Below are 71,029 nucleotides of genomic sequence, written 5' to 3' on the forward strand. Positions count from 1 at the left end.
CAAAATATTAATTTGGTCTCCTTAAATAATTGAACATAATATTATTAATTTTGTCTACAACAAAAAATTTTAATAAATTTTTTCAAATAAAATTGATTCAAAAATAGAGAAAAAAAAAAGAACAACTAATGAAAATATTTATTTTGACATTGCCATCAAGAATAGGATAGCCATAGAAAAAATTCAACCAAATAAAAAGAACCTAACTCATACCATTAAACTACCATCATATCATCACAATAAACTATAACATCACCAACTAAAGAGACATATAACAAATATGAAAGAGATCATGCCAAAATTTTAACATTGCTCGTGCTACCAACTAAAGAGACATATACCATAATTACATTTTTATCTTCCATCACATGAAATTGCCATGAATTATCTTGGTATTTATGATCCTGAACATCAAAATGGTGTGATGACATAAATATGTACGTATTTATTAAATAATTTTCATCATTCACAGAGGAATGAATAAAAACATAAATTAAGAAATACATTTGAAATAATAAATTTGATTAAGAAATATAAATAAAAGGAACATACCTAATTAAAAGTTTCATATTAGTTCTGAAAAAGGGGATTGAAAGAGAACGAATTTTACGTGCGAAACAAAGAAGAAGGGAATAAAAGTAACTGCTTGGTCCAATTCAAACCGGTTTTTTTAAATAAATCATTTATATAAGATAAACCGATTTTTTTAAATCATATAGTAACATATGTCAGCCATCCAAAAGCAACTTCACCTGCAGTCGACTGCAGGTGAGTTTCTGCCGAGAAACAAATATAATAATAATAATGTGTATGATGTAAGCAATTACCTTGGTAAATATTCAAGGAAAATACACAGTAATAGCAACTTCGCAAGGAATTGCAATGTGATAGTTTCATAAACCAATCAGAATATTAGCATTACCTTTTTATTTATGGGGAGTTGGTTGTAAATTTTGATTTTGGGAATAGTCTTTTTTATTTGATAAATAATTAAATAGTATAACAGTTATTAACAATTTTAAATAATAAGAGTAACAACTTTATTATTATATTTTTTTTTTGGACTTACTTTATTACTGCATATTTAAATGTGTAAACTCCCCACATTTCTCCAATAAGACTCTAATGAGACTGATTTTACGATGAGTTTGGATTGTCTTTAAAAAGTTTTTCTGTTTTCTTTATCTTTTTTAAGAATATTTTTTATTAAAAAATAATTTTATTTTAAAATAGAAAATATAAAAGTACTTCTTTAATTTATTTTAGTATACAATTTATTAATATTTTCTTAAAATTTTATTTTGTTATAAAAAGTAACACATTACTTGCTTAAAATAATTTTTTAAGTTTTAATTAAAATATTTTTTAAAACCTTTTTTTTTTGCAAAAATAAGAAATCTCAAACCCACAATTTTTAAGTGAGAATGGGAATACTATGTCAATTGAGTTATAACTTATTGACAAATATTTTTTAAAACTTATATCCAAACATTTTTATAATGATATAAAAATGCTATTTTTAATTTTTTTTATTAAAAAATATTCCAAACTAACGCTCCTCCATTATTAAACACATAATTTACATATTTACTATTTTACATCAAAATACAAATATTTATTTTTCTACATCTCATTTCCCAATTTTGTTGAGAAAAATAAAAAAAAAATTATTCCAATTTAACAGGTCGTACTAATGAAATTGGAACAGCAAAACACAGCATAACTTTCAATTTATTGACATTTCTTTCTTTTAAATTAATAATATAAATGTGAAAAAAAATACCTCAATTAACTTAAAAATAAAAAATATCAATATGCTGAATTGTATTTTGTTGTTCTAATTTTACTAATACTACCTGTAAAATTGTAATAATTCTTTTTTCTCTATTTTGCCGTTAGTAATTTTAAATTCTATGGCTGTGAAATTGAAAAATAATATATAAAATAGTAAATATTTTTAGTTTGATGTATATTGTATAATGATAAATATATAACCGATAAACACAACTACATTTTAAATTGGCTTTTTACTTTCATTTTCACATAAATATTAAGGAGATACTTTATTATACAAATTAAAGTTATATGAAAAAAAATATAATTTTTTTATAATTATTTTTTATTATATTATTACTATTTAAAACATGGGTTATAATTTTCTCAAATATTATTTTATCTCATAAAAAAATATATAAACTTACATTTTTACCGTATAATTCATCAAATATTAATTGATTATTTTTACATCAACAGTGGGTAGATTAAGTAATTAACTGATTTGGAAATAGGAAGGAAGAAGGGTTTGTCACAAGTCACAAGTGTGCTTAGTGGACTCAGTCATTTGAACAATATCATGAATCATAAATATGTTAGTTTGGCACTTTGGCTTATAATGGAAATAAAGCAAAGCTTAAGCTGTATTTGTTTGGTATTTTCATTTTCATTTTTATTTTTATTTTCAGTAATTTTTATATTTTAGATTTTATTTAAAAAATAGTAAAATAATAAAATTTTATTTTAAATTTTTATCTCTTATTTTTTTTTATAAAATTTTGAAAATAAAAAATACTAGAAATAAAAAAAGTGCAAACCAAAGCAATCTTTAGAGTTGCGGAAAGAAAAAAGAAAAAAGCATTAGGTCCCGGGCTGAGGTTCACCATAAATTTGGACGGATCATAAACATCGTTGTCTACGACATTAGTCTAATCAAATTTTATAATACACGAATAATTATAATAATATAAATACATTAATTATTTAACTTATTTTCAGTATATTTTTTAAACATATCTTTATACAAATAACCTATTTTTCATACATAATTATATTTGTTTATTAATTGTTACTTATACATTCCTTCAAATAGTCAAACAATTTAATTCTTATATGAACTTTTGTAGTTTGAAATACTTTTGAAAACAAATTTAAAATTTTCCTCTATATTCATTGACATGGTCTTGAACTCTAAGCAATATTAAATTAAAATAATATAGGTTTTGTACTTTTTTGAGTTTTTTGGTCACTTTTTGACTAGATAGATAAGAGTAAAGACAAGGATCACAGTCATCGATTTTATCACCGCCACACTGAATGCGCCGCATTTACACTTACCAGTTGCTACTTCACCATTTTCCAGCTGCCACACCGCCGCCGCAGCCCCTTTTATTTTTAGGTAGAAAGTTAGATACAGGTGTAATGGACTTTACGTGAATTTGACTTGAGAACTGTTAGATAATTTGACTAATTTAACTAAATTTTTATCTAACAATTTTTAGTTATCAATTTCACATAAAATTAATTTCACCTAAATTTTCACCTTATTTTTATGATTCAGCAGTTCAGCCTTCACTATTATAATGAGATTACTAATAATGTGAATTACTATTATAAATTTTTGGATTAAATTAAATCATTATAATTTTAAATTTTAATTTAAATTTAATTTTAATTTTTAAGAATTAAATTGAGTATTATTATTTTAAAAAACTTCCTATTTAAATATATGATTATTAGTTAAAACCCTTAGATATGTATCAACTTAATCAATCTCATATTTCTTATTTTAAATGTTAGTGTTCTTTATTTTAAATTTAATAGTATGAATAAAAGTAATATAAAAATTATTTTAATATGTTTATATTATAGTAATTATAATAATTATATTATTTTAAAAAATATTATTCAAATTAAAATAATACTTTTTGTTATTTAGCAAGGTTATTTATCAAATTGTACTAAATTTTTTTTATCAAAATATAAAAAAAAGAATGACTTCAATGATAATAATATTTGATAACTACCGAAAATATTATAAATATAAATATAAACATACTAAAATTTACCATATAAAATATAATATATTCTCTTTAATAATCATGCATCTCAATGAAGAAAATCATGTAAATAATATTCCCACCATAAATTACATTAACATCAATATAATTTTAGTTAAAATTAATTTTTGAAACACAAATTGATACAGATATATATTTGCAAAAGTTAACCCAAACACTAACAAAAATCTGTAAAATCCAATCAAAGAAGAGTTTCGTGAAACGGGTAGAACTGAAACACGTATGTATAAGGAAATTGTTTTACTTCCACCAGAATATTATATCTAATCTAATGCCTAAATTCCTAAAATTAGGTCACCATACATATCATTCCAACAAATTATATCACATTCGGACGCAACAAATTAAACCATCTAGAATGGAAATTCTTATTAATCGAATCCAAATTAAAAGCGAAAAATAGAGGAAGTAAATTGCTTTCACGCTAGAAATACCATTACATAATTACAGTACATTAACATTACATTATGATATATAAATTCGATAAGATAACTGAAACATTAACTAGTAGGATCCTATATTCCTATTCTCAACGGCATATCCACATCAAAATAATATATATTAATCTGTTTTGTTTATTTCAATTGATTGAGTCATTTTAAACTCGATTTGACAAAAAAAAATTATCTCGTTCAAAAATATAAATATCTCATTTTTTATTTAATAAAATAAAAGATTATATGCTTGTGATTTGTTCAAAAATCAATCTATAATTTTTAAATTGAAAAAAATTATCTTCTATTATATATGTTTACTAAAATTATTTTATCAAACATAATTTTATAACTTAAAAAAATTATTTCATTTTAACTTATTTTTAAAAATATGTTAAACTACAATACAAAATTTAAATTTGTGACGAATTAATTTTTTATAGCAGAAATGTGACTAATTTTTTTATATAAAAAAAATATTGATGTTTTTGTTAGAAATGAAATTATTTGATATCATTATAGATAGGTAAATTTTGTAGAAAAGATCAACACTAAAGAAGTATGTTACAACACGTGACAACATCCTAGTCGATACACAGGAAAGTGTTGAAACACATAGGAGACTGTTGAAAACTTGAAATAATGCTGTAATACACTTCAAATATCAATATATAAATAAAACACCATCTCCACTTCCATATTAAAAATAATTTCTGCAGGAATGTGGTCCGAAATAAAAATAAAAAATATTTTAAAAAATTAAATCTCACAAATTACTACAAAAAAACCCAACATTTTGCCAAACCAGTGATGCAGAAACTCAACTATCCCACTCTCACAAAAGAAATAGAACTTTTTCAACGAAGATAGTTTTGATTCACAAGACTCGAACGATGTAAGTTAAGAAATTAAAATTCTATGAAAACAATAACACCACACATTATGTTAACATATTCAAACTTAAATACAAATTAGAAACTAGCTCATATATAGTGAGTTCCTACTTCCAATGCAACCTTCACTCTAAGAATTAGTTATTCAAATTTTGCAAAACACTTTTTAACGCTGGCAAGTTGCATTTTCTAGATCTCATAAACTTAGGTGATCTTCCAATCTAATATAGAGGAGTTAACCACAGATTCAAACATAAAATAAAATAAAAGCTTCTAGTAATGATTAATGAACATACTGAATAATTTTGCCAGCTGTAATCAGATGTTGTTTCTCCACCAAACAGGAATGCCAGTAACAACCGCATTATCAGAAGCAGATGAAGAAGAACAACACTCACTCTTTACACCAACCACCTCTTGGAACCCATGAAAACCGTCACAGCCACCACCAACCACCTTCCCAAGCGGCGGAGCAGCGGTCAAATCCCTAACGGAGAAATTAATAACGCCATTCTTCAAGCCATCCCAATCCCTTAACCGGTAACACAAGAACTGAAGGCAGTGATCAGGTACAATGGTTCCCAGGAAATCAGATAGTGCCACCCTGGCAACCCCAACGTCCCTAACGGATCCCGTGGGGGACGTCTTGCACTTCACCTCAAACGCGATGCTACGCGCGTGTGCCGCAACTTCCACAACAAACTTCTCGTTCCACGAGACAAAGCCGTTGGAGTTGCTGCCGTTTCCTTTACACGACGTCGTGTGGGCGGTTAGGGATTCGGCGCGTACCACCACGAACACGTTCTTGGTGGCGGGTTTTCCGTTCACGCGGAGGTTCTCGGCGGAAAGCACCGTCAGCTCGAGGGTTCTTGGTTTCGTTTCGATAGAATCCATAGTATTTTGAGAGCTCTTCTTTTTCCTTTTTCGGAATGAAGGAAGGGACTTGTAAATTGTGAACTCTTTGGCACGTGGGTTTGAAGTAATAGTTGATAGCGAAATCTTTTCAAAGCGTAATTCGATTCGAAATTTAAATTAAATCGGTTTATGTTTTAATTAATTTTAGAATATATATCTATTTTTGTCCTAAAAAATTTTAAATCAGACGTTTTAATCTTTAACTAAAATTAATTACGTCCTTAACAATTAATTCCGTCAATCACTTAGATTTTTGGCTTCGTCAATTCTAGCAAAAGATAAAATAATTTCAGAAAACTTTAACATGGGACAAAATGATTCCTGACAACTCTAAATCATTGACCTCTTTATTTGCAAACGACACTGTTCTTCCCTAATTTTTATCATATCTCGCATAACCCTAACATTTATACTCTCTCTCTTCACCTTCACTGTCTTTTAAATCTTTTCCTTTCTCATCTTTAACTCTAAGATTAAGTCTTGGTGTAATTATTATATGTGTCGCATCTATCTCAACATGTCATGACCACACACTTCCTAAATTGTACTTAATCCTTAAATTATCTAAGTGTAAATACCATTTTTGACTTATGACACTTTACTCAAAAGATGACAGATACTTTAATCTTCTTGAAATATCATCCAAACTCCATCCATAAAAAAAAATATATACAGGTAGTTAAAAAAAATAAATAAGGTAATAAATAAAAGTCTTTAAATAAATCAAGTCCTCGTTATTATACTTTTTAGTACAATAAAATTATATATTTATAGGTCCAAAAATGGCCTATCAAACTATTTCATAAGCTTGAATTTGACATATTAAAAAATTTAAACTTCTAAAATTAGTTGGATCTAGAATTATTTTTTGTGGGACAAACAAAAACTTCTCCCAAATTAATTTTAAACCATTCTCTTTTATATTAATATATCTAAAGAATAAAAATATATTTTTTAAATTTTTAACGCATTAAATCATTTCGATTCTAATTAAATCATCTAAAAAAGTTGCAGCTGCACTCCTAAATTCACAAGAGATTGTGTGTATATGTTTGTGGGATAAGAGAAGTGGTAAGAAAGTTGTTTTTATTAAAATTAAAAACCAATTAACTAAATTTCATCAAAGCACCAGTGGTCTAGTGGTAGAATAGTACCCTGCCACGGTACAGACCCGGGTTCGATTCCCGGCTGGTGCAAAATTTGTTGAGAGCTGTGATGTAATCCAAACTTTGTGTTGGATAGGGTCCTTCACGTTCTGATCCTAATGGATGAACTCAAGTGCCGTCTGAGCTCTTTTTTTATTTTATTTTTATTATTTTAAAAAAGACCATGTAAGACTTTTATTACATGATGAAATTCTCGAAATAATACAAGTTCGCTTGCAATACATTTGGTTGTAACTACCTCTAACTTACTAATTCTTCAAGAATCAAGAGTACTGTATTTGTATATGTATATGGTGGATACTACAATGAAGATGGCAAAAATATCTTCTCATGAAGATGCTTTGGTTAAAAGTGTGGTTTATTTATTTAGCCACACTTTAAACAAAAACAACACTTTTATAAATATCAAAATCTAACCATACAATCCATCATCCAAAGGTCAAAAAGAAATATACTCATATGAAGACAATTATGCCATCTTCATTGTAGTATCCACCTTTGTATATATATATAAGTACTTATCCACATTCGAGAGACAAATCTACGAACAAGCAACAAGTACCTGCGTGCGTTATTTCATGTACCAAATAATTTCGTTGTGATTACCATGAATCGTGAATTAAATAAATATTTTTCCTCTTTGGAAACTCAAAGGTGTGAATTTTGATAAATTAACATTTTTCACATTGGAATTCAAATGCACTATATACATGTACTAGTATTTGGCATGACATTGATGAGTCAAAGACCTAACGCATAACATATTTGAACAACGAGACATAGCTAGATAATTAAAGTTTTGAAAATTATTCTCATCTCATGGAATATATTTTAAAACAAATTTAATTTATATACTTTTTTTTCTACAAGAACAATCTCAAACTAGGGATGACAATAGTTTTTTATGGGACAGATACTCCTCTCTCATCCCTATTCCTATTCTATTTTTGTCACAGGTTCTTATTTATTCTTTTTTTTATTGCGATGGAGACAGAGATTAAATTTTTAAAAATTAATACAGTTATAATAACATCTAAAATAATACAATTCAATTAAATATAATTTAATTAAACACAAATTTAATATAAACAACATACACACCAAAAATTCTAATATACAAATTAAAATAAAATGAAATAAAAAAAATTCCAACAAACTAATATAACAATTCTTGGTTTAGGATTTAAAATTTATTACATAACATTATATATATTAGGTTATTTAAATAAATTTTTCTTTGCAGAAATTTCACGAGTTCCTATAAGACAGGTATTTCAATCTCCACTTCCATGTTCATTTATTTCTGGGACAGATTTCGGTCTTCGTAAGGATTTTGCGAGTTTTAAATAATTTTTTGGGCAATTTACTTATTTAAATAAAATGACAGAATCCTTTACCTAAATGTGCAAAATGAATTGTTGTTATGTGCATGTGCAAAAATCCAATTCTATGTAATCCGTGGCAATCCACCACGGTTTCTGAAATGTGCATAAACCGTGGCTGGGACGGTTTATGGAAAAACTTTGGTCATTGTAAACCGTGGGAGGTCCCAGCAGTTTACGAAGGAGGCGTGGCATGCATAAACCGTGGTAAGTCAGCACGGTTTATGAAGAGTATGGATTACACGTAAAACCCGCTAACCCACTGCGATTTATGTGTGTGGTGCTATATATACCTAATCCGCCGAAGCTTGGGACGGATCATTTGTATCAGCACAAAAAAAAAAGAAAGGCTTCTTGTGTTGAGAGGAATTTGGGAAAACTTTGGAGGTTTGAAGGAGGAGTGGGTGGTGGAGCCAATGGAGGGTGAGGATCGTTTGTACCACTAAATGGCGTTGCTCACGTGGCAAGATATATCGACGAAGAGGTTAGTTAGTATTATTGTTATTATTATTATTATTATTAAAATTCATACTAATATAAATATTGATATTATTAGGAATATTCTTAGTAAAAATATTTTATGATGTTTATTTGTAATATTATTCTGATTAATGTTATTTACATAAATATTGATATTATTATGGTTACTGTAAATCAAAATGTGAGACGTTTACTAATATTGTCTATGTAAGTGTTAATATTATTATCGGTATTGTTAGTAAAAATATTTTATCATGCTTATTTATTTTGTTAGTCTGGTTAATAGTATTTTTGTAAAATATTTTGTTATAAATGTTAATAATTTATTGAAAAATATTTTTTTCTTTATTTTTAATCTTATCATGAGTGCATAGTATTCGTAGTTTCATTGTTTATTACACAATAAGAGAATCAATGAATTTAATGTGACGATTCTAATAATTTTTACAAAAATTATGTTTGATGTTGTTAGTAATGGGTGTATGTTAAGGGATTTTGTTATCCATGTTTTGCAGCCTAGTAGGGTTATTAGCGCCGTTAGGAGGCAACAGAATATGCCCTTACATGACCGGATTATACCGTATCTAGAGACCGCGGGCTTGTATCATCTGGCTAGGCTAAACAGTCAGTGGTTCTGGGTTGATGAGGCTCTCCTTAGCGCATTTATTGAGCGGTGGCGTCCGGAGACCCACACGTTCCACATGCCGTTTGGTGAGTGCACCATTACTTTGCAGGATGTCGCATATCAGCTGGGTTTGCCGATTGATGGTGCGCCCGTTAGTGGGTGCCTGACTGAGTTTGAGAATCTGATGGAACACGGTAGACCAGCATGGGTGTGGTTCCGGGAGTTGTTTGGGGAGTTACCTCCACAGAGTAAAGTGAAGCAGATGACAGTGTGCTACACATGGTTCCACGAGAGGTACCGGGTTCTCCCTGCAGATGCTACTAATGAGACCGTGTGTGTATACGCACGTGCTTATATCCTGATGCTGTTGTCGTCTCAGCTGTTTGCGGACAAGAACGCAAACCGGGTCCACCTTCGCTGGTTGCCTTATTTGGCATCATTGGACGACTTGGGCAGATATAGCTGGGGATCGGCTGCACTGGCATGGTTGTATAGGTGTCTTTGTCGTGAGACAAACAGGAACGTTGTTAACTTGGCTGGGCCGCTACAGCTACTACAGTCTTGGATTTTCTAGAGGTTTCCGACTCTGAGGCCCACTGGTTTTGACGGGTTCGGGTTTCCTCTTGCTTCTAGGTAGGGTTTAGGACTATCCGTTCATAAATTGTAAAAACAACATGTGTTATTCTTTGTTTTGACATCATTTCACTTAAAATTGTAGGTGGGCGACATTTGTGCCGAGGAACGATGCAGGGGCATAGAGATTAGTTTCCGCACGCCTTGCACTGGATCGACTGCGTGTCCACGATGTGAGTCATTTATTTATTGCTGATACTTGAACTGGTTTTTCTTAAATGTCATTGTCTGATGAAACTCTTACTGTTTCGATACAGTTTGTGTGGGAGCCTTATTCTTCTGTTGATGTTGCTGCTGTTATTCATCCGGAGATACTAGTTGACGAGCACCAAAGGCTATGGACGGCCGTCACTAGCCTGATATATTTTGCTGCGATTGAGTGGCATCAGGTCGATAGGGTTCTACCCCAGTTCGGCGGTGTTCAGCATCTCCTTCAGTCAGCTCTGAACATAGATTGGCTACATGCGAAGGATGGTAGGGGTGGGGACCGGTGGTTTCCCACGTATTATCAGGAGTGGCATCAGCTTTGGGAGAACAGGCTTCAGTCAGTCATATGGGTCGATCGAGTCCTCGACCCCGGTCCATCAGCAGAGTACCTGGAGTGGTGGTGCCGTGTGGCGCACAGGTTCCTATCCCCAGATGTAGCATTTCAGGATCCGAGGCCCATTGTCTTGACTGAGGAGGCGCGTCACAGAGGGTCGTCCCAGGCACCTCCTAGAGTGCACGTTTATGACAGACCAGATAACAGACGAGTCGATCGGCGTCGCCGTATAGGGACCCGGACCACCGATCGCGAGTGGAGGGAGTTTGCCGACCGTTTGGAGGAGGACGTTCCTGGAGCTGAGCCTAGGGATGCAGTGGATTTCCGTGTTCCTCGACGTAGAGGCAGACGGCAGCCTGCGCGGCCTGACCGTCGAGGTGCTCGTGATAGAGGACCATCCGAGCAGGGTGAGGGCACTCATCACGTGCCCAGTGAGGAGGTAGTTGGTTCAGCCTCAGCTATGGATCAGCCGACGTTCGACGTGGGTACTAGCTCTCAGCTCTTTGGGAACGTGACCCCACATGCTTTTGCTGAGTTTACTACCGCTGCTGTCGGGATGGACATTGATGATCCTGTTACTGAGTTCGAGTTCTACAGGGATATAGCAGACATTCTCAGGGATGATGATGGTACCCATTATAGGCCACAGATGCCTGAGGAGCATGCCCAGTTTGCTGATCAGTAGCCACGGAGTGACGACGTTCAGGCCCAGTTGGCAGTTGACCTCAACGAGCCTGTAGCATCTCCGTCTGACCCATGGTTTGCGTTAGGAGGGACACCTGCCTCTGCTTTCAGCGCGGTTCCCGCACAGCCCTCTGCACCAGCGGCAGATCAGAGACCGAGGCGGGTGAGGCGTCCTCCTCGATGTGGCACCGGAGGTCACCTGCTTGGCCAGTTCGACGATGATGACAGTGACACCATTGAGGATTCTGATTATTTATGTTATATCTTCCCGTCCGGTAGGGACTTTGTTAGTTTATGTATTTAGCATGCTATTGAGTACTTGTTGCTTTGAGACCTATGTTAAATGTTATTTTTCTTTCGACCAAGCAGTTTAACCGGTTTCAGCTTCTTTGATATGTAGCTCTACGGTATAAATTATAATGCACAATATGAACGACACAAAAGTGGTTTAATCAAACAGGTAAAATAACAGGAATTTATTCGTATGAAATTTTTGCATTAAAGAAACATGTTGACAGTCATAGACTTAACCAACCCTTACATTACCAAAATTATCTAGACCCCGAAACAACTGAAACAGCATAGACGGCATTTTAGACGACATGAGATCTAGGCATCCCCTCCACCACTCTGTCTTCGCTGGTGACAGTTCCTCCGCATATGCCCATCCTGACGGCATAGCCCACAACGCTTTGGCTGGTTCTCCTGAGACTGATCCATACTTCCACGGATCCTGGTTGCCTTTGGACGACCTTCCTTATCACGCCGCATATTAGGGTCAGGAATGATGGTAGGCCCAGCATATGGAGGCAATAGTCCTTCAAGGATACGTGGGAGAAACCCCTGCCTGTAAACATTGAACACCTCATTCATACGATACACCTCGTGAACATATGACGCCCAGTTAAGCCGGGAGTAGGCGCAACACGCAATGGCGTGGCAACAAGGATAATGCAGCGCCTGAAAGTGGCCACAGTCGCATCGGTGATCCTTAAGGGAAACTCTATAGCTACCCAGCGAGAAGCTCCCGGTTGGTGTTGTCTCTGCGACGGTGTACTCGGACTGATGCCTGTCGTATAACGTCACAGTGAAGCACCTAGAGTCTCTGAGGTTCCGATCAATAGCCTTGACCAATGCCTGACAGAATTCATGCCCAGATCCGTGTTGTGCGTCTGCTGTTTGTCCCCGTACCACAAATAGCTGAGCAAGCCTCCCGTAAGTTGACTTCACCAACGATGTGACCGGGAGGTTGCGAGTTCCCTTTAGCACGGAGTTCACACACTCACTGATGTTTGTGGTCATGTGCCCGAACCGTCGACCACCATCCTCATGTTGGGTCCATTTGTCATACTCCATCCGGTTGGCCCAGTCACACATTGCTGGATTCTCAGTCCGCATGATGTCAAACCAGTAGTAAAACTCAGCTTTAGTCTTTGCGTAGGCAACATTCACCAACATCCTCCTTGATTCCTTACCTTTGAACGTTAGGGCGAAATTCGTAGCCACATGCCTAATACAGTAGGCTCAGAAAGCCCGAGGAGGCAGCCACCCAGTCTCAGGTGCCTCAAGTGCTGCCTTGATCCCATTATGCCTGTCAGAGATAACAAGGATACCCTCCTGAGGAGTCACATGCTGTCGGAGGTTGGACAAGAAGAATGACCACGACTCTGCATTTTCGCCCTCCACAAGGGCAAATGCTATCGGGAGGATGTTCGAGTTCCCGTCCTGAGCTATCGCCAACAGCAGCGTTCCTCCATACTTCCCATACAAGTGGGTACCATCAATACTGACGAGGGGCTTGCAATGCCGGAATGCCTCGATACAGGGTGGAAATGTCCAGAAAAATCAGTGAAAGTACACCGTCGACTCATCAACCCCACCACCAATCCGAACAGGAGACGTCTTCAACACCGTGATTGTTCCGGGCATTGTCGACTGGACCCTTAGCATCCAACGTGGCAACTCCGCGTAAGACTCTTCCCAATCTCCATATATTTGTGCTACTGCCTTCTGCTTGGCCATCCAAACCTTCCTGTAACTAGGCCTGAAACCGTAATCGGCTTCTGTCGCTTGTTGGAGTACCTTTACCGTAACCGCAGCATCTGCCCTAACCAAAGGAACAATCCTCGCACAGATAACGTGGTAATCCAGCTGACGGTGATCACTTGAAATAGAACTTGCCAAGCATGTGTGTGGCTCGTTGTACCTCCTAACCTCCGAAGTGCCCTTTCGTGCACGAAGCGCTACACGAATCAACTAACTACAATCCTTGCCGGATTCCTTGCATTTTCCATGATACTTCAAATGATCTGATTCGATGACTCTGTACTCAACACCTCGCCGGATGCTATAGTCCTTGACACTCAGCACAGCTTCATCTTTGTTCTGGAATGATTGCCCAATCTGAAATTCTGTAGAAGATCCCCCCACTGTGTTACCACCGTCTTCCTGTTGACCAAGAGCATCCAAGTTTAGTGTGGAGAAGTGTGGATGGTACTGCTGAGAAGCAGAACTTGAAGGCCAATGCGGCGCATGTGGATCGCCACCTGTGTCATCGTCGCTGTCACCTACGATATCAACAGGCTCCTGGTCAGACTCATCGTCACGCATTGCATTCTCTACTTGATCAGGTCCACCAAAGTCTTCGATATAAGGTAACAGGCCACCACCGGTGCCCACAACGTGAGGAGGCTCAATGACTGCTGCATTCTCCAAAGGTACAGAACCAACAACCTCCGTTCGGTCTAAATCAGCCGCAAACGAAGGACATTGAACCGGCGGAAGATACGGTCTGACCGCAGGCATCGAACTAGATGCACCACCCGCGGCAGCAGGGCTAGGAACTGGAGCGGATGCCCCAGAACTATCGACACCAACCTCCAACTTCGCGAACAACTCATGGATTCTGATCTCCGAAAAACTCCTTACACAGTAAAACAAAACCCTAATATCTTCATCAGCCTTAACCGCAAAGGTATCATACTGAACACCGGTCGAGACAACCGCGATAGGAATCTTGTAGAATAGTTTCTTAACCCACTTGCTACCCAACACGCCAAGCTTCTCCAAGATGATGTTCTTCAAATATGACAAACTCATGGACGAACTGATAAAAATGCTCAGTGGTTCTCTGTCGGTAAACTTTATACCATGGCTTTTGCTTTTTTTTTATTTTTCCAGAGCAATGGACTAAGGCAAGAAAACTCTCTTCCTCACTAGCCATTGTGAGAATGATCTCTTATGGAGCTTGAATCACCCACATATATATAGAGTTCCCGTCATTGTAAACCGTGGGAACCTACAAGGTTTTCTGGCCATAATTGAACCCACATAAACCGTTGTAACCCGCAAGGGTTTATGACCAGTTCAGTTTCCTCATAAACCGTGGTGACTTACCACGGTTTATGCATGCCACGCCTCCTTCGTAAACCGTTGGGACCTACCACGGTTTATGCACATTTCAGAAACCGTGGTGGGTTGCCACGGATTACATAAAATTGGGTTTTTGCACATGCACGTAACAATAATCCGTTTTGCACATTTAGGTAAAGGTTTCGACCATTTTATTTAAATCAGTAAATTGCCCTAATTTTTCTGTTGCAGATAATTTTTATGGGTATCTGTAGGTGTGAATTCTTTTGCAATTCTTACTCAACTAATTTTTAAACAAAGTTTTAGTTCTAAAAGATAAGAAAACAAAATAACGAATGCTAATTATGTTTTCATAATCTCATTACAATACTTTTTGTCCAATAGAATAAATGTTAGATTGGGCGTTGCTCAGTAAACCAAAAGTTATAACTGTTGCATACAATTCCGTATCTCTAATTAGGCTTATAACATTCTCTTGGCTCAAATTCACTCTTGGGGCATATTTGGGCTATAAAATTTCAACCCAAATCATATTTTGTTAAATTAAGCTAGAATCTAACAACTAAAGTTGGTCGAGGGATTAGTTAATTCGTCCACTTAAATAACTGTTGGGAGTTTGAATTCTATTTTATACATGCAGTAATTCATTGGTCAACAACAAATTTTTAGATGGAGCTTAAATTCGCAATGAATTAATTGTTAATCTGTCGTACCGGAGAATACCATAAACAACTAAAAAAAATCTTCTTAAATCTAGTATAAATCACTTCCAAATTTATATATATGCACTATAAATATAAGATAGAATATCTGCTCTAATTTATGCTATTTTTCTATAATTTTTATACCTTCTAGACAATCATCGACGTAATCGTCAAAATCCCTTATAAATACCACTTCCTATATATTCAACTCATAAATTGTAACTGATCAAAAGTTTTCATTCCCTCAAAAATGAACAAAAATAATTACTATTGAACAATAATGTCTATCGATCATCTGAATACATACAACTCCTTTGAGAAAATTAATCTAGTCGGCATCATTATAAAAACATCATATAGTTTTCAAGTGACTTCGACTCTAAGTACACTTTTAGAAATGCAAGATGTATGTTGGCCATTGCCAAAAGGAACCAATAATAATAATAATAATAATATATAGTCATCCTAAAGTGGTAACTAAAAACTACCTAAGAGTGCCTAATTACGTCCTCTGCTTAGTTATTGTGGCATGAGCAGCTTGGTCCTTCCTACGAAGAAGAAGCCAAAGTAGCATTGCATGGTAATTGCCAAGATATGATCTCAATAATGTATTCTTATGTCACATACAGTGCAAGATAAGTTCCACCTCACACATGATAAAGAATGTATGTCTTACGAATTATTTGATAACCAAAAAAAAATAATAATAATAAAATAGTCAGAATTTATCTATTTAACATTTATTGATGGTTGTAATTTTATTAGCTCTAAATCTAATTATTATTATTATCATTATTATTATTTGTAAGTGCATGCCGTTTAACATTTTTTATGAATGAAATTTTTTGTTATAAAAAAAAGTATGTAATGTGAATTACTCTGTAGTGATATATTTGAAAATTAAAGTGTTAATAAAATCATATATACAAAATGTTATTAATTTAAAAACCTTTTAAAGATGTTAATAATTCATATAATAAAAAATTATATGGGTATGACTTGGTAGGTCAGCACTATTTAAATTTCATCTTAAACATAAAAGTTTTGCGTTGTGTGTAGTCAGTTACTTGTTTTCAAGTGGATGACTTATGATATATATATATATATATATATATATATATATATATATATATATATATATATATATAAAGGTACTATCTTTTTAAAAAGTCATATAATAACACTAAAGGGATCATATGACTCCAAACGAGCAAAATCTGATGAACAAAGCAGCGTATGAAGGATCAGAGGAGGTGGTTGTTGAAAACGGCACAGATTTGCACATTAATTTTGTTGGAAATGCTATTGTAAATTCTGATTTGAGCTCTACATCTTTGATTGTTCATAAGTTGCTGCATATGCCAGATATAACAAAAAATTTGTTAAGTGTTTACAAATTTTGTTGTGATAACAAGGTTTTTTTTGAGTTCCATGACTCAGATTGCTGTATTAAATCACAGGATTCTAAAGAAGTTGTCTTCAGAAGCATTGTTGATCGAGGACTCTACAAATTTCTCAATTTCTCTTTGGCTTCACCTAATGCACCTGCAGCCATTCTTTCAAGTGTCATGCCTGACGATTAGGCTGCCCTATGGCATGCCAGACTCGGTCATCCGTCTAATAGTGTCTTGTCTCATGTCTTTAAAGATTGTAAACTCCCTTTTTCTGTTTCAAATAAATCTGTCTATCATGCTTGTTGTCTTGGCAAGTCGCATCAAATGCCATTTGCTCGCTCAAATTTAGTGTATACCAAGCCTCTTGAACTTGTGTATTTTGATATTTGGGGACCAGCTCCCTCACCTGATAACAATGGTCATGTTTACTTTGTTAATTTCATTGATGCTTTTTTCAAATACACTTGAATTTATCTAATCAAAACTAGAGCTAAGCTTAAATCAGTTTTTGCACATTTTCAAAGTATGATGGAATTACAGTTAAATACCAAATTGAAGAGTTTTCAAAGTGATAATGCACTTGAGTATGTGAGTTTGTCTAAGCAGCAGCAAGAAAAAGGTATCACTCACAGGTTCACCTGCCCGCACATTCACCAACAGAATGGTTCTGCGGAGCGAAAGCATTGCCATGTGGTAGAAATGGGCTTAACTTTGCTTGCCACAACCTCCATGCTGCTGAGATTCTGGGGTGATGCCTTCACCACTGCTGTTCAGCTTGTTAATGCCCTGCCAACACCTATTTTGGGCAACAAGTCGCCTACTGAAGTTTTGTTTGGCAGGCATCCGACCTATGATCATTTCAGGATCTTTAGTTCTTTGTGCTATCCACATTTAAGGCCCTACAATCGGTACAAATTGGACTTTAGATCTGTCTCAGCTGTGTTCATTGGCTATGGCACTTCACAAAAAGGCTATAAATGTCTTCTTGCCTCAGGGAGAGTGATTGTGACTCGAGATGTAATCTTTGATGAAACCAAGTTTTCCTTTGTTAGTTCCAAGTTTCTTGACTATGGCTCTTCATCTGGTTCTGATTCGGACTCATTCACAAATCCCGCTTTCTTTATGCTGCTCACTCTCGGTTTGGTCTTCCTGCTGTTTCATTTGGTTACTAAAAAGGGCGGAGGAAAGTCAGTACCAAATACTTGGCAATCCTTGGTAGAGCTTATTTATGATTTCGTGCCGAACCTGGTAAACGAACAAATAGGTGGTCACTGCCTGCGCCTACACCCTCTATCCCACTGGTTTCAACCATCTCACCTCGACCTCAACCTCCACCACCTACATCTATACCTTCTTTTGTTTCAAGCTGCTCATCAACCCTTGCTGCTCCCTCTGACATTCCCATCTATATCCCAACCTTAGATATTGATATTATTCTCCCTTCTAATTCCCCTCTGTCTGTTCAGAATGCTCATCCCATGATTACCCGAGGAAAGGCAGGCATCCGTAAATCTCGGGCTCTTCATGTTTCTTTAGAACCCCGTACAACCAAACAAGCTCTTGCAGATCCTAATTGGAGAGCAGCCATGAATGCTGAGTATGATGCATTAATCACGAATAATACATGGCAATTGATGCCATTGCCTGCGGATAGAGAGGCCATTGGCTCGAAATGGGTGTTTCAGGTTAAAGTATAAACCTGATGGTTCTCTTGACAAGTACAAAGCCTGGCTCGTTGCCCAAGGCTTTCATCAGCGTCCTGGTGTGGACTATAAGGAGATATTTAGTCCAGTAGTGAAGCCAACTACGATCCGGTTGGTTCGTTCACTTGCTCTCTCATGGTCCTGGCCAATTCGGCAGTTGGATGTGAATAATGCATTTCTCCATGGTGACTTGTTTGAAGATGTCTATATGCAGCAGCCAAAAGGATATGAGCAGGGTGATAGCTCCATGGTGTGCAAGTTGACAACGATATTGTATGGTCTCAAGCAGGCCCCTCGAGCTTGGTACACTAAGCTTATGGGAGCGTTGCAGGCACTTGGTTTCTCTCCTACCCGATCTGATTCCTCTTTGCTGACTCATTTCTCTCCTACCTCTACCATTTTTATCTTGATATATGTTGATGACATTATCATCACTAGCAGTTCACAGTCCAAAATTAATGGTCTCATTAGTCAACTTGACTCTCAATTTGCCTTGAAAGATATGGGAACCTTGCATTATTTTCTTGGCATCCAGATCACTCGCTCAGCTGAAGGGGGCATCTTCCTTAATCAAGAAAAATATGTCCAGGATGTGCTTGTCAAAGCAGGGATGGCTGATTGCAAGTCATGTGCTACTCCACTTCCATCCACCCTCAAACTTTCGGCCACTGAAAGTCCATCATTTGATGATCCCTCTTTGTATAGAACTCTTGTGGGCAGCTTGCAATATCTCACAGTGACACGACCTGAGATTGCTTACTGTGTCAATAAGGTTTGCCAATTCATGCACGCCCCAACTGAGGAGCATTGGCGAGCGGTCAAACGCATTTTGAGGTATTTAGCGGGAACTATTGACTACGGCCTGCACTTGCGAAATGCTGCTCCTTTGACTCTCACTGCTTACAGTGATTCTGATTGGGGAAGTGATCCAGATGATCGCAAATCCACCAGTGGAATGTGTGTGTTCCTTGGCAACAATTTGATTTCTTGGACTTCGAAGAAGCAATCCGTGGTGGCCCGTTCTAGTACCGAGGCTAAGTATCGATCCCTTGCCTTAGCTGTTGTTGAACTCATCTGGCTAAGGAAGCTGTTGGCAGAGTTTCGGGTTTTGTTGCCGAGCGTCCCTAAGATCTACTGTGATAACATGAACGCGGTCTTGCTAGCTACAAACCCCATTCTTCATTCAAAGTCCAAGCACTTTGAATTTGATTTCTATTTTATTAGAGATTTTGTCACCAAGGGTGTGCTCCAAGTTCATCACATTCCTGGTACTGCTCAATTGGCTGATTCTTGATCAAAGTTGTCCCGTCCGCTAAGTTTCTGGCTTTTCGCAACATAAACTCAAAGTTAAACTTCTTTCACCTTTAAATTTGAGGGGGCATGATAGTATAAGTAAAAAAGAGTAGTTAATTATGTATTGTATAAATAAGTTTTAATGCTGAGTCAGTATTAGGCTGTTATTGAAATTTGTTAGAGTCAGTTAGAATAACAACTTTATAAATAACAATGTCTCTCTAATCTAATCGGTCATTTGTAACTACATCATTCACACTTTAATACAATTGAGAACAAACTCTCTCTCTCCCTTTCTGAATCATCAATTGGAGTACAAAGCCTGATACCTTTAATTTTTTCTTGAACATTCTAGGTATTTTTTCGTTTCTTTTTAGTGTATGTTATTTAATTTTAAAAACATTATTTTTTCTCTCTAATGTGGGGTATAAATTAACTATATGTTATATTAAAAGTATATACAGTATGTTATTATTAAAATTCATGATCAATTATTATTATTATATTACATTATATTATATTGTAGGGAGCAAACCCCTCCTTTGAAGTAAAATTGATATATATGTATATATATATACAAATCATCATAGCTGGATGAAATAATAATTAGAATGGACTTTTATATTTATTAATTTGTGTACGTCTGCATCATGCTGAGAAGGAGAAATTAAAGACGACATACACTGCCTTCATCTAGCTAGATATATAACTATACATTGTCTTTATCATTATGGCGTGTTAACCACTGCTTGAAATTTATTTGGATACCATTAAATTATTAAAAAATTAATAATTTTTTATTTTTAGGTATATTTAACAAAATTTTAGTAGTATAAATAAAAATATAAAAAAATAAAAAATATTTTTTAAAAATTATAATTTATATTATTTTTTAAAAATTTATTAAAAACAGTTTTAACAAAATAATTAGATAAAAAGTATTTTTATGTTATTATATTTAAATATATTATTATATAAAAAATATTTTTACATAAGATATATATTTAAACATAAAATTATTTTTATTTTATAAATTTTTAAAAAAAAGATAACTTGAATTTTTTTTCATAAAAATTCACCCCAAACAAATTCTTAATTATATAAGATAAATTAATTCAAAAGAGACATATTAATAAAAATAGAAGAACATACAGTATTAACGCTATGTATATATTTTTAGTTAATAATATTTTTTATATTATTTTTTATTAAAAAGATTGTTACCATACAACATACGAAACTAATAATAAAAGAGAAAATGGATTATATATATGAACTCTCTTATTAATAGTGTTGTTACAATGTCCTTATTCAATTTTAAATTCTAAGTTTTGGTATATCATTTTATATTCTTGTTGTTTATTATATATCTTTTTCTCAATGAAATTCAGAAGGAGAGAATGCACACCAAACGCTAGTGTCTTTTTTATATGGAGGAATGCAAAAGAAAGAGTTAACTAAAAATTATTTTACTTATTTTTAATTTTAAACTCTTAATTTTATATCCTACATTATGAATTTTAAAGTTGATTAATATTGTTTAACTAAAAATTAATTCTTTTTTTTAAACTATTCCTATAATATTTTCTAATCAATTAGGCATAAAAATAATCAATCTTAGCTTGTCACGCATAGTAGTTTTTTTTATAAAAAAGTCTCGGAACTAACATTTTTATTAAAATTTAGTCCGTATTTAATTATTAAAAAAAATATGTAATTTCATATCATTAGATATAATTTTATACTATTAAAAATATTAATAATAACTAAATTAATGGTTACAAATTATAAAATATGCTAATTTCTAACACTATTATTTTTTTATATTAAACATTATTTTGACATCAAAACCTTTTAATAATTACTACGTGTATTTTTTATTTTATTAATCAAAAAATAATTTAAATACATAATCAATTAATAACAATTATATTTATATAAAAATTATATTTAGTTTATAAACAGTATTATCAAAAAATAAATATTTATGTCACATTTTATAAAAAATACTTATTATTATGGCGAAGAGAAAAACTGATAAAAGAGAACCGGAATTAAATTCTCTTTTATCAAGTGGAATGCATCATTTTGTTTTTATTATTTTTTTATGAAATGAAGTTAAATGCTTTTCTTGTTTTTGCACCCAAAACCTCTTCCGATCATAGTAGATTGGTCTTATAAGAAACCATATATATTTTATTTGATGAACAAATAAAGGTGAGTCTCATTTGATGAAATTAAATTTATTAAATTATTTAATAATTTTTAAATATCAACTTTACATAAAAATAATTACACGTAAGTTCTTACTTTAAATTAATTATTTTATAATTTAAATCCAATTAACCGGAATTCCAGTTACAACTGCATTAGAGCTATTTTTGGCAGCCGGCAGCAACTCCTTCGCCAATGAAATTACCGGCATTTTGACTCTAACCGAAAAATTGATAACCTCATTTCTCTTAACCTTTCTATCCCATAACCTATAGCTCAAAAATTGCACTTGATTTTGAGAGACATAGCCTCCTAGTATATCCGAAATCCGTATCCTTGAAATTCCAACACTATTGATTCCCATCATTGCTTTGTAATTCACCTCCAAAGTAATGAAACTTGCATGCAATGGCACGTCCATTATAACCTTCTCATTCCATGTCGGATAGTTTCCGCCATCAACATCCATTTTAGTTGTCCTCATGGCACTACTTGCGTCGGTTTTAAGCGTCACAAATGCATTTTTTTTTATAGATTTTTCATTCACTCTAAGATCCTCTGCTGATAAAATAGTAATCTCTAAACTCTTTGACATATTTTTTATATAAATGTTACACAATGTATTATGTGGGGGCAAGTAATATAACTAAAAGTTTAGGGACTTAATTGGATATATATAGAAGAATATTAATTTGGCTAAAGAATAATAAAAATAATGAGAGAAAGGAGAAGGGGAAGAGAATGTTTTATATGTAATTTTAAGTTGTAGTTTTGTGAGGAAATATGAGAGAAAGAAAAGAGAAAGAAAGAGGAACGTTTCTTTGATGTGCCGTTAGAAATAGAATATGCTGTGCGTGTGGTTTTTCTCAAACGTTGTGGACCAAAAAACTTGTTTAACATTTTCAAGTGTGATAGGCAACAACGGCGCTAAAAAAAATGCAACATGTATGGCCAAATTAATGGCGCAATATATGAAAAAACATTTAATCACTAAATTAACTTATATATATATATATATATATATATATATATATATAACTGATTTAGTGATTTTTTTATGGAATAAATGTTCTTTCGAGTTCCTAATTATTTGTTCGATGGACTTTGTATCTCTTAATAAATATAAAAATCCAAATCGGTTCCTATCTATGTTAATATATATACGTTTCAGTTCCTATAATTAGTTTTGAACATGTTACTTATTGATATGTCAGTAACTTATTCTTACAATAATAAAAAAAATGGCTAAACAAGTGACTGATACGTAATATATCAAAATAGATAGGAATCAATTTAAGTTTTTATATTTATTAAGAGGTGCAAAGTCCATCGAATAAATAGTTAAGAACTGAAAAAGGTATTTACTCTTTTTTATATATATGTAATAAGACTGGAGTGAATTAGCCAACAATACAAACTATAATAATTTGATTACCTTCCCGATAACTCTCCACACACAAAAAGTTAAAATAAAAATTAGTATATAAATACAGTTGTGTTATGAGTATAGAAAAAATTGTTATAAATTTAATTTTTTTATTAAAATAAATTTAATTATATTGATGATAGACTGATAGATTATTTAACTGAAATAATATGTATAAATATATAATTGTTTATTTGGTAATTGATTTTTAGTGTTTACGAAAAATTTTTATATAAATAATATTAATTAGTGAAATGATGTTTGAACTCTTTCTTGAGTTAGGGGGAAAAATTTTAAATTGAAGTAAATTTAATATTAATTCGTTAATTTTTTCATATTCCATACAAATACAATGACTTAATACTCTATTTTATATTTCTAACAATTTTTAACGAATTAACCAACTAGTTAAGCCATCCAATATTAGTTGATTCATAATAATACTCTGTTGAAATAAATTATTTTATTAATTCAGATCATTCATATTGAATCACAAAAAACATATCACAATGTGAAAGCGTATCTTTATTCATATAAATCAGAAATTGATGGAAGAATTATCTTAGTCTTGTGACTCTTTCGATCTTTCTCAACTAAACCCTTTTGTATTCTTAATATGGTTGAATTGTGACTCTTCTTATGAGAAAAGCACGACAAAGGCGACTTTGGTATATAGGGGACCGAAACCTAACGACACTATTTATATTTGAGCATGACACCCATTAAACCCTAAAACCCAAATAAATAGTATCTAAAGTCTAAAAGAAAATATATCTAAAATCCAAAAGATAATTATCTAAAGAACAGAAGATAATATCTGGTTTTATTCTCATTTAATTCTAAATAAAAAATAATTATGACTTATTCAATTTAGCATTTATAACAATAAATGAGATCACTATTATATAAGTCATTTAATTTGAAATAGCATAATTTGTGATTATAATTAATATATGTATTGTCCACAAACAAATTAGGAAATTAAAATAATTTTCTAACAATCTCCCATTTGGTGTATACATATATTCTTTCTTGACATAATCACATCTTATAAACTTTATGTGCACATCTGAATGCTATTTTCCTTATTACTTTAACAATCTGGTCCGTCTCATACATTAGATATGCAATTACCGCAGCTTTTATCACATTAATGTCGTGACTGAACCACGACAATCACCATCCTAATATACTTAATGACATAGATCAAATTTGGATGAGTAATATGAAAATTACATGCCAAGTGATCTTATGCATGTCTATTTCCAGCTGGTCCAACTTTAAAATTTTATTGAGATCAAACACAAAACAAATATTGCAAAATAAATATTTTACATAACATGAAATAAACCACATCAACTTAATTCTGCAGAAAAATAATTCAATATCTGTCATAGAACATATAGTACAAAATAAACTCCCACTAAATCAAGGCATCACAAATATTGACACCCATCTGAGCAGTGTACTCATGAAAGATTTTAGGGATCAATCTTGGTTAATGGATCTGCTAACATATACTCTGTTCCTATATGTTCTATGAAAATCTATTTTTCTTGAATTTTCTCCTTGACAACTAAGAACTTGATGTCTATATGCTTCGATTTTGCCAATCTCTTATTGTTGTTGGAGTATAATACTACTGACTTATTGTCATAGAATATCTTTAATGGCTTTTCAATGTCATCTACTATACGAAGTTTAGTGACAAAATTTCGCACCCATATGCCAAGTTTGGATGCCTCAAAGCAAGTAACGTATTTTGTCTCAATTGTTGAGGAAGCTACAAGAGTCTATTTGTTAGACTTCCATGCAATAGCTCCTCCAGTCAAAATAAAAATACAGCCTGAAGTAGAGCGTCTATTATCTTGACATCCCACAAAATTGGAATCAGAATACCTAATGATCTCCAAATTTTCTGATCTCCGATAAGTAAGCATGTAATCCTTTGTTCTCTTCAGATAACGCATTACGTGTTTAACATCTATCCAATGATCCATGTCTGGATTGCTCAAGTATCTACCCAACACTCCCACTATAAATGATATATTGGGATGTGTGTAGACTTGAACACACATTAACCTCCCTAGTGCTGATGCATAAGGTTTATCTTGCATTGCTGGTCTCTCAGGATCATTTTTAGGGCATTATTTGAGACTGAACTTGTCTCCTTTAGCTACGGGTGTGTCAATTGGTCTGCAAGTTTTCATGCCATGTCTACTTAAAATCTTTTCGATATAGTTCTTTTGTGATAATCCAAGAATACTTTGAGAGCGATCTCTTAGTATCTTGATTCCTAATACAAAATAGGCATCACAAAAATCTTTCATTTCAAATTTGTTCGATAGAAATTTCTTAATTTCATGCAACAAGCCTATATCGTTACTGGCAAGTAGAATGTCATCAACATATAAGACAAAAAAGATGTATTTACTCCCACTGAACTTGCGGTATACACACTCATCTATTATATTTACCTCAAAACCATATGAGGTAATGACTTGATGAAACTTGTGATACCATTGATGGGAAGGTTGTTTGAGACCATAGATGAATTTCTTTAACTTACAAACCATAGATTTTGAATCACTTGATACAAAATTTTTTGGTTGTACCATATACATCATTTTATCAATATCACCATTGAGAAACACTGTCTTTACATTGATCTGATGTAGCTCCAAGTCAAAATGAGTTACTAGTGTCATGATTCTAAAAGAGTCTTCCGATGATACCGGAGAGAAAGTATCTTTTAGTCTATGCCTTCCTTTTGAGTAAAGCCTTTAGTGACTAGACGAGCTTTATATCTCTCGACATTATCCTTAGAATCCCTTTTGGTTTTAAACATCCATTTACAACCAATTGGTTTCACACCTTCAGGTAATTCTATGAGATCCCAAACGTCATTCTCTTTCATAGACTTCATCTCTTCTTTCATGGCTTCGATCCACTTTTCAGAGTTAGATCTTTGTATGGCTTGAAGAAAATTAATTGGGTCATTTTCTGTCAAACCAATGCCATCCTCATGTTCTTGGAGATAGACTACATATTCATCCGAAATTGCACTTCTCCTTTCTCTTATAGATCTCCTTAATGGCACTTCTTGAGGTTGTTGAGCTTGCTGTATGGGTTGGGATTGAGGAGGATTCTTATCATTTTCCTGTACTGTAGCAGTATCTTGAGCAACAACAATATTCTCATTGTTCTCTTATACTGTAACTGGATCTACAGTAGGATTCTCATTATACTCTTGTACTATAACTGTATCTTGAACAATAATAGGCACAAGGACCTTATCATTGTCAGTTACAGAATCCTCATCAAAAGTAACATTCCTAATATTTTCTTCCCCCCTAAACTCAACATCCTCAAGAAATCTCGCATTTCCTGTTTCAAAAATAGACCTTGATGCAAGATTGTAAAACATGTACACCCGTGAACACTCAACGTAACCAACAAAGTAACAACTAATTGTCTTTGAGTCCAATTTTCTTTCATGCGACCTATAAAGTCGCGCCTCAGCTGGACATCCCTAAATATATAAATGCTTTATACTGGATCTTTTCCCAGTCCCAATTTCATAAGGGGTTTTGTTAACTTCTTTGCTTGGCATCCTATTAAGAATTTATATTACGGTCTTTAAGGCTTCTCTCCAGAGTGATTCAGGCAAGGAAGAATGACTAATCATACTTCTCACCATGTCCTTAAGAGTTCGGTTCCTTTGCTCTGCAACACCATTCATACTAGGTTTGTCTGGCATGGTGTATTGCAAAATAATACTACACTCCTCTAGAAAAAGAGCAAAAGGTCCAAGACATTGCTCACTTGAACCGTCATATGTTCCGTAGTATTCACCACCACGATCAGATTTGACAGCTTTAATTTTCTTTCTAACTTGAAGTTCAACTTCAGCTTTAAAAGGCTTGAAAACATCTAAGGTTTGGGTCTTTTCATGAATTAAATATAGATACATGTAATGAGAGTAATCATCTATGAACGTAATAAAGTACCGTTATCCATTCCAAGACACAGTAGGGAATGGGCTACATATATCGGTATGTATCAGCTCTAAAACATCTTTAGCTCTCTCGGCACCTAATTTCCTTTCGTTTGTCTTTTTCTCCTTTATACACTCAAATGCAAACTTCAAAGTTTGCCAAATTTAGGGGACCAAGAATTCAATTCGACACGAGCCTCTGAATTCTCTGTTTAGAGATGTGACCTAGGTGTTTGTACCATAATAATGCCAAATTCTCATTTAGTTTTCGTTTTGTACCTGTTTGCAGTGTTTCATTATTATAGGAATTCAAATCAAGCCTATATAGATTATCAACTAAATGACAAGAGCAAATATTATTCGAATTATAAAAGAGACTAACTTTATTGTTTCTGAACAAACAAAAATAACCTGATTTGTCCAAACGAGAAATAGAAACCAAATTCCGTCTAAATGATGGTACATAAAATGTCTCTAATAAATCCAAGTAAAATCCACTTGTGGAATATAATCTAAAGGTTCCTATAACTTCGACTACAACTATATTACCGTCTACCACATAGATGTATCTTTCAGCATCACTTGGCGGTCGACTCCATAAGCAATCCTGCATAGTAACATTTACATGAGTAGTAGCAGCAGAATCTACCCACCTAGTATCAACAGGTGCATAACTTAAACTAGCCTCAGAACAAACAAAAGTAAGAATTATACCCTTCTTTACACTCCAAGTGACATATTTGGTACAATCCTTCTTCATGTGTCCCAGCTTCTTACAGAAGAAACATGTTCAAGCTTGATCCTGTTTCTTAGCCCTTTTCAGATTAGAAGGTGTATCCGCAGTAGTATCACGCTTTCTTTTATACTGAGAAGATGAAACTATGTGAGCACTTTCAATCTTATCTTGCTGCAACCTCTCTTCTTCTTGCACACAGAGAGATATAAGCTCATTTAGGGACCAAGTGTCCTTCGGAGTGTTATAACTCACTTTGAATTTTCCAGAGTGTGCAGGAAGGGAGATAAAAATGAAATGCACGAGTAAATCTTCAAACAACTCTAACTTTAGTGCTTCAATTTAAAAGAAAGATGAGACATTTTCATAATGTACTTCCTTATGTTTCCTTTACTTTTATACCTCATGGAGACAAGTTTGCTTAAAAGGCTACTTGCCTCTGCCTTTTCATTCTTAGTAAAGAATTTTTTAACATCTTTTAGGAACTGTTTGGCATCTTTATCCTCAGTAATTGATCCCCGAAACACCTCAGGAATTGAGCGATTCATGATCATAATGCTCATTCGATTGGATCTCTCCCACTTCTCTATTTTAACCTCATTGAGATTTTCTGGAGTGGAAATGAATTTTTTCTCTGGAAGAGCTATATCCAGATCCATACAACCGAGGACAATCTCCATGGTATCCTTCCAAACTATAGTTTCTGGATTAAAACATAAACATGCAGTAAACAGTTAAATAATGAGAAAAATCCATATTGAGATATCTAGAACAACATTAATTTTCAATATTTGGATACAAAAATTAACTATAAGTGTTACTCTCATTGCAGTAATTAAATATTGTCAAAATTCCTGTCACACATTAAGCCTTTCTTTGGACCGACTGAATGCGCACATGGAAACTTAAACTTCGCAACCTATTTATTACCGCATATATTTTCTATTAATTGGCCAAATAATAACCTTCCTTTGGGCCGATTGTTTATTGCATAATTAATAGGAAATAAACAAAAGTCTGTAATGCTCATTATTTGGCCAAACAATAAACTTCCTTTGGACTGATTACTGTTTGCATAAATAATGAACATTATTTTTTTTATTCCTCGAATATTATTAATGTGTATACATAACTTAGCCAAATATAAATCTTCCTTTGGGTAGATTAATATTCGCATAAGTAACATATACATAATAAACCTTATATCCCAAAAGGATAATCAATTTACTTTATACCAAATTAATGGTACACACAATTAAAACAAAACAATTATAATTCAATAATATTCCATCAATATTGCAGAATAAATCATCAATATTTATTTTCCAAAATAATTTTATGAGCATCATCTCAAAAGGAAAAAAGAATAACTAAAACACGATGTATTCATCATAAACTAGCATGAAGACCGTGCATTTGCACGGGATTAAAGTTTTGTCAACATTATAAAAAATAAAATTATCCAATGTGCCTAATATATTTTGGACAAAACTCTCATATGTAATATTAATATTATAATTTTAAAAAATTATTATACTAATTTAATTGTTAATATAAGAGAAGAAAAAAGATAGCTAAATACGTCACATTCATTTATAGTAACTATTCATACCATATAGCAAAAAATTACATAGATTAAGTAACAAGTTCACATATTATACATATTTTAAATTTTAGAACATAAAAAATTTCGGTTCCAAAATGTAATACATATTCAAAAATAACACAAAAAAGTTTCAAACCACCTAAACAATTACTTTTCCATTGTTAAGAAAATAAAATGTGCAACACAATTCGACATATAGTCCAAAATATCTATCACACAGAGTAATATATAGGAGGCCTTTTTTTATAAGGTCTAAAATCTTTGAATCAACAACTCTATGTGGCGGTTTGGTAGGAAGTCCAGCTTCAAGATAATAGTCCAGCTTTAAAATAATCTCGTCCCCTCCCTTTAAGTTGTATACTTTACAATATTCTTTTCATTCAACTCCAAACTTTCATTCTCTATCTCTTCCTCCATTTTTCAATTGGTGGAAAAAGAATATATTCTTGCCTACGCTGGAAGATGGACCAAGGAGTATTTTCCTATATAATGCATAACAGATACACAACCAATATTTCATAAGTTTGGGAAAAAAAAAGAAATAACTCTTTTAAGATTAAATTGTCAGTCTAGATTGACTCAAATTCGAATTTGTGATGATCTTCTTATAATAAGCATCTAGAGTGTATCTGATTCAGGATATGTAAACTTGTTAGTCACCACATTAAAAGATATCTATATGTACCACGATATTAAAATGCAAAATATAAGAAAAAAAAGTTGCATTTAACGTTACCCATTGTCAGATAGTTCTCTTGTTTCATCACTTTTTTCGCTGACCTTCATTGATGAATTGCTTGCACGAGACAAATCTATTGGATTATGAGGATCAGACCCTTTCAGTATGTCATCTTCATCATCATTTTTATCGTCATCTGATGAGAAATCATCATCAGATGGTTCAGACCCAGGCAGCACCATCACATCAGGTGATGAAGGCTCACCATTCTTGTTATACTTTATATGGAACACTCTATATATGTTATTTAAGTGTTTCTTGGTCCATTCGGTCAGCCACATAAGAATTACGATTGGGGTGAATCTGAATCGGTTGGTTCATGTGATTTCATAATGAAATAAAAAAGATTTCGAAACCTACATATTAAAATTGCACAGCTGCCCCTCTATTGACAAAATAGAAAAATCTAATTTTCTCAAAGGAGCTGTCAGTTATAAACAGTTGATCATGGTTTTTTTTCATCTCTAACTCCAAGCAATTATCGAGCTCATCAATCATATAGAAGGTTGACCCTAATTTTTCTCCATAAGTTGATACAAAACTTTGGGGAAGAGCTCTATCACGCTATATTCAATTTTATTGCTAAAATTAATTCATATCTAACAAAACATTTTTAAAATGCATCACATAATATTATATAATCATTAGCAAAGAACAATTTGAACACAATTAAATCTACTATTATTATCTAGTGAGCAGGACCAAAGAATAATAATCAGCTAAATAAAAATACCATTGTAATCAACATCACAAAAAATAGATAATTAACCAAGAAACACACATTAGATATCACTGAATGTCTAGAAAAAATAACATAGTTTTGAAAGAAACACTGAAAGAGGCTTTGCTATTATCTTGATATATTGTCAAAGTAAAATATCCAACTTAAACATCCAATCATGTGTTCCCATATCAATAAATGTTGGACTTTCAAACTCACTATCACTATATATATGATTACTAGACAGTGTATTTATTTATTTTTAGTTTACATTCATAATTTATCAAAATTAATCTTTTATATGAATTTTGCAAGTCTATTAAGATTGTTGTACGCTACACAAATTTCAGATAAAAAACATCAGCTACTCAGAGTTAGCTAATCAAGGTTATCTAAAATACAAAAGAAAGTAGCGAGAAGAGGAAATTGGAATCGCCACTAACTGAATATAAACTAAAAATAAGCCCCGGAAAGTTAAAGAGTAAACCAACCTCTTCAATGGGTTAACATGCATCATATAGTACTGCAAAATATATTTGGTTACCTGTCCATTGAAAAGTCGAAACCTAAAAATTCGTTCTTTTTCCTTGTGCCAATGTTGTTGGGTTGCTACAATGCAAACCTCGTACTAGCACAGAATACTATCATTAGAGGTTAAGACTAACCCTTTTTAAACAACGAATCAAGTAACTAAGTATACAAAAAAAAAGAGAAACCAATTAATGAACATTATAAACTGTTATCAAAAGATTCATCTCTCACTGACTACTGATTTTAACAATAGCAAATATGAGTAAAAAGCATCACTACTCTTTAATAAGTTACTTCTGAATTCCAAACAAACATGAAGCTATCAACAACATTAAATAACACACGGAATGCAATTTATTATACTATCCTTTCTATAATAATGCTCGATTCCTCCAACTAAAGTCCAAGAAACCACTTTCCAAAACCATTATCCAACACATTTTAGAGATTATGAAAACTTATGAAATGTGGCTAAATATAAATGAAAAGGAAATAAAATTAAATTAGAACATGAGAAATATCTGACAAAGCATCTAAGAAAAATTATAGATGGCATAACATGAAAATTTAACTAACATTAAAATTTTTACAATTTAATGTGAAGTACATTGAATAGAAAGGTAGATCATACTTCATTGAAATTCAAAATGCAGCAAAAAAAATAAACCTAAATATCAGGTTAATAAATAAAATTACAAAGATTGATGGTTTCTAAAAATTTATTTTAAAAAAAAATGTTAACCATAATAACATAATCCAGACATTGAAGAGATCAAGCTAACGCTGTGTTTTCAGAAGGTGTTCTAATCCTTACTGTATGACAACAAAATTTTAATCTAAATTATTTTTATACATATAAATAGTTGTAACTTAAAAATTGCTTTTAAAGGAGACAGAGAGAAAACTCAATGATCCTGTTCTTAAACTATTTCTTTTTTTTGTTTTCTCAACTCATTCATGGCCGTTGTTTATTTAAAAAAAAAAAAGAGAATATGCAAGATAAAATTAAAATAATTTTCCGATGATAAAACCAAAGTGAATATGATCATATTTCGGTCAGGATTTACTCATTTAATTCTCGTTATTCAGAAAGAGGATATGCATGTTAATTAATTCCAATAATAAACTGAATATTCAAAACGAATAATAAACTAAATATTTTTTAGGACTAAATTATGGATGGCTCTGATACTACTTGTTGGAATAAATTATTTTATTAATCTAGATCATCCATATTGAATCACAAAAATATATCATAATAATACAAAAGCGTACCTTTACTCATAGAAATCAGAAATTGATGGAAGGATTCTCTCAATCTCGTGACTCTTTCGATCTTCCTCAAGCAAAGCCTTTTGTATCCCTAATAGAGCTGAATTATGACTCTTCTGATGGGGAAAGAGTGACAAAGACGGCTTTGGTATATACGGGACCGAAACTCTGAAGGCACTATTTATATTTGAGAATGACACCCATTTAACCCTAAAACCCAAATAAAATAGTATCTAAACTCTAAAGTCCCAAAGATAATATATCTAAAATCCAAAAGTTAATTATCTAAAGAACAGAAGATAATATCTTTTTTTATTCTCATTTAATTCCAAATCAAAAATAATTATGACTTATTTAATTTAGCATTTATAATATAATAAATGTGATCGCCATTATATAAGTCATTTAATTTGAAATAGCACACTACTAGAAAACTAATTATTACAGACGGATATTTCCGACGGATTTTATCCCACTGAAATACAGACGAAATTTCAGAGGGATTTTTTTGTCGGAAAATAAAAAAAATAAATTAGCATAAATTACAGACGGAAAAGAGAATCCGTCTATAATTCCGTCGAAAAAATTAATTTGTTTTCGTGGAATGATTACAGACGGATTTACAGACAGATTTTCTGTCTGTAATTAAATAGACAAAACGCGCGTTTTATTAAATTATTACAGACGAAAAATTCGTCTGTAATTTAAATTAAATCCGTCGAAAATATTGAAAACCCTAATTTTATCACCTCCCCCATTCACACTCTATTCGAACTCTTTGCCCACATCCTTCGAACTCTTTGCCCTGCAGCCCGCCGCCCACAGCTCCCCGCAACCCCCACAGTCTCGCAGCCCCGCAACGGCGCAGCCACCACAGCCCCTACACAGACACAGCCTCCACCGCCACCGTAGAAGATCTGTCGCCGTCGTAGGAAGTTGTGTTGCCATGATTGGAAGCTCCCTCGCCGTCGTTTGGAAGCTCGTTGGCCGTCTCCTCTGTTCGGCGCTCTCCTTCTCTCTCTGTGTCGCCGTTGTGTTTCTGCCACTGCCCTTCTTCCTCGCAGCCGGTGAGTAAATGCTCTTTTTCTCCAGTGTTGTGAACAGCTCCTTTTTCTCCAGTGTTGGATTTGGAGTATATGTATGCTTATTACTGAGTGAATCACATTGAAAGTGTAATGCACAGTTAGTGCTTGACAAAATGCCTAGCTGGGTTTTGCTGTTCATTTTTATCATGCTTAGGTGTGTTTATGAGTGCTTATATGGTTTCATGGTTTATGTGTCTTTCAAAGCAATTATTAATTGGGAGTCGTAAAAAATTCCTCTGATTCTTCCAATGATTCTGTTAAAAACATAAAATCATTTTTCAGGTATCTGCTTTGAATGAGGCAAGACCAGGAAGTGTTAAGTCAGTTTTTAAAGCTTGGGAGGAGCGTCTGAATTCTTCTGGGGTAATACATTCAACAATCCACTTTAGCTCCTTTTTTTATTTTCACATTGAATGAAATGAACATCTCGCTTCCAAGAAAAGTGCTTTGCTCTCTTGTGCAATCTGAGTGGTGTTATTCGGTCAGAGTGGTGGTAATAAATATATCACTAACTGAGTAACTGAAACTCTAATAGAATGATGATGGTTCTAACAGAATTCCTAGGAAAATTAGTGAAGGAGAGAGGTCTGGTAAGGAAAACTAATGGTGATTGAAATGCAAGTCTAGATCAAAGTGTTTATTTTTATTGTGCATAATTGAATTTGTTGTGAGCATAACTGTATAATTATATTGTCACTGTAAATGATTAGCACTACTAAAGAACATTAAATGTTGAGCTTGATTTGCTTGATTTGAATTTGAATCTTTTTTCTTTTACTTTTTTCAATGATTGTTTGATTTGGTTATCATCATATGTTTTTAATGCTTTGGCTTGGAGAACAACTTATTTCTCCTGCTGATGCAAGTTCAAACGAGTGTACCAACAGCTCAATTATCAACATATGGTGTAAAATGAAATGCCTTAATAGAATTATTATTTGGACAGGGCTGGTGCAACAAGAAGACTACCTCGATTGATCAGTAAGGCAATAGCAAAGGATCTTATATTGACCGGTCGAAGGGTTTACGGCAGAGAAGCTGAGGCTCTAGGTACGTTGATTAGTTCCCACCATATTTATCATTGTTTAATAAACTCTAACTAATTTGGAGGTACAAGAATATCTTTGAACACATAACACATTGTGTACCGTTCCATTTACTGCAGGGCTTGCCAACTGCTGTGTTCCTGCTGGTGAAGCTTACACAAAGGCACTTGAGCTTGCCAGGAATATCAATGAGAAGGTAACATCACTGAAAAATATCTTTCATGTTTGTTGAGAATCATGCACTGAACTGAAAAATATTCTTTGGATTTTAGAGACTCTTTTTTCTTCAATTGATTTATATTTCTTTCCTTTACTGATTCTTTTTGTTTCTCAATTGGATTGAGGAGTTATGTAACAGAAAAATAATCTAAGGTGGTTGTTGATGATGTTGAAATTTAGTAGTCCTATATATATTTTTCAACTTTTGATTTTTGTAATTTGCAATGCAGGGGACCATGTGGTTCTGATTTGATGTAAATGTGAGTCTATGTTTTTGTTCTTTTATTTCTCAAATCACAGTCAATGATTTTGATAAACTAATTCTGTGCAATCTCTGGTATGTAAGTAGAAAACTGATACCTAAATATACTTTTCATTTTTCATTAATACAAGTTTAAATTATATATAGCATTATATAGTTTGTGAAAATATACTTGTTCAAAATAGAAGGACATAGTTCCACACATATATGCCATGCTTAGGAAGATTGCACATATACTTGTTCAAAATATACTTGTTCATTTTTTTCTCTGCAGAGGCACCCGCACCACAGCTCGACGGCAAGTCTCGCAACGATACTTTCGATCTTGACTTTGAAGAATGACTTCAAGCAGTTAGAAGGTACAACTTTAGTTCTTCTCTTTCTGTTCCTTACTCATTTGGATTATAAACAAAAAAAGGCATCAATATGTGGTGCAGATTTCAGATCAATTTACCACTTTTTGAAAAGTAGGGTGACAAATGGTGAGTTTGCTTGCTTAGTTTACCACTTTCTTCATTCTTTGAAAATCAGTATCGTTTGTCCATATATGTATTTGTTGCTGCAAATCAATGGCTTATTGAATTCTGTTTTTGGCTGCAGTTTTTCTCATCAAATGGTTTTCCTTGCCCAAGTCTCTAATTTACAATGTTCTCTTTGCCTCGTGCTCTCTCCTACCAGGGAGCTAGCTCAACAAGTATGCTTCTTATCTTTTAATGCATAGGTTGTTGTTTCATTGATTTTAGACTCTTTATCTTCAAAACCAGTGTCGCACTTTGCCTATTGCTTAGTTCATTGAGATGCAGCATTACATGCAAATCTGTTTTGACAATAATAGATATTTCAATGTGTGTGGTAGCTTTGATTAAGTGTCTGCCTAAATGGAGTTATTCCTACTTAGTCAAAGGACTAAAATGAACATTACCTCCTTGTTATTCACATATAATTTTATATATTTGATGCATCTTAATATTGATTAGTAATTTAGAATATAAGCTTCTCTATTCAATTAAGTTACTCAACTTCCCTTGAAATTTGATTATGCAAGGTCCATGCCTAAGCAAAGTGGGCACTACTGTTTCTTTTATCTAGTGATGGCACTACTGTTTCTTTTATCTCTTTTTCGTTCTTATCTTTTCGGTGGGTTTGGTATGAATGTGAATATGATCTTTGCTTCTTTTTTTTCTCTCTTGGTTCTTCAGGAATCCGACAATATCAGAGGTACTCTGCAGTTCTAATCTGATCAAGGCACTCATTTTATGTGAACTGTTTCAAACACTTCTAAAACTCTACAGATTTGTGTTAGTTCCATTTTTCTTGAAGGTGAGGATATAAATATGAGCATTTCACATGCTGCTGATTCTATTGGTTTGAAAGAGATACCAAGATATGAAGTTAAAATTATTGAGGAGGATGACTGGATGAAAGGAGCTCAGGTCAGTTTGCTTCTTTTCTAGATCAATATCATGAAGTTGTTCTTGTGTTGCTTTAGAAGATTGATCTAATATCTACGCAACTTCCTTGCTATTGAAGTTCTGCATTATTATGCTATATTCACATTTCTTCAGCCATCTAGTCTCTGTTCTATGATATTTGGCAAAGTTTTTCATGAGAAAAATGTCTTGGTATGCCTTTCACTCGAAGCCAGAGTAGCTGAAATTTTTGGGTGTATCTTCTAGTGTTTCTATTCAAATCAATTTTGGAAGGGCATGAGTGAAAATCAGACAGGTTCATCTTTTATGAACTAGAAATCGAGTCAATGAGGCAATGATGCTCTTTATGAAATCGAGTTAGTCCTGTGTTCTAGCTGTTAAATACTAACTGCTAATTATTTGGTTTCTGTTTAATAGCTATTAAATTTACTGCGTTCTTTACTTAGCATTCTTATTCGGGGAATGATCACTTATTCATATTATGGAAAACTGTCAGTGCGAGAATGCCTTTGGTGTACAGTAGAGTTCATTTTCATTCTTACTTTGTTTCCTTGAACATCTCTGTGTGAAAAGCTAAATATTATAACCGTCTCTATCATATTCACATATTTTAACTGTCTTTTTTTGGTTAATTGACAGAACATATGTCAGATATGAATTTTCAGAGACATTTTGATATGACATGTTCTGTACTTATTGGGTCTTATATAGGGTTTAGGGTTTAATTATTAAGTTAGTATGAAAGAGCATATTATTGATGTAATAGAATCAGTTGAGAAATTAATCAAATGAGAGTTCAGGAAAGCAATTCTAGACCTTCTGCAGTTTCATATTCACCAATAATAGACCTTTTGCAGTTTGGTGCTGCCTTTGCCATTGGAGTCGATATAGATTCACAAGCAATTGCATCAGCATCTGAAAATGCTACTCTGAATAACATCAGACCAGACAAGCTGCAACTGCACTTGATTGCAAGCCAAACTTCTTCATCCTGCAGGGATGACTGGCCATCTAGAGTTGTCGAGGGAGAAAATGCTTTCGAGATAGACACAGTCATTCACAAGGATAAATATGATGTGGTCATCGCAAACATACTTTTAAATCCTCTGTTAAATCTTGCTGATCAAATTATCTTTTCTACAAAGCCTGGAGCAATTATTGGTCTCTCGGGAATCTTAAGTGAACAGGTAGTTTAAATGTTCAATTAATTCTCATTATCGATTTTCTTTATTCGGAATGCAGCTATCTCTTTGCTGCCAAATGCATATTCTTGTTGGTGGAACTGCTTCGAATCACATTCTCCTCCTAAATTCATCTCCTTTGTTCCTTATGCAGGTCCAGAACTTATTACAAAAATATTCACTATTCTTAGAAGGCATAGAAGTGTCGAAAATGGATGACTGGGCCTGTGTGAGTGGCAGAAAAAGAAAGAATATAGATATCTGCTGATTCGTTGCTGTAGATGCTTGGTTTAGGGGTTTAACTTTTCTCATCCAATCATTCTTTGCCGTTTTAATGCCACCCAGAATGTTTTACAAGAAGCAGCATGTTGATGATATACTAGGAATTATAGTTGATGATCAATACATTTTGTTTTTGTTTTGAATTATATATATTGACTTGCTTGTTTATAGTACTTTTCTTTTAGTTTGATAATACGATGAAATTTGTTTATTTTTTGAAATATTATAAATATTCAAATATAAATTAGATAAAAAATTGTATTAAATTTATATTTATTGTGTATGAAAATAAGTTTATTTTGTAATTAGAAAAAAAAAATTTTTACCTTACAGACGGATTTTCTGTCTGTAATCAGAGTATGAGATGATTTTTCAAAGTTTAAATTACAGACGAAAAATCTGTTGGAAAATCCGTCTGTAATTACAGACGAAAAATTCATCGAAAAATCCGTCTGTAATTACAGACGGAAAATCTGTCTGAAAATCTATCTGTAATTACAGACGGAAAATCCGTCAGAAAATCCGTCTGTAATTACAGACGGAAAATCCGTCGAAAAGTTCGTCGGCTTCGGGAAATGGATGGAGAATTTACAGAGGGAAAATCCGTCGGTAACTGGTAAAAATCCGTCTGTAATTTTCCGACGGAAAAAAATCCGTCGGTAAATAATTTCCGACGGGGCTTTTACAGAGGGACAAAATCCGTCGGTAACCAAAAATTCGTCTGTAATAAGGACTAAATCTGTCTATAAATCTGTCTGTAATAACTAGTTTTCTAGTAGTGAGCATAATTTGTTATTATAATTAATATTCGTATTGCCCACAAATAAATTAAAAAATTAAAATTATTTCGTAACATACTCCCCAATCAAAATAACTCTGTTCTCAAGATTGGTAAAAAAGAAAAAAAATTCTTTAAATCCTAAGTACAATTACTCCTAATTATAATTATCAAAGAAATTAGAAAGTAAATAATTCTAAAACACTAATTTTATTTTTCTTATCCTACTACACAAACATAAAAGCCCCTCTAGAATCTCAAAATCTTATTGGACTAACAAAAATAGGTGAATGCTACCCAACCCTCTCTAAAATAACATGTAAGTTATCTTTTATGATGTGTTAAATTTTAATTGGTCATTTTCTTAACCATAGTTTGGTTATTTTTGTAATTTATTATTTGAGATGGTTAATGGTATAATTTTTTAAAATATCAAAATCTCACCCCGTTAATTGAAGCACATTTTCACTCCTCAATTCTTTCTTCATCGCGTAGCTTCGGCCTTCCAAGTATCGCCGTCATCTTGACAAGAAGCGCCGTCGTCGTCGTCATTACTGCACTCTTGCGCAATCTCTCTTTTTTCAGTGCATCATTTCTTAACTATGTTGTTAAATTCCCGTCTTTCCTAGTATAGCCAGCGCCGATGCCATCGCTATCTCCGCTGTCTTCTCACTCGATCCCTCTTTTTAACGTGGATCACTTCTTACTAACATAATTAATGGTTAGTTTGGTTATTAAATTTTTTTTATTAAAAAATATATATTTATTTAATATAATAAAGTAAATTTATCTAGAGTACTTAAAATATAATTAAAATCATGAACATATAAATATAATAGTAAAATTTGTATTCTAAACAAGTAAACATATGCTTTATCATACATAAATTATTTTAAAAAATTGAATAAATTATTAAAATTAATAACAAAAATTTAAAATGATAAAATCTAACTTTTGATTGTATTTTTTATAATATTTTATTCTTTTAATTTTTAATTTATTAGTACTTTATTATTTAATTAATGATTAAACAAATTCTTTTATGAAAAATTATTTTTTGTATTATCTTAAAAAAGAGATCAATATAACAGTTTAAAAGATAACGTAAAAATAATATTTTAAATAAAAATATCTAATATTAAAATTTTTAAATACAAAAATAAATTGTATAAATATTTAACAGATAAATATGAAATAAATGTCTAAAATAAATAAAACATATAAATAGAAGTACTCTTGAAAAATAGAGAATTATTTTTGTCTGTTTTATTTATTTTAGGCATGTATTTCATATTTATCTCTTAAATATCTATACAATTTATTTTTATATTTAAAAATTTTAATATTAATTATTTTTTATTTAAAATATTATTTTTACGTTATTTTTTAAACTGTTATATTAGTCTCTTTTTTAAAATAATACAAAAAATAATTTTTCATAAAAATAATTTGTTTAATTATTAAGTAAATAATAAAGTACTAATAAATTACAATTTAAAAGAATAAAAATACTATAAAAAATACTTGTAAAAAAGTTGAATTTTATCATTTTAAACTTGTGTTATTAATTTTAATCATTTATTCATTTTTTAAAATAATTTATGTATGATAAAAGATATGTTTATTTGTTTAAAATACAAATTTTATTATTATATTTATATATTCCTGATTTTAATTATACTTTTAAGTACTCTAAATAGATTTATTATATTATAATATATTATATTATATTATATTTTACATTCGAGTATATGTTCTATCACGTAATTAAATAAAGATATATTTTTTTAATAAAAAAATTTAATAACCAAACTAACCATTAATTGCGTTGATAAGGAGTGATCAACAACAGAAAAAGGAATCGAATGAGAGGATAGGAGATAGCGATAAGGTTAGCACCGACTATATTGGAAAGGATGGCAAAGTTATGGACCACGAGAATTTAACGACGTCGTTAAGAGATGATAAGGACGACGTTGGCGCTTCTTTTCACGACGACCATGATTAGAAGGAGGGAAGCTACGCGATGAAGAAAGAATGGAGGAGTGGAAATGTGTTTCAATTAACGAAAGTGGGGTTTTGATATTTTAAAAAATTATATCATTACCCATCTCAAATAATAAATTACAAAATAATTTAACTATGGTTAAGATGATGACTAATTAAAATTTGACACATCATAAAGAGTAACTTACATGTTATTTTAGAGGGGATTGAGTAGAATTTATCACAAAAATATTGTTTAAAGATTCAGATAAAAAAATGTGTTACGACAAATTTATTGAAAAGTTGAACTTGTTCAATAAAGTAGTAATTTTCAACCCAATTGTTATTTCTAAAGTAAGATAGACCAATTAGTAAGGAAAAATCAATTTGGGCCAAATTAAATGAACCCATCAAACCATGGCTTCCTCTTTTAGTATTGTACCCATCTACGCAAATCAAAAGCTACCTCTTGCTATAACTTGACACCAGCGCCGTATCCGTAGTCGTCGCCACCCTTTTTTTAGTCGTGCAACGTTGGCCACTGGCATCAACATGCACTGTTTGTCACCTCCCTGTTATTGGTGTCTTGATTACATAGTGGTACCATGGTGGTTGTGATTGCACTGTCGCGGTTCTAGGAAAACGTCATCGCCATGAGCGCCAGTGATATAGCCACTATCAGAGAAGCACAACGAAGCCAACCTCTATGAAAATTTCTGTCAAAATTCAACACTATTGTTCGTTGCTCATGGTGACAAAGACAATATTGTTTTGATGGGGAGAGTATTGTTACAACCCAACTAATGTTGGACCTCTTAATTAGCTGGTTAGTCCATTAGAAGTTGTTAGGAATATAATTAAGAGTATTGAGTTATTATATGGAGCAAGGTTCTGAAAATCGAATCGATTATCAAACCGCTCTAACTATTAACCTGATTTACATACTCACTTCCTTTAATACAGCAGTTTACGCAAAAAGGGACAAGGCAGGATGGATGGGCTAGTTTGAAAAAGGATTTTAGAGTTGCTAGGGTAAGACCAGAAAGATATCTTAATGCCTTCTTTTTTTCTCATTGGAATTATTTTACCAAAGGAAAGAATCATTATCTTCTATTAGCAGAAATCTAAGTATTGGACTGCACGGAATGTGTTCGAGATACCATAAGGCCCCAATATTTCAACAGCACCTTTATCTAAAGTTTCGAATGAGACTTTATATCCGAAACGCAGGAACAATCTGAATAGAAAGTCATTTACTGATTTATTGGTTCAATCAAAAGAATTATTTTATAATAAAATAATAAATAAAATATAAAAAATTACACTAAAATATAATTATAGTTTAATATAAAATTTAAAATATAATCCAAATTAATACCACTACCGCAAGTGACGAACAGCCACGTGGTGGCAGCACTAAATTCTGACAGAGATTTGTGATGGAATTGAGTTACTTCTATAATGAAAGATTCTCAACAAAAACACCAATGTTAAAACTTTCGTTTTTGAGATAGGAAAAAATTTTAAATTAAACTAAGTTTAATACCAATTTATTAATTTTTTCATAATCTATATTATAATTTAAATACTTTTTTTTTTGTTTTTCACCTTTTTTTAAATCCGATAGATTAATGTATTTTTTTATCGCGAATCAAAATTTTATTTAAAGGTTTGTCGCTCACTTTAAATACTCTTATTTATATTTTTAATAATCACTAAGTAGCGTTTGTTTTCAGGTACTGAGACAGAGACTGAGAAACTGAGACTCAGTATCGTGTTTGTTAGTTCAGAGACTGGTACTAAAATTTCTGTCTCTGTCTCCAAAATTTCAGTATTTCAGTACCTCCAAAAAGTAGGGACATAGGGGACTGAAATTTTTAGAGATGGAGACTGAAACTTTAATAAAATTTTATACCTAAAATACTTTCATTTCAATTAATTAATTCCAATTTTACCCTTTATGGAAATTAAATTAGAGTTTCATTCTTGTTTCAATTCCTGTCTTTCATTTTGCACCAAACAGAATACTGAGATTTGTTTCAATCCCTATCTCTTAATTTCTGTCTCTCAGTCTCAGTCTTTCTGTCTCTGTCTCTCCACCAAACGCTACCTAATGGACTAACTAACTAATTAAGCGGTCCAATATTAATGAGGTGAGGTCCTAACAAATGATGTATAAAAAATGATATTGGTGACAAAATAATTGATACAGTTACTAAGTAACGTATTTGAATTTTATAGGAACTTGGGTTCAAAATTTGCTTTTAGAGCAATAATTTTGGTACGTAACATTAATAGTCGCCAATCGGACCATGTTTATGAGTTGTGGAAGTAGATATATAATAAAGTATTTAGTAGTTAGTTCAGTAGTCCGCTTAAGCAAGTGTCGGGGGTTCGAATCCTGCCTTGTGCATGCAGCAACTTATTTGCTAGCGACAAATCCTTAAATGGAGCTCAGTACCACGACAGATTAATCTTTGACCTATCAGGTTGGAGGATACCGTAAAAAAAAAAAAAAAAAAAAAAAGTATACGCACATATAGCAGCCGGATGAATAATAACGGAGTATATAAAGTGGACTAATTATATTATTTATGTCTGCATTATGCTGATGAATGAAGATACATTCATCTCTCTTGTTAGACTTGTATTATCAATGGCAGCTAATTAATGCTTGCTGATGAGTGATGACACACATATATATATAGCCGCCATTAATATTTCACTTGTTAAGCACTTCCAATATCGTCGTACGGTGGTAGATATATATATATCAGTTGAAAGGTACCTAACCCCTGTATTTATATCCTTTTTTTTAGAAATATTATTTATCTTTTAAAATATTATTTTTTAAATAACCTTTAAATTTAATTATTTAATTATAATAAATTTTTAATTTTTTAAAAAACCTTACTATTAAGTTTTTATTTTTTTAAATAAAAAATTTAATACACTAAAATAGAACATCAATAAAAAAGTACAGATAAAATAAATTAATTTTTAATCATCTTTGACAATACCTCTTAAATAAATATAAAATAATTATACCATTTAAACTATAATTTATTGGTAATTGAATTTTAGTTTTACTCAAATTATTTTTTAAATTTATATTTTAAATTAAAAAATATTAAATCTGTTTAAATATATTTATTTTAATTTTTTTTAAAATTAGTGTAATAAAATACTGTTTAAAGGATACATAGTCATACTGTTTTTTTCTCTGAGTAAATTATCAAAAAGTATCAAAAGTTTAGATTACTAATAAAAAAATTTTAAAAAATACTAACAATAAATAAATTTCTAAAAAATTTAAAAATACCACAGAAAAACTAATATTATATATTTTAATATATATTTTATATAAATAATTAATTTGTAGATAAATTTATATATATATATATAAAATAATTAATTATTTAATTGTTTATTATGTCATGAAAAAATAATTAACTTTTAAATTTATTATTTAAAAATTTATTTATTAAACACGTAGTTTTGATTAAATAATTGTACAATACTTTTTTAAATATATAAAAATTAAAATTTTATATATATCATTCCCTTTTTATTATTGTTATTGTATATTTCATTTTTCCCAACATATTAAAAAGTAAAATGGACACTCAAGTCTAGCGTTTTCACGTCCAATAATATTTAAGCAACTAAAAATAACTATTAACAATATTTTCCATCACTCTTTATAATCTAAAACCAATTAATTGGAATTCCAGTTACAACCGCATTAGAGCTCTTTCCGGTCACCGGAACTCCTTGCGCCGGCAACCCATTTATCGCCGGCGGCAACAACGACGAAATCTCCGGCATTTTGACCCTTACAGAAATATTTATAACCCCATTTCTGTTAACCTTGCTATCCCATAACCTATAACTCAAAAATTGAACTTGATTTTGAGGGACAAACCCTCCTACTATATCCGAAACCGGTATCATTGCAATTCCAACACTCTTAATCCCCATTGTTGCTTTGCAATTCACCTCCAAAGTTATAAACCTTGCATGCAATGGAACTTCCATGACAACCTTCTCGTTCCATGAAGGGTAGCTTCCGCCTTCGCCGTTCACCTTCGTCGTCCTCACTTCGCCGTTTCCATCGGTTTGAATCTTCACAAAAACGTTTTTCTTTATTGATGTTTTGTTCGTTCTAAGATTCTCTGCTGATAAGATAGTAATCTCAAAACTCCGTGACGACATATTAGATTGAAAAATATGTTCCAAAGCTTTTGGAGCTTATTGATGAGAGGAATATGAATATAGGATGTGTAGAGAGAAGTGAAGGAAGTTTTGGAATGAAAGATTGGAAGGTGAAGAAGATTTCTTATATAGCGTTTGGTTTGGAAGCTTGAAAGAAAGGAGGAAGAAACAAATAGGTTGTTTCGTTAACTTTGGCCGTTAAAACTTAAACGATGACGGCGCGTGGTTTTGGAAAGTCAACTATGGAAACAAAGAATTTGTAGGCGACTCTTCACCGAAATGAAATTCTCATTTACTTGTTCTTAAATTACACTAAAGATTATTTTTATCATGTTGGAAATTTCTTTCTTTTTTATTTTTTTTATCAGACAGTTGTTTTATTAGTTTTGATAGTTGCTTGTTATTTTGTAATATTAGCGTAAAAGAATTTTATGGGTATTTGGTTTAATTTTATTTTTTTATATATAATTAAAAAATACTACTTATCTTTTAAAATTTAATCTTTAGTTAAAGATTTATTATTATTTAATTAATTTAAATACCTATTTTTGCAATATCAGTTGTTCAAAAAATAAAAAAATATTTAAAAGATGTCTAGTTACTCTAATATAATTAATAAAAAAATAACTATATAGATATTTGCCAAATATATTTGCCTTATATAAATATTAAAGCACAACTTTTGTAAAAATTAAATTTGTAATATATGCCGGTGAGGGATACTTTAAGAATACACTTAATTTTTGACAAGTGTAAATATGGATAGATTATGTAAAAAGCATAATAACTTTTTTTTTTATTTTTTTAAAATATTTTAATTTGTCAGTAACATAAAAAAATTCACAATAAAGTTTTTTCCGCTTGCACGTAGAGCACGCAGGTCAATTATTTTTGGGTCTTGCAAAGTAGATTTCCAATCCAACGGTAGAAAAAAGTGTTTTTTGTTGTGTTTTGAAATGAGAATTGTAGGTATTTCTGCAAGCCGAGTCAACTACCGTTGTTGTTGGGGGAACATAGCATGACTTGTTCCTTGTACACACACTACCTCGAAGCTTACTAGCTTTGAGACAAATACTAGATTGCAAGTTTGAGAATGTTTGTTGCGATAGACAAATTTTGGAATTTTATATGGAGAATGGTTATTTGGAAAATGTGAATGGTGTTTCAAGGATGGTTCCTTGCCTTGGATATGGATTTTGACATAATTGGGTTTATTAGTATTAGACTTAATAATTTGACAAGTGGTTGTTAAGGAGAAAGTACCAACCATTAGATGAATGCACAAGCATTATGATAGCAATTTACACAAAAAACAAAAAAACAATAAAAAATAATTGATAAGAAATTTCAAGGGAGACTTGGCGAGCATGTTTTGTTCGTTTCAAAGTAAGTTGCATTGAACTCTCATATGGTTAGAGACTTAGTATCATACACACTTCTATTAGGTAAACATATATGGTAAAATGTGACATTGACATATCTTATAAACGTAACATTTACTTCCCCTCTTTAAGTCTTAAACATATATGGTTAGTTTGCATGGTAGTTAGATCTTAGATGCCTGGAAGTGGTTCCCTTAGTAATGCTTGATTGGTTCAGTTTAATAAGTTCGATGCAGCCTCTCCAAGGAAAACAAAAATGCTAGAACAATTTATCAAAGGAAAGAATTAATATAAGTATATAACTAATTACCTACATCATCTTCTTATTAGATAATCTCCATCAAGATACATAAGTTAACTCATTGTTGACAGTACTCGATCCTCCCCATGTAGGCTCAATTTGGTTAGAAAATTCGTATGTATACATAACGAGGGAAATGATACTATCACTCATATTTTTTATAAGGACTATGCTACGTGTATACCAAAATCAGCTACCAAAGTCAGCCACCAGTATAAGCCACCAGTATAAAATACATATTGAAAATAAATTAAACTACATATGTATTTATACGAAAATACATTGGTGACCGATTTTAGTGGCTGATTTTGGTATACAAATAGCATTTTTGTTTTGATAATGTCACTCCATACATGATCATACGTGTGTAAGATAGGGTGTTGAATAGTCTCTTGATTTCGACACCATATCCACCATTTGATGAGATGTTGACCCCGCTTGAATTAGATCCACACTCTATTCAATGTAGATTACATACGAGTAACCAAAGTGTCTACGCTTAGCATTCTTTGAGATTCACCATACATTACTTTCATTAGTCCCTCAACCATGTTATTGGAGCATCTATCCTTAGTACTATTTCTTCCCAATTCTCTTTTATTGAATAGAAAAAAAAAATCTTAAATGTAAATTAACAATGGGGAAAAAGAATTATGGCATTTATATGCTTTTGAGATCTAATATTTCTGGCAAATATACATCCCCTATACTAATTTCTCAACAGGAAACATGATCAGTCTAAGTTTTGTATATCTTCCTAATGCTTCAAAAAGAAGTGAAGAACATTTGATGATCAATTATTCACTTTACCTCAGTCAATATAGTGTTGGCATTTCCTTCGTTTAAGTGATCTTTGAGAATGCTTCTAAGGTACTCCAATTGTTGGGATGATCCTTCAAGTTCCTCCCACTACAATGAACAACATATATGTTACCAGAATCTCTACACACAAATTCATGATTCTTATTCTTATCAAATTACAAAGCCTGTACATATTCCGATTGAGTAACATATATAAGAGAGCTCACCTCTTGATAGCATAAAGATACAACTTTCCACCCAGCAGCAGTAATGTATCGACGTTTTAGCATGGTATGTCCCAAAGGCACACCTATATCAAGTAAATAGGAAAAAAGAAAATAGTTAACATATATCTAAGAGAATACGGCCGAGTTTAGAATGGAAAATACAAAAAATACAGACACACTAAGAAATTGAGATTGAGAGTAGAGTCACAACTTTTGTCTCTTCTCCAAATAAATTAGTGTTTTCCTAGTGTTATTGTTTTTCTATTCTGAAAACACTTAGCATAGTGTAAGAATAAGAGATTACAAATTTAATTTATGAAACAAAAAATTATACATACCAAAATTTCTAGAGAAATGAGTTGGACCGTCAATCTCCAAAGCTAGTTTCTTATCCGTTATCACAGCATCCAATGTGTACCCGTCCACAACATATTCTTTGACCCAATTAAGGCCAGTATTAACAAGAAGACGCCCAACATCTTTCTGAAACAATGATGTTATCTTCTGATTAAACCTTTTAGTTCTACAGGCACGAGCAACTTTTTCGTCAAGCTCATGGGATAATGATAACTGAAGATGGGGGAATTCAAGCTTCAAGCACTGGTTTACAAGATGAACTTGAGAAGCGAACGTGATATCCTCTCTATATAGCTCTGAAATCCTTTGCTCCTCATAGTGGCTTAGGGTTTTCCAGATATGCGAGAAGAAACTCCTATCCAATTGTCCGAAGACAGCATAGGACCAAGCTATAGTTCCAAGCTGATCCCTACTTAAAGTGAGTGTAGGAAAATCAAGAGATCCATTTGAGGCACCACTTCTATTGACACTGATCTGACCATAATTATTTGGTGTGTTTTCACCATTGCGAGCTTTCAGTTGGCAATGATCAGCGAAGACACTGTCTAAAGAATCAAATACAATGTCAGCAGGCTCATATAGAGACGCAAAAGCCCACAAAAGCTGTGCTAGTTCTTGCTCTTGGAAGGTGTGAATTATATCAGAAGCCCTCTTCGACAACTCTGAAAAAAGTTCAGGAGCAGAGTGTTGCATTGAGGCAAAAGCACCTGCGATATTAGCAACATTTTGAGAGTTGAATTCCCCAACCTTGGTCATTGCGACCTCCGCAATCCTATCCATCTCTGAAAAATATAGCAGTTCGCCTCCAATTTTGGATAATGCCCAAGATATATTAGAGATTCCTTGTGCCGAGCATTCAGGTAAGACTGTCATTGCAATCCCCACAAGCATAGACATCTCTTTTTGTCGGGCGAAAGCCAGCCTTCGAGTTGTGATCATAGAAACTTTCTCCATATTCTTAGCGATGCGATGAAGGGCAGTAGCAATGTTCAGAGGGGAAAGAGGCGAGGGGCTTAGACCTTTTGCAACTGCAACAATTGTCTCAGCAGTAACATCCAATACATCCTCTGCAGTCTGTGCTTCTACAATTGCTTTATTCAAATTGATTTCTTTCCGATGATCAGAAGGCCCAGAGAATTGGGATAGCTTATTTACAAACTCTTCCATGCTTTTCTCCTTCCTCTCTAAAAACATTCCATCGGCAAGCGAACTCACCTTCCTTTTCAAAACACCAACATCATCGATTGTTTCTGGATTCTCCAGCAGCATGAAGTCTTCCTCGGAGGTATAATCAACATCAAGATCATCTATATGCTCAAATTTCTCAACAATCTTCTTCTTGGTTTCAACTTTCTTCTTAGCCTTTTTCTTTTTCTTCTTGGAGGCAACCAAATCCTCCATCATTTGAGCCATGCCCCTTGCTTCAATCGACCTAACTGCCATCTTCCTTGCCCTCACACACCAATCCATTCCATCAGTGTCTTCAAGCAGCTTAGACTTCTGCTCTTTCACCCTCTTCTTGGGAGCCCGGTAACCAAACGGATCAAGTTCCCCGATGAACTCCGATTCCCAATCCACATCAGATTCCTCTCCTCTATCATCATTATCCTTCACTGCAGCAATTCTAGCTCCCCTGGAGCCAGTACCGGTGTCTCTACCTAACCTAGTGCAATCACTTCTCAAGATAAAAGGCTTAAGTTTCCTATTCAAATACCCGGTTCTTGTGATCACAGGGAAAGTGCAACCACAACCAAGCCTTGGAGTGAAACCAAAGGGTTTCAAACAACTTTGGTGAAACATAGAATTCAATAACCCTTCCATACTTTTTCACCTTGTCATCCAAACAAAAAGAAAATCAAACCAAAACACAACCAGGTTTTGAGCATGCAACCCAACAACAACAAAATCTTGTCTTTCCCAGTTCCTAACTTTGTTAACGCCAATCAATAAGCTCATAAACGTGAATCCTTTATGAGCTTCCTAATAGCAAAGAAATGCAAAAACCTTCAATAAAATTGACAGCATATATAAATAAAACAACACATTTAGCTGGGTTAGGTGCTTAACAATACACCAAAAAAATCATGTGAACAGCACAAATAGCTCCGAAGAAAACAACTCAAATTCAACTACAAAAGGAACCTATTTTCCAATCATTAAGAAAAAAAAACCCAAAAAAGGAGATTTTGAAGCTCACCTTATGTAGGAGGAAGCACGAACTCACTGTTTTGAGGAGCGAACAGCGAAGATAGTGCAAGGCTGCTAGTGTATGCTTGAAGAATGAAGAAGAGCGTTTTTCCAAGGTTGCGAAAACCAAACCGGTCACTAAACCGGTCGAGTGACTGGTTCAATGGTTCAAAGGTTCAACCGGGATTCAATCGGGATTCAACCGGTATAATTAAATATAAAATAAAATTATTAAAAATTTAATATATAATTTTAAATATTTAAATTCAATAATTTTTAAACTAATAAAATTTAAAATTTTATAATTTTACATAATAAATTATCTATAATTTATAATTAAAAATTCATAAATAACTTCAAACATCAATCTTTATAACTAATAAAAATCAAAATGCACTTAAATGACAAAGAAATAATGTTCAACCACAAACAATTATTCCAATTTCATAAAAATTATAAAAATAAAAAATATCAATAGAATAAAAAAAATTAACAATAAAAATTATAATGTTCTACAATAGCAATATCAGATTTATTGAATGCAATTGCTTGTGATGTTCTCTTTCTCATTCTCCTACAAATTTTCAAACCACATCAATTGGGAAAATCTGTACAAAAACAAAGAATAACAACAAATAAAATAAATATTCATAATCATAGATGATATAAAGCAAGAGTTATTATTATTATTATCCACTTGCATTGAGAATTTCACCAACATTGAAACTAGAAACTTCGACAAACCCAGGACAAAGGAACTTGGCTTGGAATTTTCAATGCAAAACAATTTGAAACACTCTTTCCAGCATACTTCAAAGTTCAAAGAAGTGAAATGATGAAAAACAATTTTACCATACCACCATCAACAATTCAGATTCAGCAAAAATCAGCAACCAAAATTAACAACTCAGAATAAGGAAAACTAGCCTAAACAACTCAGAATTAACATAAACAACTCAGAATCAGAAAAAATTCTAGCATTAACAATGTTCATCAACAACGCAGAATCAGAAATATCAACGGCCAACAACTCAAAAATCAGAATAAATAAAATTAACAAAATAACCAAAAATAAATTGAGGCAGTAGTGCTTACCGGCGGCGAGGGAGGAAAGAAGGTGACGGCGCCGTGAATACTCCACAGCCGAGCAGAGAGACACGTCGCAGTGAGAAAGAGGAGAGACAGAGAGAGCTCGGAGCCTCGAAGAGAGATGGGCACCAACAAATCGAGCACAGACGACGATGGAGAAGCCCTTCGCGGCAGCGTCGTCAACAGTTCCGAGTCGCCAACAGTTCCGAGCAAGCACTCGACGTCGAGGAGAAGAGGATCGAGAAGCGAGCAAACCTTCCACGAGCGAAGACGGCACACAAGTCTGTCTCTGCCGGCGGCGACAACACCGTCTATCGGAAGAGAAGAGCTCCGCGATGGGATGGGGCTGGGTTCCTACCGCCGTTAGGGTTTGGGTTTGCCCAGTGAGAGAGAAGAGAGAGAAAGGGGCAGGGGTGGGTGAGGGGTTCTGAAGTCTGAACCTTGAGCACAAGTGGTGAAACCAGTGAAGTGCTCACCGTAGTGATGAGCGACGGCAAGGGGAACAACAGCGAAGTGAGCTACGGCGAGAGCGACCGCGATCAATGAGTGAAGAGGCGAGCACCGAGCAGAGACGGCGGCAATCTTCGACGATTTCTGGCTGATTGGTCCGCGGATCTGGGCGCTACTGGGGTTCCTCGTTTCTGAGGCTGTATATTGCAAAGGACGAGCCCTGGGTGAATGAGTGGGTTGTGGATTTGGGTTTCTCTCGTTTTTCAAAATAGCTGACTCTAAAATAAACTGAAACGACGCCGCTTCATAAGCCAGATATTTAAAATAAACTGAAACGACGCCGTTTAACTTTATCTTTTTTCTTCTTGCTTGTTTGGGTTCAGTGAAGTGAAACGCTGTGAAGAAGGAAAAAATGGCTTCTTCTCCTTCTTCGATGTGCGCTTCTTACTCTTCAGTAATCTCGAGACCTTTTTATAACTCTCAACCGCAATTCGCGTTCTTCCGTACCGGGAAACTTGGTTCGGTTCCCGATTCGGGTGGGAGGTTCAGGTGTATGGCTGGTCAAACCGGATTCTTCACGAAGCTTGGGAGGCTAATAAAGGAGAAGGCGAAGAGCGACGTTGAGAAGATATTCTCCGGCGGGTTCACGAAGACGCGGAAAAACCTCGTCGTCATCGACGAGCTTCTTCTCTATTGGAATCTCTCCGACACCGATCGAGTACTCGACGAGCTCGAAGAGGTTTTGCTTCTTACGAAATTGAAAAGCTCCTAAAATAATAAAATGCGTAATGTAATGTTATTTGAAAAAGAAAATGGTTTTTTATTATTTACTATTTAAATTTATGATTTGATGTGTTCGTTTTGTGTTCAGGCTCTTTTGGTGTCTGATTTTGGACCAAAAATCACTATTAAGATAGTGGAGATTTTGCGTGAGGATATATTGTCAGGGAAGCTCAAATCAGGCACCGAGATAAAGGTATCATTTCAATCAGCACACACTCTCTGATAGAAGAAAATCCTTGCACTTTGATCATTTTATCTATATTACTTAATATATCAGGGAATTTCAAATTTTGTGACATGAAATATGTTATGCATGGATTTGAATGGCTTTAGGAAGCACTGAAACAGAATGTCTTGGATTTGTTGACCACTAAGGGGAGTAAAACTGAACTTCAACTTGGATTCAGGTGAGAGGGCTATTTAACTTTTGATTTTGACATTGTTATGAGACACCAATTTTTATTAGTTACCAATTTTGTGCTTTATATTGGATTAATTTATTATCTTCAGGAAGCCAGCTGTAATAATGATAGTTGGTGTTAATGGTGGTGGAAAGACAACATCTCTGGGTAAGAAAAAGACTTGAGAAATTGACCCTATTATTTGCCTTGTAATGAAACCAAAAATTGCTATGAAACACAATTTTCTTTTGTCTTTTTCTCCTATGAACAAACGTATATTCTAAAAGTTTATTGTGTTTGGTGAGGTTGGAAAAATATTAAACTTTTATGGCATAGAGTAACCAATAGGTTAAGGTTTGGTCGTTGATGCTGTTATAGTGTAACTAGTGCTTAAAAACTCCAGTTCTTTTAAGATATGAAGCAGAGGCAAACAGTTTAGAAATTTAAAAGCATGCGAACATGACAGCTCTTTCATGCAGGAAAGCTGGCGTATAGACTGAAGAAAGAAGGGGCAAAGGTTAGATTATGTTACTTGAGTTTGGTTTATGCCATGACTACTTAGGATATGATGGTTAATGCTGGTTTTCTGTTTGTATCTTTAAAAACCAACCAGATACTGATGGCTGCTGGTGATACATTTAGAGCAGCTGCTAGTGATCAGCTAGAGATATGGGCTGAAAGGACTGATTGTGAGATTGTTAGGGCTGAATCAGAGAAAGCCAAAGCATCATCAGGTACAAATGAAGTTAGAGTTCACTCAATTACCACTGGATCTTCTGTTCTCTTTTTCACAGCACTTCATTTCTTACTTTATTTGATTTTATTCTTTAAAAAATTCGATTAAATTTGTTTCTTAGTCTTTATTGTTATATCTATAGTTGTTACTATATTGTATTACTTGCAGTGCTTACACAAGCTGTGAAAAAGGGAAAAGAACTAGGTTTCGATATTGTTTTATGCGATACATCTGGACGTAAGTGCGAAATTTTACAGATAGCTATTTTGTATTTTCATGAACTACTTGATTGTTTGTAACACTAACGCTGCTGTTCACTTTGAATTGTCAGGTTTACACACTAATTACAGCCTAATGGAAGAATTGATTTCTTGTAGAAAGGCAGTGAGCAAAGTCGTTGCTGGTGCCCCTAATGTAAGTCCAAGTTTTTGGCAGTTACTTTTTGCTCTTTTTACATGCATTTTACTTCTGGTGATAGATGAACTTATGATTTGAAAGTTAGCCATTATAGTACTTACAATCTTTATTAATGTACGAAAACTCTCTATATCTGTATTTTCTTACAATCTGTGTTTCATCTAAATGACTTGTTTATCCCTGTTCAACAAGATTGTGCGCTTTTGACATTTTTAATTCTCTCTCTCTCTCTCTCTCTCTCTCTCTCTCTCTCTAATAATGCGATGTGAGGGCATTGATGATGTCTGCAGGAGATCCTACTGGTTCTGGATGGAACTACAGGTTTGAATATGCTGCCACAGGCAAGAGAGTTCAATGAGGTAAACACTAGTTTATGTTTTGAATTGGATTTTTGTCTGACCAGTTCGAAGTTCTACTAATTGGAATAATAAACTTCATTCTTTCCCTTCCGTGCTTACATCTTTTATCAAACCGTGACCCAATGAATTGTCTATCACATATTAGCTTTTTAGGGTGTAGTGTGATTATTGCCCCTTAATATTTCCAAATCAATTTGATGTTAGTTGTTACCTAAACTGTTTCAGCCTAAAACCTCCAATGTGCAGGTTGTAGGTGTTACGGGTTTAATTTTGACCAAGCTGGATGGTTCTGCAAGAGGCGGCTGTGTGGTATTCTCTTCATTTCATCTTACTGATCTCTACTGTTTTAGGGCTCAACAAATCTAATATTATTTATTTTTGCTGGGGCGTTCATGTTGAAATTGTAAGACACTGATATCTGTTGTCAGGTCAGTGTTGTTGATGAGCTTGGAATCCCTGTTAAATTTGTGGGTGTTGGTGAACGTGTAGAAGACCTTCAACCCTTTGATGCAGAGGCCTTTGTCAATGCCATCTTTTCGTAAACCAATGTTAGGTTATGTTAATATGGTATGCGAATTATGATTTGTTCTCGTCATTCCTTTCAATGAAATTGAACTTTTTTGCAAATTTGTCATGGTATAACTGGAATTACACGCATTTTGAGCTAAAAAACTGTCCGAGACATGTCTCTTATATATCTCTATTTAAGCTTTTGTTTATATCAGTTATCCAAACATACTTTTTACCCTAGCTTCTCTTTCTCTTCTATGGACAGTAATAAGATGCTACCTTAAAAATGTAGAACTCTATGAAAAATGGAATATTAGCATTTTAGTTAAACCAGAAGCACTTTGAATTGTAGCCTTGTGCTTGTAGGACATTTTCTTGCTTGTATTTGCTATTTCAATTTACTTTTCCATACCATTGTTGTATATGTTCTGCTTCAGGATCATTTATTAGCAGAAAAGCTTGGCATGGATATGAAGAGCCAATACCAGGTTATAGGAAAGACTGGCAGTGAAGCCATGCTTAGGAGAGGGAAGGCAATCAAGGCATTACAAAGCTGTGTAAATGATTTTGTGGTGCAGAGACGATAAAGCTGTGTAGACGATTTTGTGGTGCACGTTAGGGTGTATAGAAACATTTTTCACTCTCTGTGGCTCAAAGATTTTGACAACACAAAGGTGTTTATATGATGTGCATGTAAACATGTGCCCCATTGTTTGTAATATATCTGTTTGATTAATGATATGTTTTTCTTGCTTAGATTTCTCAGGTTTTAGTTTCAACCATCATCAATTCATCATCTATGCAAATTTGCACTTGTAAAGGAAATTTACCCTTAATAATTATCTAAAAGGTTTGGTTTTTGCCTTTTTGGTAAGGTTCATACATTATTGAATGGTAAGTAAAATATTACTACATGAATGATGTGGGTATTATTTAAAATATATTTAAAAAGTTTATATAAATTTTAAAAACTATTGACATGATTAGAATGGTCTTTACCATGACGTGCTTACATCTCAGTTAATAACAAGTTAAAAACTTTATAATAAAAAATTTCACGTGTAATACACTACTACTCTAGGTTGCCACATCATATGTTTGACAATATTTCATATTTGTTTTGTAAATTATCACTAAAAGAGGATAACTCCATTGGAATTAACAGAGGGAAGTAGAACATTATGAATAGGCTAATTCATCTTAAGAATTTTGGTATGGCAATCAATATGAATCTATAGAGCCACTTGCACCTGAAAGCTATATGTTCATAATCATAGACTAGAAGTTGGCATGTTATAGTAGGTAGCATGACAAATATAGACAGAATTTCCAGTTTTCTTGAGCTTGAAGTCAAGTGCAACTACAGTCAAATTTCTTCCACTCTTCACCACTGAAGCATTAGCTACCACTTCTTCCTGCATAAACCGTTTACATTTCAAAGGGTCAAACCACCAATCAGAAAATAATTAGGCAATTATGATGAATCCATGATTTAATGTGCTGTTTCTTTAAACTGCACATTACAGCTTATATGATCTTCATCCAAGTGTTACATTACATGAACTGTTAAGAGGCATATGGCAAATGTCAATGCAAGTCACCATCACCAAGACACCCAACATTGCATTGAGGTTGTGACTAAGTGTCTATTTGCCAAGAATTACCCTGGGTGGTTTGCATATATTTTTTTTCACATTCCTGATAATTTTTGCTAGAAATCTTACATCAAATTGTTTTTTCAATTCAGGATGCGCAGAATGTGAACCACAAGTCCCCTGGTAGGTAGTCGATGAAATACAAAAACAGAAATTCTAGAGGCAATAACACACCAAACTTTTGATATTCTATCAGATATTGCATACACACATGCAAACATGAATAGTATAATTTGCACCCACATTACAGAGTTTGCACACATAGATTGACAAAAAGCATGCACACAAAAATCATTATATTTTGCACTCTTTTTGAGTGTTGGTTTACATATTGTCCAAAAAACTATTGACCACCTAGCAAGGCTCATAGAAAAATAAAGAAATAAGGAGCTTACATCTATTGGAGTGGCAGAGAGGTAAGAAATGCTAGTTTCTCCGAGGAAAAGCTCCTTGTCCTCTGCAACAACAGTTCTAGCACAAGCATGGGATAAAATATCAACCAAGGACGCAACGGCCCCTCCATGGAGTGTTCCATACCCATTCTACAATTCCAATCAAGAAAATAAGGAACAACAAATCTTCATTGAAAATCACATAACAGTTTTGTAGTTGAACTTTGAACACAGAAAAACAAAACATCACATTTCCAACATGAAGCATTTCAACTAATTATAGCAATCCCCAAGTTCAACCAACAAGTTAAAACTTAAAAGCCCTAAGGTTAGTAAGGTAGCGTTTGCTTACTGTCCTAAGAGGCTAAGATATACGAGACTGAATTAACCAGAAAATAAAAACGGAAACCGAGAACACCCTAAAATTTCCCCTAGTCTCAAAAATTATTTGGATAATTTCTACACTTCAAAGATAGAGCAACAGAAGAGTCATGTCTCAGAGATGATTTTAAGTAAAATTTTGAACCTCCCAAGAAAAAGGGACACAGAAGACAAGTCTCTACCATTACAATATCTCCATTTTCGTTGCAGATTAGTAACTGAAGCTACCTAATTTTGCTCAAACAACACCAATAACGTATAAATACTTCATTTTTACTCACGAATGAGCATCAAACTTTCTAAATTGTTTACTAATTTTTGAGATTGCATCGTATACAATGCTCGCATTTCAATGTATAAGATCCGGAACATTAAATTCAGCAACTTTAATATTCTAATTTCCTCAGCTAGAATCAGTGTAAAAACATGAACAACACAATAATTGAAAGCAGATAGAAGAATGTGTCGAGTTGCGTACACAGATAGGGGGTTTGGCGAGGATAGTGCAAGTAATTCGTCCCCGTTGGATGAGATCAACGGTGATGAAGCTGCGAAGGAAATCGTCGAAGAATCCACGCGCGTTGCAGGGATCTGGGACAGGAGTGGCGGCACCCATAACGGTGAAGAAGCGCAAGGTCTCTTCAGCATGTTGAGGGTCCATTTCCTCAGAAACTTTAGGTGATGGAGACGCACACAGAGAAGAAGAGGGAGAAGAAGAAGGTTTGTGCGCTATTGATGACGCACACAGACGGAGACGTATAGCTATTGGTGTTCTCAAAGTCTGAAACTATATAACGACTGTGTTGTTCTAATTTTAGCTTAAATAAATATTAAAAATTTAAATATTATATAATCTGTTAATTACTAATATATTTTTAAATTATATTTTATTTTATGTATATAATAATTTATTAATTAATGATAATTTTTTAATAAAATTTAGGATAATTTATGAAAATAAAATATTTGGCTTCTAAAATTACGGAAATACAATTTTTGTTATTTGAATATGAAAACGCAACTTTTTCCAAATCTATGTAAATCGTGAAAGGGTCCCACGAATTTGAAATATAAGTTAACCGCTGGAAGGATTTCACGGTTTATATTGTCGAAACATTTGGGAAGAAATCGTGGTATGGATTATACAGTTTTCAGTGAGGATGCAAAACATGCATAAACTTTAAAAGAGGTCCAACGATTTATATACAAGTTTCACTATATATACCAACTTAGAATAAATGGAATATATTTACATCTATCATTTGTATTATCAATGAAATAAGACTATATTTTGTAGTACATTTTGAATTTATTCAAATTGTAAAAATGATATAATTTAAAACTTATTTGAATAATATTGATTTGATTTATACTTTTCAATCTAATTCAATTTTATACAAATAATTTGTACGGTACTAATTTAAATTTATTTTTCAAACTACTTTATCTAATATAATTTGAATTAAATAGAATTATATTGTATTTAAATTTAAATTTTTAATTTAAGTAACTCATTCAAATTTTTAGTACATATATTCAAATAATATTTTAAATTTTTAATACGTATATTTATATATATATATTTATTTAAATAATACTCTCAAACTTTTATTAATAATAACATATTTTATTCCAAAATATTTAAAATTTAAATAAATATAATTTAAATTTTTAAAATTTTAAACCTTATTATTTGGATGATATATAATTTCATATATTTGCTAATAATTTTTTTTGGTGATTTAAGAAGGATCAATTTAAAATAAAAGAAAAAAACAAACCTCAAAAAAAGTTGCAATTCTACAACAAACATTGAGAGTATTATTTATTTTTTTCTTTTATTTTAAATTTATCTTTTTTGAATCACCAAAAAATTTTATTAGCAAATATATGAAATTATATATCATCCAAATAATAAGGTTTAAAATTTTAAAAATTTAAATTATATTTATTTAAATTTCAAACATTTTGGAGTAAAATATGTTATTATTAATAAAAATTTGAAAATATTATTTAAATAAATATATATAAATATACGTATTAAAAATTTAAAATATTATTTGAATATATGTACTGAAAATTTGGATGAGTTACTTAAATTAAAAAAATTAAAATTTAAATAGAATGTAATTTTATTAATTCAAATTATATTAGATTAAATCAAAATAGGTTGAAAAAAAATTTAAATTATCACTGCACAAATCAATTATTTGCATAAAATTGAATTAGATTGAAAAGTATAAATTAAATCAATATTATCCAAATTTTTTAAAATTATATCATTTTTATAATTTGAATACATTCAAAATGTACTACAAAATATAGTTTTATTTGGTTGACAATACAAACGATAGATGTAAATATATCCCACTCACTCTAGATTGGTATATATAGTAAAATTCGTGTATAAACCGTTTGATCCCTTTTATGGTTTATGTATGTTTTGCATCCTCACAGAAACTGTAGAAATCCTATTACAGTTTTTTTCAAATGCTTCATCAACATAAATCGTAGAACCCCTACAGCGGTTTACATGTATTAAAATCCGTGAGACTCTTTCGATTTACATAAATTTATAAAAAGTTACATTTTCGTATCTAAACTACAAAAATTACATTTTTATAATTTTAAAAGCCAAATATTTTATTTTCATAAATTATCCTAAAATTTAAATACACCACAAATTAAAAAAAAAACTATTAGGAGTTGGACTATTCTTAAACAAAGTGAGCGAGCTTACATTTTTCTATTCTATTCATATTACTATTAGTTTAATTATTTTACATTTTTTTCTGTAGAGAGTATTTCATATTTTTATTAAAAATAGATTATAAAAAGAAAAAATATTGCATTGAAATAGAAGAATAATACTAGATATATTTATCCAACAAAATATGAAGTAAAGGTTAATTACTTAATTATAAATAGTAAAAATAATATAATAAAAAAAGAAAAAAGGTAGGTGTGAATTTTTTTTCCCAGCAAGTTATCATAATACAGATTTTTATTCTCAAGTAATATATACACTTTTGTGGTAAGTAATTCAATAACATAGATCTTTATTTTTCAATAATATAAATTTATTACTCAAAAGGAATTACGATATTAGAGCCTGTTTGGGAATTATTGGATAAAGATTCTTTTGTCAAAATTTTTTTTAAATAATCATTGTTTGAATAAAAAATAAAAATAATTTATAATTTTAAATTTAAAAATAGTTTATAATCAAAAATAATATTTGAGATTTTATTAAGCTCTTCTATATATAGTGATGTTATTTAGTAACATGAAAAAGTAAATATTTAATCATTTTTAAGTTAATATAATAGAAATTAGTCAATTATATGTAATAGAAGTTAAAAAAAAATCATCACTTTGACATTATCAAGTTTTTACTTTAGAGAATTTTTTTCTTTGAAATTTATCTTTTTTTTTTCAGTTATATCACTTAAAATAACATCTTTTCATATTTAAACTATCTTTTAGGTTTCAGCTAAAGTATATAAACATAAATTAATTATTGGCTTTGCGATGATGATGAAGGTTTCTTCTTCTTTTCCTCTGCGATGTCGAAACGAAAGTGCGAAGGAGAGTGTTGTGAGAGAAGCAGGGTTTACAACCACGTCGTTTTATTCATTGTCTCTCACCCTAAAAAAAAACCACGTCGTTTTAATGCTGATCCGAAGCTTAACGTGCCATATCAGTTTTTGTTAACGCCGTCCACAATAAAATTAATAGAAGGACTACCGAGACTAAACTAAAACTTTTCGGGGACAGATTTGTTTAAAAAAATCTTTTGATAATCAAATTGGAGATCTCGTGATTTTTTAAGGACTAATTTAACCATTTATTTATCAATTATCACATAATCAATTATTTTTAAAAGAAATTATACAAATAAAAATGATTGAAATAAATTTAATTTTTAAGTATTTCTAAACACAATTTTAATTTACAATTCATTTTTGTTAGAGTGAAAATGATTAAAAAAGAGAGCCAAGCGCAAATAATTATATGTACATATTTTTTTTGTGTTTTTTCTCCCATAATTTGTGTGTATCCTTTTCATTCATGGTAATTTCATTTTTATGTTTTCATTAAAAAAATTATTTGTAATCATTTTTATATATTAGAGATATAATTATTTATGTATCTCTTTTTATCAATTTAAATTTTTAAAAAAATAATATTATGACATAATATCAAAATTTTTATGATTGAAAGGTCTAGAATTTAATTATTAATAAATCCAAAAACAAATAATTATAGCTTACTGTAAATTATTAGAGATATAACAATTTATGTGTATATTATCTTATTAGCATAAATTTTTTAAAAAAATAATATCTTTACATTATACAAATATCTATAATAAAAAAAATTAAATTAAGTAAAAAGAATACATTAGACAAGACTCATAGTTAGACAAGTTAAAATTTTTATTACTCTTAGTTATCTATTAAATTGCTTTATTAATAACATCTTACAACTCAAAATATGTAAGGGTATATAGAAAAAAAAATTCACAAATTTAGACACGTACAAATTGAATAGTTTGACACACTTTGTATTAATGCCTTTATTAATAAGTTTAGCTTAACATTTAAGACATATATGATAAATTTTAGAAATTCTATAAATTTTAAAATAATGATTGATTTTATCAATTATTACAAAAAAAATTCAACTTACTTGCGGATTTTCATAAGTTCAATACTTTACAATATATAAAATTTATAATAAAATACAAACTCTAAATTTCAACTGTTCATAATCTTTATATAATCATATTAATAAAAAACATTTGCACAACACAAACCAAAAAAATAAAAAATAAATTGGCCGCTTATTTCACTGTTCAAAATTCATACATTATATATCAAATTATACTGATAAAAAAAATAAAGTCAACAAAATTTGTTACAAACCACCGAACATCATGTTAAATATGTGATAATTTTTTTAAATTATAAATAATTCATACACTAATATAATATTTATGTCTCACTCTTTCTCTCACCCACACACTAATTAACACAAATTTCACCACCAGCTACCAAAGAAAAAAAAAAAGTATGGACATAATTGTTAAAATCAGATCGGACCAACCAATTCGATAAAAAAACTGATGAATTGGATCCTGTATCAGTCCAATTAGTATATTGTCCGCTTGAAAAAATAAACCGGTCAAAATCGGTACAAACCAATGCAAACCAACACGAACATGAACCGAATCGATCCAGTCAACAAGCGCAGTCAACGGTCAACTCGTGTTCTAATGACATCATGCTGATGTCAGTATGCGGGGTTGAGAAATTTTAAAAAATGGAGTACAAGAAGTGGAAGTCAAACTTGACTCTTCTCATATGAAAACGAAACTAACTCCTATTGCACTGACTTATTCTTTTAGTGTTATTCATGCTTTTTATAGTATATATTGCATGTTATATAATAGAAAAATTCCATTGTGCTGAATGAAGATCCATTCGCACCCATTGATGATACGTGTGTTGCATGTAGTTAGAACGCGTATCCAAAGATAATGCCAACAAAAGTCATCGTGGACCCCGCAGTTGACAGTACAAATTGTCAGTACTTAGCAAATGATTTAGAGATGATAATTAATGCAGTTAAGAATAATATAATTGTTGTAATTAATAATATTTTATATCAAATGGGCGAGGGCGTAAAACTTTTTTTATTTAGTTCTGTTGGGCTAACCAAAGTGATTAGTAACGTAGATGGGCCGTTAAAAGTTGATATGTAGATGTGGTAGTATAGATGTGGTGGTATGGTCAAATGATGATCTTCTAAAAAGAATGAGATCTGTTTGATTGGACACACTAAATTTGATATGGGTATACGTGATGCATGCCCCATTACTTTTATTATTTAAGTCCAATGGTAGAAGTAATTTGAGTTAACTTGTATATTAAATTTTATAGGTTTTGAAATGTTTAGATAAGTTTAAGGGGTTATTTTTTGTCTTTTAACTTAATTTTTAACAAAAGATAGGGTGATCTTATAATTAGTAATTTGTTTGTCTCTTTTTAATTAAAAACGTTAAAAAAATAAGGAATGATAGTTGAATACACTATCCTAAAACTCAAATAGTGAAATGAGATTAAAAAAATGAATGACTAAAAAAGTTGTTTTTAATATTATACAACAAAAAATACAATATATTATTTTTGGACTTCGATAAACAATAATATTAAAATAATTATTTAATATCTTAATAATATAAAAGAATGGAGAATAAAATTATGAATAATTTTCTTAATCATATTATAGCAGTTGTTATTTTCGTACATTAAACTAATCATTTAAAATTTGCTTGATATATGTTGAATCAATATATATAATTATACTAAATTATATATATTGTTATGGAATAAATAAATAAGGAAGATCAAAAAAATATTGTATCAATATGTGTAATAATTCCTGTTATTAATTATTTTAATTTTAGACTCACTTATATTTAAATTAAGTATATTTTTTATTAGTCATGATTATTATTATAAATATAATTAAATATGGTATTAATAAAAAAATCAAATATTTTAGTAAATAAAAACATAATTTTTTTAAGATTATATAATATTTATTAATATTATTTTTTGATAAATACATATAATATATAATAATATAATGAATATAAACTAATGAGTTAGTTAATAAAAAAAATATTTATTTTAATATAAAAATAAAATTAAAAATGTATTTTTTTTAAAATACTAAAATGTTATATTCTTATTCAGTAATAACTAGATTATAAATTGTTGAGTAAAATTTTTTAAAATTTGAATATATTTAAAATGTTAGTGAAGCTAAGGCTAGTACGATTTTGGTATGGTACCAATTTGTTTTGCATCAGACGGATCAAGAGGTGACTTCACAAATGGCTGACGAGTTAGGTTCTTTTTTTTTTTTTTTTAAATCATGAAGCTTTTAGATCCTTTGTATCTGAACGCCGCCCAGCCAATTTTTTTACCAAATTAAAGCCTGAATATGAAAACAAAAAAAATTACTATATTACATTATATTTATTTTCTAGTTAATTAAATTATTAATATTTCTTAATTTACCTGTTAACCACCACGATTTTAACAAGTCATTTTGAATTGTGGGACCTACATCTGCACTGACTACTTCCAACTACAACACGTGCAGAAGCATTGAATATTTTAGATGGACGCGTGTTTCCACTACATTGAGACACGCAGCATCGGCACCTGCTGAGGAATCTGTCCTTCAGCATTATAGCAGCTCCCTATATAATATCCTAACAAATATATATATATATATATATATATATATATATATATATATATATATATATATATAATTCAAAAAATTTTATATTCAACATTTTTTAAACTAATTATTTTTTAATTGAAGTACAAATTAATTAATTTTAAAATAAAAAATAATAATTAATATAAAAATAAAATAAAGATTTATTCTGAAAAGAAAAATAAATAATCATATAATTATTTAATTATAGAAAGATATTCAGACTTTAAAATTACTCTTTGGATATAGTTCATAAATTGTTATTCTTATTGTGTCCAATTAAGATACTATTATAGTAGTATAGACTAATTTTATGTCTATTTTTTTATTAGTAATTTATAGCAGAATTCGAGACTTAATTGTTCTTAAAATGTTAGTAAAAATATGTATTTCAAATTTTAATTTTAGGATTTTGACTATTTTATATTTTTTATTTACATGAGATCGATTTTACCGGTGGGACCAGTAATTCATTGGTTGAACCAATAAACCAGTAAACCAGTAACCTGTCCGGTTCGATCATCGGTTCGGTTCTGATGACAACTATGAGCGTGAGAGAACACAAGAAATAGGGTTTTGAAATGCCAATGATGTCGTCCTCAAATTACATGAATAATAAAGTGTTCTTTTCCACCAAAATTTTCTTCCTCTTGTGTTCTTAGCTTTCTTGCCAAATATTGAGGGTTAGGCTGACTTGATCTTAGTTTAAGATGTTGAGTAAGTCCGAGTGTCGGCACAGTAGCATTGAAGTGTGTCAAAGACCGTGACAATTTGGTATTAGAGTAAAGTTCAAGAGGGAGAACAAGTGGTATCAGAATCGATGGTTAATTGTTCTGGTGGTTTAAGGAGTATTCAAAGTGAAGTATCGAATAAAAATATAGTGGAGGAGATAGAAAGGGGGGAGTTGATGTGCTCAATATAGTGGCTCACACTTGAGGAGGAAATTGTTAAGTAGCAAGTGTGAGGAGTGTGATGAATTAATCTCACATTGAATAAAATAAGAAAAAGTGAGAAATTTACAAGATGAGTATACTTGAGTAATAAAGTGTTTTTTCTACCAAAATTTTATTTCTCTTGTATTCTTAACTTTCTGGGCAAAAAATAGAAATAAGCTAAGGGAGAAAATAATTTACGTGAATAAGCCAAAACTAAAACTGCTTCATCAATCCACCAATGCATATTTATATATAGTTCGAACCAGCTTGATTCGAACTCCATTTCTACATAATTCGAACCAGCTTGGTTCGAATTACACACAAACACACGCACATACTAATTCGAACCAGCTTCGTTCGAATTACATGGTATAATTCGAATTATGCTGTTAAAAAATTAATAATTTATTAAAAAAATGTTATTAAAAAAATTAATAATTTAAAAATTAAAAAAATATATTTTATTCTATACAAAATAAAAATATATTTTGTAATATTCTAGTGATTTAGGTAAATACATAATAAAAATATTTTTTCTTTAATTTTTAAATTATTAGTGACTATGTGGAGTATTTCTTTAATGTCCTAAATCATTAGGACATTACAAATTTTTATAGTACTTCTAACATCTTTTAAGCCATTTTTTAAATTATTTTGCATAGAATAAAATATTTTTTATGGTATAATTTAAATAAATTTATTAAAAAATATTCATAATAATTTTTTAATAAAATTATTTAAATTATATGGTGAGATATTACATGATTCGAATTACGCATGGGGAAGTTCAAATCACTCTGATTCAAATTATATGGTGAGCAATTCGAATTCTATACAATACTCTTCTGCCCATTCTTGATAGCTCATGAATATTTTTTTAATAAATTTATTTAAATTATACCACAAAAAAATATTTTATTCTATGCAAAATAATTTAAAAAATGGCTTAAAAAATGTTAGAAGTACTATAAAAATTTGTAATGTCCTAATGACTTAGGACATTAAAGAAATACTCTACATAGTCACTAATAATTTAGAAATTAAAGAAAAAATATTTTTATCATGTATTTACCTAAATCACTAGAATATTATAAACTTTTATAGTACTCATGATATCTTTTAAGCCAATTTTTAAAATTATTTTGTATAGAATAAAATATATTTTTTAATTATTTTATATGGAATAAAATATTTTCTTTCATTTCTAAATTATTATTGACTATGTAGAATATTTTATTTAAAATTTGAGTACATGCATATATTTACCTAAGTTATTATAACATTACAAATTTTTATAGTACTCTTAACATTTTTTAAGCCATTTTTTTAAATTGTTTTGCATAGCATAAAATATTTTTTGTAGTATAATTTAAAAAAAAATTATTAAAAAAATTTATTAAAAATGTTCATGAGCTATTAAAAATGGACAGAAAAGTATTGTATGGAATTTGAATTAATAGCTCATTAATATTTTAAATAAGTCTCGTAATTAAATATTTTGTTAGCTTTTTTTTAACGTATGAAATAAAAAATATATTTTTTTAATTTTTAAATTATTATTTTTTAATAAAATTTTTTTAATAAATTATTAATTTTTTAACAGCATAATTCGAATTATACCATAAATTACTATGTGTAATTCGAACCAAGCTGGTTCGAATTAGTGTGTGCGTATGTTTGTGTGTAATTCGAACCAAGCTGGTTCGAATTATGTAGAAATGGAGTTCGAACCAAGCTAGTTCGAACTACATATAAACGTGCATTGGTGGATTCATGAAGCAGTTTTTGTTTTGGCTGATTCACGTAAATTATTTTCTCCCTTGACTTATTTCTATTTTTTGCCCTAACTTTCTTGTTAAGTATTGAGGGTTAGGTTGATTTGGTCTTTAACTCAAGAGGTTGAGTAAGTTCGAGTGCCGATTTGGTAACATTGGAGTGTGTCCAAAACTCTGATAATTGGTATCAGAGCAAAGTACAAGGTCGTGACAATTGGTATCAGAGCAAAATGTTTGTGATTTAAGGAGTATTCAAAGAGTCCTATATTAAAGTCTATCTGTTGTAGTAATAGAATGTTGATGTGAATTTATTTTCATATTTTCAACTTCCAAAATTTAAAGTCCTAATACTTATTATGCATAAGCATAACTCAAAACTTCTTAATTTTGGTTAATAACACAAGAAATCTTTAAAAAAATTACAAATCCAAAATCGTAAACTCACTCAACCAACAAAATACATTCAAATATGATTTAGAATAAAAAATACATAAAAAATTGAAAAGCTTTTTGTATTAAAGTTAAAAATTTTCGGTGTTTTTTTTTGATAAATTTTACATAATTCAAAATTTTTTTTCTCTTCTTTTTCTTCATCATCATTATTTTTTTTTCTTATTCATCTTTTTCTTCTTATTTTACCTTCTCATTATTCTTTTTATTTTATTCTCTTAATAAGAATAAAAATAAAAAAATAAAACAAAAAATATATAATGCTGCAAAATCATCCGAAAGTAAAAGAGGAAAAAAATACAATAATAAAAGAACAACGACAAAAAAATACATAATAAAAAAGAAAGTATTCATATAAAAAAGTGCGAGACATTCGTGTTAGTGGAAAATTGGAACATGTCTAACACGCTATCATTAATAAAATTGATTTTTATTAAATTTGGATTAATTTGATTGGATTTAATTATAAAAAAAATTGAATGTGCAGCGAAATTGTGAAAAAAAAATTAGTAAATCAATTAAATAAGTTAGAATTTTATGTTTCAAAAATCTGATAAATAGATGAGATAAAGTATAGTTTAAACAAAGTTATTTGTATACTAAAATTAATCGTATATAATTTAATTTATTTTTAATGTGTATTTATATTTTAATATATATTTTATATTAGTAGTTATTTTAGGATACATGTACCATGTTAAAAATAATATTTATTTTTTTGGAATTGGTTACAAGCTTGCAAGTGATAATGTTCAGTTGTTCAATTATTTGGCTGTGAACGGCAACGAAGCAAAAACGCACAGCACAACTCAACAATGGCGTCAAACACTTCTTCTTCTTCTTTTGTTCCTGTGTCACTGAAGGTTTCTCGGGAAATAACGGACCCTCGACACGCTCAAGAAACATTACACTTATTCAACGCTGTTATGGGCGGCGACGCCGCCGATCAACGCAACTCCCCTGAATTCTTCCTCGATTTCGTTCGCAGCTCCGTCACCGTTGATCACATCCGACGTGGACACATCTCTTCCACTATCGTCCCCAAACCGCCTCTCTGTGTACGTCATTTTATTCTGATTCAAACACTGCCTTATTGCCAATAATATCCAAACACGGTCTTAATTAGTTAGTTACTCAGTGATGACCTGGCGATTCTGTTAGAGGTTAGGTATTTTTTTATTTATCAATAGCAGTAGTAATATGATATAACTAATTTTTTGTTCGAGCTTTTCACATTCTATAGGCATTAATTTTTTCATATTCGTACACTTTGTTATGGAAAAAAGAAAAGACGAAGAAGATCTTAGATCAATCATGCTTTTAACTGTTTTTGTTCTTTGATCGATGGAAAATTACTGATGAATTATTAGAGTTTATACAAATTTCTAATAATTTATTGTCAGGTAAACCAAATTGATTATCTTTTATATTCACTGTTCAAAAAGAAAAAAAAAGTCTAAGGAGTCAACTATAACATAAGCCAATTCAAGCCAACTCTGTATTTTTAGTTTTGAAATTCGAAAAACTTAGAATAGTAGGAAGTTGTTTTTTCTTTTTTATAACTGATATTTTTCAATTAGTTGGCTACACTCCTAGTTGAACCGAAAAAAAAAATCATCTAAATAAATGAATTTCATTTGTTGTAATGTAAGATATTTTACATTGTCACTGTATTAGAATTAAAACTCATTTTCTTATAGGTGTTGTGGATCTTATATGATTATGTGTTGATTGAGCATAATTAGGTACCGTTTGCCTTTGATATCACAATACATGAACCATAAAGAGACAGATTAGAGATTAGACGAATAAAAAATAAACAGACAAAATTTGTCATTTTTCCCAACATCTTGGAACAAGAAACGAGGCATAACTTTTCTCTGTTGTTTCTGTTTGGTGTTTTAGTATTTTTATATTCCGTCTTCAAAACTTACCAATGCTTTTGGTTAGATTTCTAGAATAAAAAGGGCAGAGATAGTGTCATAGTGAAGTATTAGAGATGCAACTTCTTCTTCTTCCCTTCTTTTCTGAAGTTACAAAACTTGGCTTAAGAATCATCTTCAACACATGCCATTTGAGTCCTTTATTAGAGTCTTCGATGTATGAAAATTATCTTAAAAGTTGTCCGAATTTTGAGTTATCCCTACATGTTTTTATCCCCATCATCGCCTCAAGACAGAAACCAAACGCTATTAAAATGTTATGATTTCCCATGAAGCTTTCTTTTTCTTAATTTTCTTTGTTGTTATCTCAGAATACCTATGGAACATTGCATGGAGGATCTGTTGGATCTTTAGTTAATGTTCTGTCTCATGCCTGTGCTAGAACTGTAGTTGGTGAGGACAA

The 71,029-nt window shown here is 31.7% G+C and overlaps 10 protein-coding genes and 1 non-coding gene across 21 annotated transcripts in view; 5 read left to right on the forward strand and 6 right to left on the reverse strand.

Moving 5' to 3' along the window:
- Positions 1-2,910: 2,910 nt before the first annotated feature.
- LOC112736161 (BON1-associated protein 2) lies at positions 2,911-6,185 on the reverse strand. The gene is made up of 2 exons (XM_025785500.3): positions 5,478-6,185; positions 2,911-3,159 (listed from the first exon to the last, which is right to left on the reverse strand). Exon 1 carries the CDS (start codon positions 6,073-6,075, stop codon positions 5,500-5,502), a length of 576 nt encoding a protein of 191 aa, XP_025641285.1. The 5' UTR covers positions 6,076-6,185; the 3' UTR covers positions 2,911-3,159; positions 5,478-5,499.
- Positions 6,186-7,221: 1,036 nt separating this feature from the next.
- Positions 7,222-7,292, forward strand: TRNAG-GCC (transfer RNA glycine (anticodon GCC)). Its single transcript has one exon. It is a non-coding gene; the product is annotated as a tRNA-Gly (tRNA).
- A 2,287-nt stretch (positions 7,293-9,579) lies between these two features.
- On the forward strand, positions 9,580-10,507 carry LOC140176543 (protein MAIN-LIKE 1-like). Its single transcript, XM_072208068.1, has 2 exons — positions 9,580-10,235; positions 10,468-10,507. The coding sequence occupies exons 1-2, from the start codon at positions 9,580-9,582 to the stop codon at positions 10,505-10,507; spliced, it is 696 nt and encodes a 231-aa protein (XP_072064169.1).
- A 1,709-nt stretch (positions 10,508-12,216) lies between these two features.
- LOC114924626 (uncharacterized) lies at positions 12,217-13,065 on the reverse strand. Its single transcript, XM_029289837.1, has one exon. It carries the CDS (start codon positions 13,063-13,065, stop codon positions 12,217-12,219), a length of 849 nt encoding a protein of 282 aa, XP_029145670.1.
- A 9,340-nt stretch (positions 13,066-22,405) lies between these two features.
- LOC112721268 (BON1-associated protein 2-like) lies at positions 22,406-22,756 on the reverse strand. Its single transcript, XM_025772341.1, has one exon. The coding sequence runs from the start codon at positions 22,754-22,756 to the stop codon at positions 22,406-22,408; it is 351 nt and encodes a 116-aa protein (XP_025628126.1).
- Positions 22,757-34,046: 11,290 nt separating this feature from the next.
- On the forward strand, positions 34,047-39,038 carry LOC112736169 (uncharacterized). 8 transcript variants are annotated; one of them, XM_072214173.1, is made up of 12 exons: positions 34,047-34,379; positions 34,680-34,760; positions 35,344-35,447; positions 35,563-35,639; positions 35,893-35,922; positions 36,199-36,283; positions 36,362-36,406; positions 36,525-36,618; positions 37,124-37,142; positions 37,217-37,357; positions 38,212-38,541; positions 38,690-39,038. In XM_072214173.1, exons 10-12 carry the CDS (start codon positions 37,259-37,261, stop codon positions 38,801-38,803), a joined length of 543 nt encoding a protein of 180 aa, XP_072070274.1. In that variant the 5' UTR covers positions 34,047-34,379; positions 34,680-34,760; positions 35,344-35,447; positions 35,563-35,639; positions 35,893-35,922; positions 36,199-36,283; positions 36,362-36,406; positions 36,525-36,618; positions 37,124-37,142; positions 37,217-37,258; the 3' UTR covers positions 38,804-39,038. The 8 variants fall into 8 exon arrangements, with proteins under 8 accessions (XP_072070274.1, XP_025641381.1, XP_072070270.1 ...); XM_025785596.3 differs by having other exon boundaries at positions 37,228-37,357; XM_072214169.1 differs by lacking the exon at positions 36,362-36,406.
- A 5,957-nt stretch (positions 39,039-44,995) lies between these two features.
- Positions 44,996-46,244, reverse strand: LOC112736241 (BON1-associated protein 2). Its single transcript, XM_025785614.2, has one exon. It carries the CDS (start codon positions 45,794-45,796, stop codon positions 45,290-45,292), a length of 507 nt encoding a protein of 168 aa, XP_025641399.1. The 5' UTR covers positions 45,797-46,244; the 3' UTR covers positions 44,996-45,289.
- Positions 46,245-48,058: 1,814 nt separating this feature from the next.
- Positions 48,059-52,888, reverse strand: LOC112736250 (RAP domain-containing protein, chloroplastic). Of its 3 annotated transcripts, none has more exons than XM_072214187.1 (5): positions 52,147-52,888; positions 51,062-51,659; positions 48,846-50,844; positions 48,508-48,590; positions 48,059-48,388 (listed from the first exon to the last, which is right to left on the reverse strand). In XM_072214187.1, exons 3-5 carry the CDS (start codon positions 50,683-50,685, stop codon positions 48,281-48,283), a joined length of 2,031 nt encoding a protein of 676 aa, XP_072070288.1. In that variant the 5' UTR covers positions 50,686-50,844; positions 51,062-51,659; positions 52,147-52,888; the 3' UTR covers positions 48,059-48,280. The 3 variants fall into 3 exon arrangements, with proteins under 3 accessions (XP_072070288.1, XP_025641411.1, XP_025641419.1); XM_025785626.3 differs by having other exon boundaries at positions 51,062-51,206; positions 52,147-52,836; XM_025785634.3 differs by lacking the exon at positions 51,062-51,659 and having other exon boundaries at positions 52,147-52,885.
- Positions 52,889-53,002: 114 nt separating this feature from the next.
- Positions 53,003-56,554, forward strand: LOC112736266 (cell division protein FtsY homolog, chloroplastic). 2 transcript variants are annotated; one of them, XM_025785645.3, is made up of 12 exons: positions 53,003-53,329; positions 53,462-53,566; positions 53,707-53,780; positions 53,884-53,942; positions 54,254-54,291; positions 54,388-54,508; positions 54,679-54,747; positions 54,842-54,924; positions 55,218-55,286; positions 55,533-55,595; positions 55,715-55,853; positions 56,234-56,554. In XM_025785645.3, the coding sequence occupies exons 1-11, from the start codon at positions 53,003-53,005 to the stop codon at positions 55,826-55,828; spliced, it is 1,122 nt and encodes a 373-aa protein (XP_025641430.1). In that variant the 3' UTR covers positions 55,829-55,853; positions 56,234-56,554. The 2 variants fall into 2 exon arrangements, with proteins under 2 accessions (XP_025641430.1, XP_025641438.1); XM_025785653.3 differs by having other exon boundaries at positions 56,250-56,554.
- A 262-nt stretch (positions 56,555-56,816) lies between these two features.
- LOC112736280 (uncharacterized) lies at positions 56,817-59,045 on the reverse strand. The gene is made up of 3 exons (XM_025785666.3): positions 58,703-59,045; positions 57,847-57,993; positions 56,817-57,211 (listed from the first exon to the last, which is right to left on the reverse strand). The coding sequence occupies exons 1-3, from the start codon at positions 58,883-58,885 to the stop codon at positions 57,068-57,070; spliced, it is 474 nt and encodes a 157-aa protein (XP_025641451.1). The 5' UTR covers positions 58,886-59,045; the 3' UTR covers positions 56,817-57,067.
- Positions 59,046-69,370: 10,325 nt separating this feature from the next.
- LOC112736286 (uncharacterized) overlaps positions 69,371-71,029 on the forward strand; it is a 2,622-nt gene continuing 963 nt past the window's right edge. Inside the window, exons 1-2 of the mRNA XM_025785678.2 lie at positions 69,371-69,741; positions 70,938-71,029. The exon at positions 70,938-71,029 is cut by the window's right edge and continues 55 nt beyond it. Of these exons, the coding sequence (XP_025641463.1) occupies positions 69,499-69,741; positions 70,938-71,029 (335 nt within the window). The 5' untranslated portion in view covers positions 69,371-69,498. The remainder of the gene's footprint in view (positions 69,742-70,937) is intronic.

The sequence above is a fragment of the Arachis hypogaea genome, chromosome 2 (assembly GCF_003086295.3).
Source record: "Arachis hypogaea cultivar Tifrunner chromosome 2, arahy.Tifrunner.gnm2.J5K5, whole genome shotgun sequence".
NCBI classification, from domain to species: domain Eukaryota; kingdom Viridiplantae; phylum Streptophyta; class Magnoliopsida; order Fabales; family Fabaceae; genus Arachis; species Arachis hypogaea.

Coding starts and splice junctions, on each gene's coding strand:
- LOC112736169 (XM_025785596.3), top strand. CDS start 36,570: ATGTTCTCTTTGCCTCGTGCTCTCTCCTACCAGGGAGCTAGCTCAACA. Junction 37,358..38,211: donor ACTGGATGAAAGGAGCTCAG/GTCAGTTTGCTT, acceptor GACCTTTTGCAG/TTTGGTGCTGCCTTTGCCAT. Junction 38,542..38,689: donor CGGGAATCTTAAGTGAACAG/GTAGTTTAAATG, acceptor TTCCTTATGCAG/GTCCAGAACTTATTACAAAA.
- LOC112721268 (XM_025772341.1), bottom strand. CDS start 22,756: ATGGATGTTGATGGCGGAAACTATCCGACATGGAATGAGAAGGTTATA.
- LOC112736161 (XM_025785500.3), bottom strand. CDS start 6,075: ATGGATTCTATCGAAACGAAACCAAGAACCCTCGAGCTGACGGTGCTT.
- LOC114924626 (XM_029289837.1), bottom strand. CDS start 13,065: ATGTTGGTGAATGTTGCCTACGCAAAGACTAAAGCTGAGTTTTACTAC.
- LOC112736280 (XM_025785666.3), bottom strand. CDS start 58,885: ATGGACCCTCAACATGCTGAAGAGACCTTGCGCTTCTTCACCGTTATG. Junction 57,994..58,702: donor TCGCCAAACCCCCTATCTGT/GTACGCAACTCG, acceptor TTGGAATTGTAG/AATGGGTATGGAACACTCCA. Junction 57,212..57,846: donor TCTCTGCCACTCCAATAGAT/GTAAGCTCCTTA, acceptor CGGTTTATGCAG/GAAGAAGTGGTAGCTAATGC.
- LOC112736241 (XM_025785614.2), bottom strand. CDS start 45,796: ATGTCGTCACGGAGTTTTGAGATTACTATCTTATCAGCAGAGAATCTT.
- LOC140176543 (XM_072208068.1), top strand. CDS start 9,580: ATGTTTGATGTTGTTAGTAATGGGTGTATGTTAAGGGATTTTGTTATC. Junction 10,236..10,467: donor GGATCGGCTGCACTGGCATG/GTTGTATAGGTG, acceptor TTAAAATTGTAG/GTGGGCGACATTTGTGCCGA.
- LOC112736266 (XM_025785645.3), top strand. CDS start 53,003: ATGGCTTCTTCTCCTTCTTCGATGTGCGCTTCTTACTCTTCAGTAATC. Junction 54,925..55,217: donor TCGTTGCTGGTGCCCCTAAT/GTAAGTCCAAGT, acceptor TGATGTCTGCAG/GAGATCCTACTGGTTCTGGA. Junction 55,596..55,714: donor CTGCAAGAGGCGGCTGTGTG/GTATTCTCTTCA, acceptor ATCTGTTGTCAG/GTCAGTGTTGTTGATGAGCT.
- LOC112736250 (XM_072214187.1), bottom strand. CDS start 50,685: ATGGAAGGGTTATTGAATTCTATGTTTCACCAAAGTTGTTTGAAACCC. Junction 48,591..48,845: donor TCATTTCTCTAGAAATTTTG/GTATGTATAATT, acceptor TACTTGATATAG/GTGTGCCTTTGGGACATACC. Junction 48,389..48,507: donor TATCTTTATGCTATCAAGAG/GTGAGCTCTCTT, acceptor TGTTCATTGTAG/TGGGAGGAACTTGAAGGATC.